Raw genomic sequence first — 72,089 nt, 5'->3', positions numbered from 1 at the left:
GCTTTCTGCGATCAGTTTAAGAATGACCACTACCATTTATTGTTTTATCTGTTTGACACCACTACCTTTATATTTTTGTCACTTGGAACTCATTTCTAATTTTGTTTATTACATTTTTCTCCCTCATTTATTCTTCAGCTGATGTTGTCGTCATGCACAATGTATTTGAGTTCTTCGCTCCATCAGAGACACAGATAAGGTGAGGATATCATAACAGTAACTACTGACCCCCCCCCTATTTTATGAGAATTTGTCTGACATCACAAGACCGGAGACAGCCATCTTAAGGTGAGGGCTACACTTAACTGATTTGGGCTGTCGACCCAAATCAACTGTCACCAGGGACACGATGCCACCTACTCCTGTGGCTGACACAGGGTTACCCTTATTCACAATCCGTATGGAGGTACAATAGGCATGGGTATCATCCACTAGGAGCCTGGCTGGTAGAACAGAATGCACTACCTCCCCTAATTTGTGTACGCAGCATTTGCTCAAAGGGCTAGTGTCATGACTAGGATTCAAACCAACACTCTGCTGCTGATTACAACAGAGCTTGGGTCAAATGACCTAGACTGCTCATCAACGACACGTTACTGTCTGCCCGGGGTCTGCCATTCTGCACTAAAGATATGGTCTGCGTCCTAGTAGCTCGCCTAAATCGAAAAGAGTGGATTAAAGCATGGGACTTTTTTTTGGGGGGGGGGGGGGACAGTCCGTGCCACATGTTAGGTATTGTAATAAATGTATACAGTTTCACTGTTTGTTACCTCGAGTAGAGAAGTAACATCCCCCAGCCCTAAAATCCACTTAAGAGTTCTTAAGATTCCCAGACCACAATAAGTACTTAATAGGAAGGGTGGGGGTTCCCCCCGTCACACCCTGCCACATATCCATTGCAAATGTAAAACTGACCCCCACAAATGGTACAACCAAGATTTGTTTTGTAATGACGTCAGGTGGATTATGTCCATAAGTTTTTGTCTTTCCTTCATGTAGACACTGCATAAAAGATAGTCCAATCTGTTTTCATGTGTTTTTATTTGAAATATACATAGCTGTTTGTGGTGATTTTGCAGACGAAAGTCATAACGAATAGGATATTCTGAGTATTCACATCAGGTTTGCATCTGATGTTTCAACCATAAGTAGGTTGGAACAGATTCCTGTGATTTTGAACATCCTATCTTGGAAAGTTTGGCATTTTACCAGACATCAGTTTCTCTCATTCTGGCAAGTGTGAATAAACAACATCCCGCCTTAATACCCGTTGGGGGCATGAACTGAAGGTTACATGCTCCAGCTCGTGCCACCCCCACCCCCTTAAAACAAATCTCAAATTACCAGGCTGTACCATTCACTGTAAGTCTTCTCACAAAATGTCACCCTCATGTTAAAGTTACTTTTGTTTTAACAATGTCATTTAATCCATCATAATACATCCATCATAATACATACATCAATTTCATAAAGCCTGTAAGCAAAATAACTTTATAAGCTAAGTACACAAGCAGGAACTGGTTACCAGCCAAATTCCATGAAGTTATACTGCTGGTACTGGTTCCCCAGGATAACATGAACAGCAGTCGGGCAATATTCTTAAACATTACTAAGCGGAGAAGGAGGTCAAAGTCTTATTCTCGGGTCTCGTTTGTTGATTTAGTGTATTATTTACTCTCGTATCATTCATGGCTGAATTTTAGTTTCCCGACAATATGATGTATAGCTGAAACTCGTTTTAAAACTAATGTATTTTAAAAAACACTATCGCAGAGTTTGAATGTGCACAAATCGTGCAGAGTCTGTACTCGGTGCTTTCTGAGTCCTACAGAAAAAACACACACTGGCTACTTGAGTGTGAATTGAACCCATGACCCCTGCATTTTGTAAGAGATGTCTAGACCACATGAGGCAAGTTTGAATCCTCTAAATGTACATGTAAAGTGTCGTGGCCGAGCAGTAAGAGCACCGAATTCAAACTCTGGTGTTTCTGATTAACTGAGTGTGGGTTCGAATCCCCAGCAGTGACACTTGTGTCCTTAAGCAAGACACTTAACCATTGCTTGGTCCTTTGGATGGGACGTAAAGCCGTTGATCCCATGTGTTGTGTAACGCATGTAAAAGAACCCAGTGCACTTATCAGAAAAGAGAAGGGGTTTGCCTCGGTGTTCCTGGCTGTGGCTGCTGTATGCGCCGTAGCACCTTGTAAACCCTTATAAGGTGCTACATAATTGGGTCTCAGAGTTCATCTTTGCAATAACCTATCTTTCTGAAATTTTGTAAACACTCAGTACCTTGAGTACCTTGTTTGGTAGCTACGTGTCTATTATGTAAGACTTCAATATTATTATTATCATATTGTAGCAGTGTGTACAGTAAACAATCTGTGAAAGTGACAAGTGTTTTATATACGATCATAGTAGTCTCATGGTATGATGAAACGGTCTTTGAATATGAAGACACTGGTTTAGTGACAATCGGATGTGACATGTTACCATCACATATTCAGCTACTGCTTCATTACAAATGATTCATCATCGAAACTGTCTTAAATCACTAGCCGAAACGTCCCTCCCCCTCGCCTCCATCCCCTCAATGCGCGTTAAAGGGAAAGTATACGTTAGTTGAGAATCATCTCACTTCGAAGAAATGTGGCTAAGGAAAAATATATCAAACATTTGAATCTGAGAACGTTCTTAGATTGTGTATTCCAATGACTGATTATTCTTCTTGAGAGGACAAATTAATCTCTGGGCTTTGCAAGACTCAAAATTGCTAACACGTTTTGAAATGAAATTATATCTGCTTATCTTCCCCAAGAGGAAAATGGGTACCTGTGAAGGCAGAGATGGTTCTTGTGATTGATTTGTAGCTTGGTGTTACGCTACATATTTGGCAGCACAGGCTGTATACTCTTAATTTTTTATTTATTTAAATAAACAAGTGAACCAGTGATAATCAAATTGGACCGCCATGAGCGTCAATGAGTGACAAATTTGAGCGTTAAATAAGTAGTCGCTGTTCAATATGAACGCATAGTCTTTCTCAAGTGCTAAGTGACCTTTTGGCCTTTGAGCATTACTGCCATTTTTCGGTCTTTCATTATTTTATTTGATATCCAATAATCCATCAATCGTCAACCAGAACTTTGCAATTTCGTTCTCAGCCACTTGACTCTTTGAATGTCATTGAAGTTCAGGAGTGATCCTGAGAAATCAACTGAACTCAAAATGACCCGCATTTCTGCTGTGAGCCAAAGTGTGACGACTAAACCAGAAGAGTTCTAGAAACAGCACATACATGTACTTTACACAAATTAACCATTTCCCTTGTTTTCCTCCAACATTTCTAGACTATTTCCTGCAATTTAGGAGGGTTTTTTTTTTGTTGCTTTGAAATGACATATACATCTGACGCTTAAGGTATTCCAGAGAGTTGAGCTGTCAGTTTAGATATAATTGAATTAACAAATTTCACATTTTGAGTGAAAAATTATACAAGGTAGTATGAGAGATGAGAGACCTTTATTTTGGGGGGATTTAACCCTACACTGTATGGTATAAGAGCTGTATCCTGAAACCTATTATAGAAAGACAAATCAACAGGCATTCTTCTCTCGGTACATGTATTCAAATCCTCGACCCCCGCCATTCTAGAATTGAAGACCTGGGCCCAATTGCATAGAGCTTCTTAAGCGGGAAAATAATAGCTTAAACAATTTTTGCATTCAAAATGTGGCAATTCCAATCAACATGTCAATATTGGAAATACAATTCATTTCACATCAATTTTTTATTTTTTTTATTTTTATATATATATATATATATTTTTTGTTTACTTGTTGAAATGTAATAAGTCACTTTTATTAGTGAACTTTTGTTTACAAATTTCAAGGCATTTTATAAAATGGTTTCCTGAAGTAAAAAAGACGGGTGTGACATGCTGACCTTGTACAAAGATATGAACAAGTAAGCTCCAGTCGACAAGTGCTTCAGGGTTTTTCATGTAAATTTGTCGAAAGGAAGTTTTTAACTTGAGTAGGCTTAATTGAACCCTTCCCAGTGAGGAGAGCCCTGGGGATGATCTGCCCCACGGAGTGAATTACCGCCAATTCAACCTAGCCACATGATCATGTAATCACCTGGATTGTCTCTAAAATAGATGGATACCATGTATTAAAGGCAGTGGACACTATTGGTAATTACTCAAAATAATTATTAACATAAAACCGTACTTGGTACGAGTAATGGGGAGCTGTTGATAGTATAAAACATTGTGAGAAACGGCTCCCTCTGAAATGACATAGTTTTTCGAGAAAGAAGTAACTTTCCACACATTTGATTTGGAGAACTCAGATTTAGAATTTGAGGTCTCGAAATCACGCATCTGAAAGCACACAACTTCATGTGACAAGGATGGTTTTTTTCTTTCATTATTTTCTCGCAACTTCAATGGCCAATTGAGCTCAAATTTTCACAGGTTTGTTATTTTATGCATATGTTGAGATACACCAAGTGAGAAGACTGGTATTTGACAATTACCAACAGTGTCCAGTGTCTTTAACAGTATTGCAGAGTGAAATGTACACTCTAGGGGTTAGGTGTAGTGTGATGAGCAGGATTTGAAACTTCATGTGACAAGGATGGTTTTTTTCTTTCATTATTTTCTCGCAACTTCAATGGCCAATTGAGCTCAAATTTTCACAGGTTTGTTATTTTATGCATATGTTGAGATACACCAAGTGAGAAGACTGGTATTTGACAATTACCAACAGTGTCCAGTGTCTTTAACAGTATTGCAGAGTGAAATGTACACTCTAGGGGTTAGGTGTAGTGTGATGAGCAGGATTTGAAACTTAGTGGGAGTATCATCTGAAGTGCATTTCGGCGGTTGTAACCATGCAATAACTGTTTCAGTTGAATTGACTAGTCGTTAATCACTAGCAAATGACCGCTGAAACAGTTATTGGTTATAAATGCCATAACGCACCCCAGGTGATGTTCGGTAGCACCCTGGGTAAATCTCTTTTGAGTAGTGTTGGTTCTGAAAAGAACTGGTGGTTGACAACTCAACGTGATCATCTTCAGGAGGATGCTGAACTATGTTGCTGGATGCTGAGATTTACACTTGTTGCTATGCAAAACTCACCTGATTGAAGTGAGATTGCATATTTTTCTTGGAATTAGTTGTTAATTACTGGTTTTGAAAAAAGAACGTTGGTATCTGTTCATTCATGGAAACTAACAGTCTTTGCATTGCAACCAATGTTGTATAATCTACCAGGAAGTTTAAGACAGACCCACGACTGAGGCTCTGAAATCCTAGACAGAAATAAGTAAGACTGAGACACGGAAGTCTGAGACATTGATCAGACCAGTACATGTAGATTTAAGACAGACACCAGACTAATACATGGAAGTCAGAGACAGAGCTTTAATGGCCTCATCAACAAATGGAAGTCGGAGACAAAGATCAAACCAGTCCAACGAGATTCATTACAGACACAAGACTACCCATCACACATAGACGCGGCTTCTCCTACGATGGAAAAGTGGCCGAAAATGTGGCCAATGGCGGACCAATCGTGGGCCAAATGTGGGAGGATGTCTATGGGCATGGTTTGGTCGGGGTGGGATCTCCTAGGTCGGGAAGCTGCATTCTCTTCCGATGCTTATCAAAATAAGCGAAGCCTTGTCGTAGCCGGAAATGAGCGGGGAAAAGTCGTAGTGGGAACGCCATTATCGCACAAGCAGATGGTAGCATAGTGGTGAGATTGCAACACCGTCGCCAACCATTTCAAAGTAGAAAACTCTGAGGTCGACATTGGTCTAGGTGTAATCGTAGTGACAGCAAGTCAGCAACAGTTTTGACGTAGAACCAGTACAGTTGTACAAAATAAATGTATTGAAATGAAAATGTTGTGTGCAGTCTTTAATTTGGGTGCTTGCTTGATTTTGACGGCGATTGTGTCTCGACTTGATACATTTTTTAGATTGCGGTGATTGGCATGGTCTCCGTAAGCTCGTAGAGCTGTGTGATTGGGGTATTAGACATGGATGTTCAAGACCGTGATCTAATGGTCAAACCAAGACATGAAGTCGGAGACAAAGATTAAGCAAATACATAAAGGTCCAGACTAAGACATAAGTCGAATGCAAAGATCAGACAAGAACATTGATGTCCCTGATTGAGACAGATTTAGATACGAAAGTCTGAGACAAAGATCTGACAGGAATGCCCGAGACAGAGGGAGGTCTTAAACAAAGACCACAACAAAACATGGATGTCCAAGACAAAGAACTTACCAAGATATACAAGCCCAAGACAAAGATCTGACCAAAACATGGAAGTCTGAGACAAAGATCTGACAAGAATGTCTGAAACAGAGACCACACCAATACATGAAGGTCCAACAACTAACACAAGGAAGTTCAAGACAAAGATCTGATAAGTGCATGGATGTCCCATGCTGAGAAAGACTACATGACAAACATCGTATAAAGACATATACACAAATACATGAATCTAACCAAAACATGAAAGCCCAAGGAAAATATGTTAGTTAAAGTTGATCTCATATCAGGCATGGGCATTTGGTGCTACATATAGCTTTGAAGGAAATTGCATTTATTTTTTTGGTGTAGACTAGAAAAATAAAGTTGTTGACTTTCAGCCCACTTATAGCATTTGCAGCCCTAATGATGTTAACAATCTATCCAAGTACTAAGCTTAAGTGAGAAAAATTATCTTATTTATTTTTTACTGAATGCTCATTTTCAACTCAAAAAGTAAACATTGTTTTGTTTTTTTTCGGTTTTGAGTCATTGAAAATGTATCAACAAATAAGTTTTATGATGTATTTGTTTAAACAACAGAAGAGAGAAATTGTTGTAGTGACCCCCGAACCACTTTTATCATTGGTTTTAGTGTAGAGAGATTCGTGATCTTAGTAATTTAACAAAGTTTTATCAAAACAGCATAGTTACCCAGTGCGTTACCCCTGTGGTTCATGATATAAAAAAGCATACTATGTAATCAGTATCTGATAAATTACTCTTAAGTTGTTAAAAAATATTTTGTAATCCAACCGAATTTCGCAGAACTGTTACATTGAATTCTGATTGATATCCATTTACAGTATATGGAAGTTCCTGAGGGAAACACTGAAGAAGAAAGGCTGTCATCTGATCACGCTACCTTCACTGGCAAAATCTATGGAAACCCTCAAGGTAATAGTAACATGCTTTAAAGGCAGTGGACACTATTGGTAATTACGCAAATTAATTATCAGCATAAAACCTTACTTGGTAACGAGTTATGGGGAGAGGTTGAACACAAAACATTGTGAGAAACGGCTCCCTCTGAAGTGACGTAGTGTTCGAGAAAGAAGTAATTTTCCATGAATTTGATTTCAAGACCTCATATTTAGAATTTGAGATCTCGAAATCAAGCATCTGAAAGCACACAACTTCGTGTGACAAGGGTGTTTTTTCTTTCATAGTTATCTTGCAACTCCGATGACCAATCGAGCTCAAATTTTCACAGGTTTGTTATTTTATGCATATGTTGAGATACACCAAGTGAGAAGACTGGCCTTTGACAATTACCAATAGTGTCCAGTGTCTTTAAAATTATGGGTGGGAGTATTACAAGAGAATGAATATGGTGTGATATGTCTGATGGAAGTCACAGTGTCCTTTTCTAAAAATTCCTCTGCGGGTACTACTAGAACAAAGAAAACGAATAGGTAGCATTGTTTTTAAAGGTCTTGTAAGTAGGCATGTGTAACCCATGTTTGTCCACCCCATGAATCGAGGACTTCTCTTTGTTTTCCCATTGTTTGGACTTCTCTTTGCCAACACAATTGCCCTGACCAGGACTCGAACCCACACTCTGCTGATTAGAAACACCAGAGCTTGAGACAGGGGCTCTTATTAAACGCTCAGCCACGACATGTCGCATTGGTATGAACACAAATTGTGGGTTTGTGGTTAGCAAAGTCAACATCGTAGTTTCACAGGATGGTAAATCCCTTTAATAAATAATTTCATGAAACTGTTGTAACTTGTTAAGTTCCATTGGGTTTTCTGCGTAGTCCTGTCCAACGGAATGATATGCTGTATGTATATGAACCTCTTGCAACCAGCCCACACACTGCCTGCCTCGTCTGAGGTCATATTACACAAAGTGGTCATCTTCCTACTGACAGTAACACAGCATTCCTGACTCCAAATTGACACAGCTGTAGATGATGACTTCATTTGTGTGTCTTAACTGCACGTTTCTTAACGAAACGGCCAAGTTTTGTTCAAACTCTTCTACTGGCCCAGGGGTTGATTTCACAAAGATTTATAAGACTAGTCTTCTTGAGTAAGGACGAGTTACTCATCCTAACTTAGGACTAGCCTTAAGTTTTTAATATCTCCTAGGACTAGTCTTAACTTGGGACTAGTTCCAACTCTTTGTGAAATCGACCTTAAGTCCTCAGTGTGGGCCTTCCCCATTGGTTTTCTATGGTTCATTTTTAACAATCTGCCTTGGTTAACCCCACAATGTAAAAAGGAAAAGAAAACCAATAGCATAGTGTGTACATAACAATAGACCCTACAAGGTAGCTCTCAGAAGTCAACACAAACCTGCTGTAAAATAGACAAATCTTACATTTTTTCTGTCTTGTTTCCTGGTAAAATTGTCTACTAACAAATAAATATTTTAAACAATATTTATTTTATCAGACTGTGTCATGAATTTTGGCTTTGAGCTGATTATTTGAACACTGTAAAGGTTCAGGCAGAAGACCTTTGTCATGGTGCGGTTATCTTGATTATCTCCTATTCAAATCGATGTAATCAAAGCAAGGCACATAGGAGAAAAAGTGTGGTTCCTTTTTGTAGAATCAATATAATAACATACAATACTGTATCCGATAAAGGAACATGACCAAGATAGTGGCAGCATGATATGTCTGAAGGGGATTTTGAGACGTGACTTGGCAGCACACACAAACCACTGAGTAATTTTGCATTGTTTATGTCACTCATGGCAGCAGATGCACTTTTACCAAGAACAATGGATAAAGTTTACTGATGCCATGCTTCTCTGAAAGTCTCCCCATTGTTTATCTGAAACCAAGTCAGTGTTTCAGCCGGTGCCCAGGCTCCCAGAGGAAATGGTGTACAAATTTGGCAGAGGACCAACATCCCGAGGATGTTATCAAAAAGTACCCTGCACAAATACACAATCTTGACATCCGCATTATAAAAGAGTCTTATCATATCATATACATTGTAGTAAATCTTGCCGGGATATGAAGTCATTTCTATTTGTGTAACCTCAATATCTAATCAGCTTTTATAATGGGAATCCTTCATTTGCATCCTTTAAAATACATGCAAATCCCAGAAACCCATCTTGGAGAAGGTCCTTGCAGTGAAGCTGACAGGCCTGTAATGCTTTGTTTTTGAAAGGGCAAGGGAACCAAGGAATCTTCTCCTTGGTAAAGGGCACCCTAATATGAGGAAATTGTGAATTTCTATTGAAGCATTTCAAGGGCACCTAGGCGATGATCAGGGCCCAGGTCAAAATTCCAGTTGAACCTAGTTAAACTGGGTTTGACTGGAACTAGTAGAAACCCAGTTGATAAACTAGTTAAACACAGTTAAAACCAGTTGGTTTAATATGGAAAATGGACAGAAACCAACTGGTTTATAATTTCAACCTAGTTGAACACAGGTAAACCTAGTCCAAACCAGTTGGTTAATATGGAAAATGGACGAGTTTGGTCACTAACCAGTTGAACCAGTTGACCCCAGTTAACTAGGTTCAACTGGAATTTTGACCTGGGGGGGCATGGAGGCAATCACCTTGGTTGTCTTGATCCGTGAAGTATCAGGCTTAGCAAACTGAGAGCCAGATTTGCCCATATTCTTCTTCTTCTTCTTCCTTTTTAGTGCAGCCTTCATGATTGAAGATAAACGCACTGCCAGACACACATTGAGGCAAACCCCCTCTCCTTGCGATAAGTTTGTACTGGGTTCTTTTGCGTGCGTCGATACTTTTGAGCAGCACACTGGACCTACAGCTTTATGTCCCATCTGGAAGGACAAAGCAAAAGTGTCTTTCTTAAGGACAGTACAGTGTCACTACCGGGACTCGAACCACATTCTGCTGATCAGATACAATGGAGCTTGTGTTCAGTGTTCTTAACTGCTCGGCCACTTCGACTGTTTTAAAAGTAGAACTTAATGATGAGTCACACAATGAATATGCCTCGGAATTGTAAGGTTTTTGCCTTTTACAATGTACTTGGTGAACTATGGTACGCTATTTTGTAGGATCAAATTTTGGACTCTCACAAAATGGCAGAATGTGTTAGTCCACAAAGTAAAACGAAAACCACACAATTTTAAGGCATATGTGTATGAATAAATATGTTCCACTTTTAAAACATCTTTCTAACCAAATTGATTTCATAACAAATTCTTTCAAACGCTTTACAGCCCAAAGCGCCCAATCCAAGGCACCGTGTCCCTTTAAGTGGAGAGTTGTTCAGTGATTGAAATTGCATGGGACGCTAAGCTCTTACTATTAGGAATACTTACAGACAATAGTTCCAGTGACCCCATGGCTCACTCAGTTGAATATTAATGCACCCAGAAATCTTAAGAAAAGTCCTTGTACTTTCCCAGGTAGAATGAAGATGCGTCACAAATTGTGGCTTACCACGAAACGCTTCGCATATGTCATGCTCCCCCCAACGTCAGATTTACTGATTATAACATGTGAGTTTCATGTGTTAAAGGAACATTACAGATTTGGTAAGAAAAAAACTTGTCTATTAAGATCACAGATTTACAGAAAAACTTACATGGTCTAATGATGATGATAGTAGAAAACATCTAACTAATTTCCCGTTTGGAGTTTATCGCTCAGTGAGCAATTTATTCATCTTTTTTTTATTATCGATGCCATGCAAAATATGTAATCGGTTTTTCACTATTTTCTTGTGACCCAGATGGCCGATCGATCTCAAACTGCTACAGGTTTTTAAGTTTATGTATATGGTGGATAACATGAAGTGCTTACACTGCCAGCAGCTGTTCTGTGGGCAAAAACCAATTCTGTAGTGTCCCTTTAAGTGCCATGAAAGGTGCCTTGGTTTTTCGGTTATTTTGTTTTGGCTGATATCGTCTGTCCTCCCGAGGTGACCTTTTGCGGCTGACCCATCGTATCCTGAGAGAGGATGTACATCCAGATGGCTAAACTTCCCTCCTACTTCCCAACGATATCCTCCAGATTGTCTATCAATCCTTTCTTTTCTTTGATATAAATCCTTCTGGGCCAACCAACAATCGGATGCAACCCTCCAGCTTAAGAAGTTTCTCTGCTCGAACTAAAGTCTGTTTTTTTGATCAAATCATTCCGCTTTTTCACGGGTGGCCGTGGGTTTGTTGTTATTTTGGTTTTGGTTGTAATTTGGTTTGTTTTTTATTTTATTCTGAATCAGTAAAGCTGTCTGTAAATTTGTAGGGTGAAGCTGAGCAGTGCATTCGTGTGATTTTGCTGATGTAGCCTGTAGGGGAATCCCCCCCCCCTCTCTGCACATACCATACACTTTTGTTTAGAGTATAGGAAAAAACATGCTGCATATAGAAATGGAAAACATGCTGCATGTACAAACGAATGTATCCCCCAATCACATTGGAAACGTGAATGCTGTCATGTCTGTCATGCTTAGTCATGTCAATTACCGTATCTGATTCCTTGAGTTTTAACAAACCCCTTGTGTTTACCTCCCTCTGCCTAAATGATGACCACCAGACCTAAGTCAGTAGTGGCTGTTTTTACCTCATAAGACTATCAATCTTTTTCTCTACAGATTTGGCAAAAAAAACATGCTAGAAGAGTTCAGTGTGTATTTTGTGAGATTGTGAGAATTTGGGATGCCAAATTTCAATGTAGCAAGATTACTTATTGAAGGGGGGGGGGCCATACTTTAGTAATGACCCTGGAAATAATTGAGGTATTTCTATTATCTAAAAGCTTACTTGTTATATAGATGGTAAGCCTCCTGCAAAGTTATTTCGTCTGAAATTTAGAAATCATTTGTTGAAAATATCAAATTTCTGAGGTGAGTTTTGGAGTACAAATGTCTGTGGTGTCCATTTGTGAATGCTGCAGTCGGAGATGCAGTTGGTTCTCATGCCTCCTCGCTAAGCATGGATGGACTCGACGTTTGGATGAAAATACAGTGACAGTTTGTTTCTGTTTCTGATCAAGTAGACACTGTTTTTAACTGTCACTTTCACTCGTGGTGACTTTCATTGTACCTTTATTTACAATTTGGACTATAAATCAGCATAGTATGACAAACACCAATCTATGACCCTATCCATTAAAGTATTTTGCAACTCATTGAGAAACTTATTAGCAAACCGAATTATTTGCTGCTATAGATAATTGTGCATTCTGATAATGGTGCGCTGATCATTTGGTAAAGTGCGGCTTTAAATTCAGGCCTTGTGATAGTTCATCTCTTTGTCATATTGAGGTTTAAATAAAAGCAATGACCTTAGACAAAACGGTGTAGGCCGTTATCAAACAATAATGATGAACTTGACTGTTTATAACCTTCCACTGTAGCCATGAGTAATTAGTGGTTGAATTGTCCTGGCTATGAAAACACTACTATTTATTTGTCGGAAAGGAAGTGTGTGATGAGAGTCTAGTAGTCGTTCCAGGTCAAAATGATTCTTAGAAACACAATGGTTTTCCATTGTCTCAGCTGTATAGACTGATCTTGGCAAGGCGTCTTCCAATGAAATGTCAACATTACACATTGTTTTGTCTTAGTCAAAACTAGGTCAACGGTTCAACCCAGCAGGCATCACTCAGGAGATTGGCCAGTTTCCCAAATTTAGGATTTGTCATGTAGTGTGGATGAACATTTTCTGATAACACTTGGTGAACAGCGGCTAATTACCGAGATTATTGATTGCATGTCGTTATCAACAATCGTGTTGGGCAAACTTTTTATATACAGAAAGGACAAACTAATTATTTGATCTGATTGTTTCTATTACTTCCCGCCATTTACTATTACCTGTGGGCAAAGAAAACAAGTCCGTAGAGACAACAACACACTTGGGTACCGGGAAAACAGTTTAACTTCATCTAAATGTTCGATGAAGTGGTCTTCATTCAGCTATGTTTTCAAGCACCTGAGTCTGATAACACATAGAGAGTTAAAGCTGTGTAAAAAAGTCATTTTAAGTTAATCTTGATGTAAAGTTATGTCATTTTGAGTTAAAGGAACACGTTGCCTTGGATCGGTCGAGTTGGTCTTTGAAAAGCGTTTGTAACCATTTGTTATAAAATGCATATGGTTAAAAAGGTGGTATAAGAGTAGAATAGTATGATACACACACATTTGCCTCAAAATTGCGTGATTTTCCTTTTACTTTGCGAACTAACACGCTCTCGGCCATTTATGGGTGTAAAAAATGTAACTCCCATTAATGACCGACCGTGTTTGTAGTCGAGGTAAAAGGAAAAACCATGCAATTTCGAGTGATACTTGTGTGGATTATTATGTTATACTTTTAAAATATCTTTCTAATCATATGCATTTTATAACAAACGGTTACTAACACTTTTCATAGACCAACTCGACCGATCCAAGGCAACGTGTTCCTTTGCGCCTAATAATAATTTAGGTCATTTGGGGTTGACCCTCATGTTTATCAAGTTTGTTCTGACTGGATTTCGAAGGGCAAAAGTAGAAAACTGTTATTACAGGAACATCTCAGACACTATATTTAACCTGCCAATGTCAAAGCCACATGTTTGTTTACCCTGGCATCCTGGCGATAAGCATATCTAGTTTTATTGTTTCCTATTTTTTCTTCAGGGTTTTAATATGACATTCTCACCTTTCCCTGTTTGTGCATAAGCCATGACATTTTATATACTTGTAGTGTTGTTTCATATACATGTATGGTGATATGAGCATCGAGTGTATTCAAGGACCATGATGTTACAAACTGTAAAGTGGCGTATAACCAGATGGGGGCAGAAATCTGTCCATTAAGTGAAAAGTGAAAAAGTGAAATCATTTACAGAAATGGGTGTAGTTTAATATGCTATCCTTAAACATAAATCACCATTATTATTGAAAATTAAACTTGCATGTAGGATGAAAGCTAGTCTTCTTATTACAAAAACGTCAGTACATATCTGACATGCTACTTCCATATGTCCCATCGCGTTCCCTACGCTCTTCCTCAGAGAACCTCTTGGCCGAACATCGCACCGTCTCTAGAGCTGGTTCACATGCTAATTCTGCTGCTGCTCCTAATCTATGGAACTCAGTACCATCACATCTTCGCCATGCAATTTCACTTCCACAATTCAAGAAGATTACTTAAGACTGACTTATACAGAATTACTGGACTGTTTTATTACACTTTACATTGGACTCATCTTGAGTTTGGACTTATTTTTTGCATCTTGGTAGGCGTGCTTTGTAATCTTGGAGAAAAGGCGCCTCATACAAATGCTGATACATGTATGCATGTATGTACTGTATGTATGTGTGCCACTTAAAATTTACCTCAAAGCGTTCGTCCGCCCTGCAAAAAGGGACCTATACTAGTCTGAGCTATTTTAGTTAAATTATCAGCATTCCTTTTTAGACAGGGGTAAACAGGAAGTGAAACTATACAGCTCCCTGCTTCCTGCGTCCTCTTGTAGATTGATGCCATGTACAATTAACAATTACAGGGTGCAGGGGAGGGTTGAACATTGAAAACACATCTTATGATGCACATGATTCTCATTTGAAAAAGAAATGTCTTTACTTATCGCATTCCCTGACTTGGAATGTCATGGCCAAGCGTTTAAGAGCACCGAATTCAAACTCTGGTGTTTCTGATCAGCAGAACTTGTGGGTTTTAATCCCCAGCCGCGTCACTTGTGTCCTTAAGCAAGACACTTAACCATTGCTTTGTCCTTCGAATGGGCCATAAAGCCGTTGGTCCCAGGTGTTGTGTAAGGCATGTAAAAGAACCCAGTGCACTTATCGTAAAAGAGAAGGGGTTCGCCCCGGTGTTCCTGGCTGTGGCCGCTAAATGCGCCGTAGCAACACGATCAGTAAACCCTTATAAGGTGCTACATAATTGGGTCTCAGAATTCATACCTTTCCATAACTGTCAACCTGCTGTAACACATCTTCCGACACTGACTTCAATAACAAGAAAGTCTGTGTGTATGTTATATTGTTCTCAACATGTTGCTGTCTCAAAATTGAAGTAAAACTATTCATTTGATTTCCTACAACCAAATCATCACCAAGTCATCTGTGGTTGACCCCCTTGTCTAGGCATCCATACTGTAGTTACCTCTGCCTATGATAATATCATAGTAAAGAGATATTTTCTCTTTTCTTTACCTCAGTGAGGGCGCTGTTTAATTTTCTGATGTCAAACCTCAAACGGGTACAGAGATGGTTATAGTTTAATGAATGTCTAAGTGATATAACTGCCTGTATAGACAAATCTAAAAGGTCCGCACTGTGTATTAAAACATGTACATGTATTAGGGAGGGCGGACCTCTAGACGATAAAAAGAAGATTTGAAACACTTGAGATGGAGTGTTTTCACAAAGAAAAAACTTTGATTGGTTTGAATTAATCTACTGTCGAGGAGATCCTCATGTACTTCCACATGCGCCGATTCTTTGCTTACAGTAAGAAGAGCCATGAAATTGGGCTGTAGTATCTTGTCATACAGGAAGCATACATGCATAAGGATTCCTCAATGGATTAAGAGAGATTGATTAGGTCTGACTTAGTAGTGTTTCATGCTCATTGCCTTACAAGCCAGTGACCTATATTGGCCTTTTCAAATGTTGCCCCCCAGCCCCGAAGGTTTTCCCCCCCAGGCTCAGGGAAGGGCTGCTCCCATGGGGATGAAAAGGGCATCGGGGACTGGAGGTGTTAACTCCCATAAACAGCAAAACTTGGGCTGAGAAGAGGAGAAACAGCTGCTTGCTGTTGCCCTTAGACCAAGACGGATACCCAGGGGCGGCTACAGGAGGGAGGGAAATAAATTTATTAAGGGAGGAGAGGAGTGGTGATAGCGTGGGTATATGAAGACAAAATGGCTAGCCATAAGCAATCATCAGAATATAATGCATTCCCTATAAGACATCACCGATTCTACAAGTTTTGATCATCCATCAATATTATCAATGTCTATTTTTTCAGTAGGGCCTCAAAACTATTTGACCCTTCCCCTTCCCACCACCCCCCCCCCCCCCCTTCCTTCTGGAAGTTGGTTGACTGGTGAGCAGGCATGTAGCTGCAACACCGGATGTTATTCCCATGTTTTGGTTTTTGTTAACACAGGGCAGCTGGGTTGTTTACTAAAAAGCTTGTTGTCCACTTGCTACCCCCTCCCCTTTTTGTATATCAGGTGTTATCTCTGAAATCAGGTCGATCAAAATAATGTTTAAGCAGTTTGAATGTTTTGAGCATTGGAAGGGTGGTTGGACAAATTTTAAACTAAGAAACATTGAAATATTTCAGCAAAAACATTTATGAGGCCAGATGTACATATATCAGGCTGTTAGGTTTCCCTAGTTTTGTTAAACTCTTTCTTCTCCTTACCTCCCTCCTCCCCTCACAGCTGTCGATGGACTTAACGTCTTGGGTAAAGCAGTGTCCTCTAGAGCACATCACCAGGTGGATCCGAGAAGACGAGGCAAGGGAAGAGGTACAGCAGATTTGTCTTTATGAGATCCTGTGAAAGACTGAACTCAACTCTAAACCTGGGCAACTGGCGCGACTAGTGTCGTAGTTGCGACTATTGATTGCTCAGTCGAGTCGCGACTACTGTTTTTCAGCTACTCTGTTAATTGTGCCGCCTTGACTACTACAAAAATTGTCGCAACTACTACAAAAATAGTCACAACTTAAAAACCTGGTAAACAAATTGTGTTGCTCACAACTATTCACGACAACATAATTTACTTATGAAACACAATCAGACATCAGTGACACAATCCTACAATCCTTTCAGTGTGAATTTTACTGTATTCTGCCTGAGGCAAAAATTATGCCACAATGCATCTTGGGAATTAAAAATTAATCAAGTATTAGTCGTGGCTAGTGTTGTAGTCGCAACTTTTTGAGGTGTGACTAGTCGAGTAGTAAATTTCACTAGTCGCCCAGGCCTACTCAACTCCACCAGTTGCCATGTACAAGAAAAGTGATAGATTGCCTCGGAAATGAACAAATTAATCCTCTCCAGAAAGTCGTCCTAAAAGGCCTTGATGATAATTAACAGATGCAAACTTGCTCCGTGATGCTACTTTCAAGGTATCTTATTTTGCTGAACTAAATTTTAAGATGCAAAAAAAAAATTTACAAAAAAATAGTTTAAATACTTATTTTGAAGCATGATATTTTTTTCATAAAAACAAATGTACTTGAAAATTGGAAACATAAAATAAATTTGAGTATGACATAGATAGAGTATGAATCAAAGTGCAGTAATTTTATGACCAGCTCATGTTGAATTCTTCAGAGAATGAGGCCGTCACATCAGTTATTGTGAGTGCTATATAGGGTACACTTTGCTGCTGTTAAATTAAAACCCAGCTGACCAATCACAAGTGATGATTTTGTCACATTGGGGATGGGCAATAGAAATGTTGAAGAATTTGTTTATTGCACTAATTTGGGGACACAGTTGATGGTCTAGTTGGGTAGACCTCAAACGGACGCTTGCAGTACTATCTGCCCCCCCCCCCCCACCGCTAACTATTTGCAGCTAGTTAGTTTATTAAGATGCATTGTGGGAACAGCTCCCCCAACCCTTATAAAATTCCTTTATCCATCCATAAGTTGGATAATTAAAAGAGATATTTTAATTGTTACCTTAAGGCATGGGTTGTAGACTTGCACTGAAGCATAAAATATTGCATAACACTTCTTTGCTTAGCAGAAAAGAGCGGGATACCAGTCACAAGTTGTACATGTGACCTTGTATTCTTGTAAGCGTAATAATGTTGTGCTTAGATACTTGTTGTGGTTAAGCAGATCTATGAAATTGAGCCATGGTCTTACTATCGAATGTTGGTGTTGAATAGTGCAGCAACTCATTTATGAAAGGTCTTTAGAAAAAGTTGTTTATAACCTTCAAGTTTATCCTGTGAAATGCAAAACTATTTTAAATGAATAAAGTAAGATATTTTGCTGCTTCAATTTTGAGTAACTCGATTCATTACCTTGATGTGCTTAAAGTGAGCTGGTTTTTGTCTCGTCATGTAAACAGCTTTAAGGAGGTTAAAGGAACATTACAGAATTGGTCAGAAAAAAGGTCTCATATTTACATTAAACTTACATGGTATATTGATGATGATGATGATGATGATGATGATGATGATGATGATGATAGTAGAAAAAAATCCCTTGAAATATTTCTGTCTGAAATTTCATGTTTGATGAGAAATAAATAAAACTAATTTCCTGTAATCGCTCAGAGAGCATTTTATTATTCTTTTTTTTAATGGCTGTCATCGTGTTATCTGTTTCTCACTATTTTCTCGTGACCCAGAGGGCCGATCGATCTCAAACTTCCACAGGTTTGTCAGTTTATGTGTATGGCGGATTACATAGTGCTTACACCGCCAGCAAACTTGTTATTATTATTTTTTGCAAAAACCTATCTTGTAATGTTCCTTTAACGGAGCTTGCAATGTTTGTCTCTCTCTGGGAGAGAGACTGTTTCCCTTTGGGTCTTGACACATATCTTAAGAAACTAATTCTCTACATAACATAGGCTAAAACTTGCTCTATATGCATGAACCTTGCACGCATGTTTTCCCTCAAGCTTCGTCATAATGTCAGATCACACCACTGAGGGAATAGTTTGGTATTCGCTCTTGGGGCACAGGCAAGGACATGGATCGGAAGAAATGATCAAACATCCCCTTGTGGGATATCCAGCGTTAAAAAAAGCCATCCCTGGCAAAGATTGGAAGAAGATAAACATTTATCATCCGAGGCAAATGCCTTAATATTTAAGTAGAAAAACAAAGAAAAAAAGTATCCTGGATGGACATTCTCTTTCCTATAGTAAGAGGATAGTTTAACAATTAAACGAAAGTAACAACATAAAATTAAAGTTTAAAATAATACTGATTCTACCGAGTAAAAACCACTAGCACTAGCAGGTGCAATCTCCTAAATGAGGCCTACATGTACTATGTGTTACGAGGTAGAATTTTCTATTTACAACGATGGGGGATACCAAATGGAGGTCACCAAGTCACACATTTAGATGATGAAGTTTGCAAAAAGGAACCAAATTCATAAAGCATTTAAGCACAAAAAACTGCTAAGCTCATGAAAATCTTACTCTCGCAAAAACAGGTAAGTAAAATTCCGTAAAGTTTACGATTGTTGCGACTGGTTTTCGCTTAGCAATCGAAATTTATTCTGCAGTATCTTCTGCTTAACAGCTTTATGACACTTGGCCCTGGGGTCGGTTTCACAAAGAGTCTGGACTAGTCGTAGGATATATAAACAGTTTAAGGCTAGAGACAAGACTAGTCTTAACTCTTTGTGAAATCAGTCCCGAGTGGTATGTTGGTTTTTGAATGCCCTTTTATAGACGTTGATTCGGAAGGTTTTTTTTTCTTGTCTACTGGTACTGATTTTAGCTTTTAAATCAGTGCGACAGAAACTAAGAACTTGTTTTTCGAAGATAACCGAAGTTGTACTTTTGTCTAAAATCAGCATAGGCTTAAATGTAATGTAGACTGAAGTTGTTATAGCGTGCAGTTAGCTTCCTGGGGGAACACTGATGAGCTCATGTCTACCACAGTATCCTCAAAATACAACGGGTTTACACATGCGATATATGTGGCCGTCATCTCTTGACGCAAATCCTGTATAATCATAAAGCTATACACAATGAAAACAATGGAGTTTTGTTTCTGTTATTATATACCAAAGTACAGTCGACCTTTTGGCGAACCCTGTTCTATACATCAGTTCCCGGCCTTTGTCACCCGAGGTTTTTCCAAAATGTTTGGGACCAATGACAATAGTCACCTTCTAGACATGTCAAGTGTTTACCTCAGTGATAATTCTATCGGTAACTACAGTGTAATAAATTTGATCTTGGTGCTTAGGCCTAGCCTAAGCCTGTATACAACGTTAGGCCTATATCAAGAGTTAGTTTGACTAATGCAATCCTCATGATTGTGTATAGTATAGGTTGTAAATCAATGTGTTAACAAGCACGTACATCGTACCACCCGATAGGTGGATGGGTCTAGCCAATAATTTGTAGTAATGAGCAGCTGTACCCCCGGGATGCAAACTGCTCGTAGCATGGGGAACACAGGAAGACATGGAGACTTAAGACATTTGTTTTGGCTCTAGTTCAGAGTTTGTATACATGTGAACTTCTTACATATTATGTGAACTTCTTACAAACGACACCGTTACAATCAAGCAGATTGTGCCGTGTCACGGGCCGATTAGTCTAGTACACCGAAAGCTGTGGTTGTCAGAAGCATGTATGGCGTGTGGGTTCGAATCCCTGTCCTGACGCTTGACTATGATCGGGAGCCTCCTACTGTCCCACTTTTAACTTTCTTGCAACAGCTCCCATTGGCATTGGTTTTTTGTACAAACTTTCCAACTGGCGACCTTAAAGGAACACGTTGCCTTGGATCGGACGAGTTGGTCTATTAAAAGCGTTTGAAACCGTTTGTTATGAAATCCATATGGTTAGAAAGATGTTTTAAAAGTAGAATATAATGATCCACACAAGTATCACTCGAAATTGCACGGTTTTCCTTTTACGTCGCGAACTATCACGGTCGGCCATTTATGGGAGTCAACATTTTGACTCCCATAAATGGCCGACCGTGTTAGTCGACAGGGTAAAAAGAAAACCACGCAATTTCGAGGCATATATGTGTAGAGCATTGTATTCTACTTTAGCAATATCTTTCCAACCATGTACATTTTACAACAAACAGTTACAGAACGCTTTTCAAAGACCAACTCGACCGATCCAAGGCAACGTGTTCCTTTAACCAAACCGTGACCCTATTTTCCTCTTTTGTTGTACGGCCCCGAATCAATTTTTTGGGGGTCCTGCTATAGTTGTTCTGTTGTTCCATTTTCTTAAGAATTCCTCAGTTGAGTCCAAGTTGAACAAAGATCAATGTTCTGGGGTCCATTGTTACATTGAGTAAAGGACCCCACAAGGGCTAAGTAAGCACACGTGTAAACAAAAAAATACCCTCTAATGCTCTTGGTGTCCATCTTTTATTCGTATTTGTGTACGGGGCCAACTCCCTGGTTTGAATGAGTATTTGCCTACTCTCACCAACAACCATTTTATTTTAGTACATCCCGATGTTGAGACATTCTTGTTGTTCTTTTCTTTGTCCCTGTACATAACACCCCCCCCCCCCCACCCTCCACTATACAAAATTCCTTGTGGAGAAAACCAAATTTATTAGAATTCTCGTATACGGAGATCTTTTGCTAAACTTTTCGTTTTCAAAGCGTAGACTCCCCACACACAAACGCCCACCAGATCCGCTGTTTTAGGATACTATTTTGGTCTGTATAGCGCCAAAAATGAACATCTCTCCTGTAATGGTTGTTGGCATCCATAACACGCTAGCTCATGTTCCAACGCATTTCCCTGTGTGCCCTAATTAACCTGAAAACGCACATTGTTAATTACAGAATAAAGGCACTGGACACTATTGGTAATTACTCAAAATAATTGTTAGCATAACAACTTACTGAATGTAACGAGCAATGGAGAGCTGTTGGTAAGTATTGTGAGAAACGGCTCCCTCTGAAACGTAGCGTTTTAGAAAGAGGTAATATCTCACTCAAATAATAAAAGACATCAGCTGAAGCCTTTTATTAGGCCTAGGCCTATGTGCATCTGAAAGCACACAAAATATAATGCGACAGTGGTGATTTTTCTTTTATTGTTCTCTTAGAATCTCGATGACCAATGAGCCCAAATTTCCACAGGTTTGTTGTTTGATGCATAATGTTGGGATACACGAAGGGAGAATAATGGTAAATTACCAAACGTGTCCAGTGCCTTTAAGAAGTCGGACCCTAATTTGGTTTACCTTTTCTTGGCAAGGCAATGAAAAATACCCAAGCTTGATCTGTTTTTCTAGACCGATAAATTTACAGGGATATTTTAGTCCCACTCGGCTTCCTTGGCGTTTCCTGGTCGAGGAAAAGTTTAATTACTGTCCTCAATGTAACATGAAAACGAAACATGGATGAAGCCCAAATTGGATTCAACCGTCTGTCTGGAAATAGAATGTGACCGATTTAATAATGTAGTCTTCTAATTAACATGGCACTAGGCAAAACATAACGGCTAACAAAGAGCCATTTCAAGAGCTTTGATCCATAGCACCTCTACTGCACCTCTTTTGGTGCATGTTTCCCTCCATCCTACTATCTTTAAAGAGGAATATCATCGCCCTATTATATCTTCAGGGGGCCGATTTCACGAAACTTTACGCAACTGCGTAAGTCCACTTGCACAACGTTTATGGCGTAAGATCTCCTAAGGTTTTCTTCACCTTAAATATCCTTCTTGTATCTCCTGACCAGACTTGCATTACAATCGAAAACAAGAAATGTGTTCAAAAAGCTTGTTTTTACAATCTCATCAAAGCTCATTTATTGACTGGACTAATTCTTGTACTATTTCATTCCTATCATTTAGCAAACATGAAATCATTCCTTTTGTCACAAGGCTGGTTGGATACACCGGCTGATGTCAAGAAGTAGTTCACCTGGGCCCAATTTCATGGCGCTGCTTACCCCCGAATTCTGCGCTTACGGTCATGATTCCCCGCTCACGTGCAAGCGCCGAATTTCTGCGCTAGCCTTGTAAGCGTAGAATGCCTAGTATTTTAGTATTTAGTAACGTGGAGTACGCAAGCGCAGAAGCCCAAATTCGCCGCTAACCCGTGAAATACGCTTGCTGTAAGCACAGAATTCCCTGCTTCCGTAAGCGCCGATTCTGTGCTTACGGTAAGCAGAGCCATGAAATTGGGCCCTGGTTTAAGCTTCCATAGCCAATTGTATGCTATGGTTTACTTGTAATTACTGTCAGCATGTCAAACTTCACCGAATTCTATCCCAGTTTCCTGAATTTCAAAGTATAGTCCGGTTATAAATAGCACACTCCCCTACGAGCTGGGCCAAATTTCATTGCTCTGCTTACCGCCGCATTCTGCGCTTACGATCGCGATTCCCTGCTTACGTGCAAGCGCAGAATTTCTGCGCTAGCCTTGTAAGCGTAGAATGCCTAGTAACGCGGAGTACGCACGCGCAGAAGCCCAAATTCGCCGCTAACCCGTGAAAAACGCTTGCCGTAAGCACAGAATTTCCTGCTTCCGTAAGCGCCGATTCTGTGCTTGCGGTAAGCAGAGCCATGAAATTGGGCCCTGTTCAGTTTGTTTTTCGGAATAGCCGACACTTAATTAAGCCAATTATTATGCAAATGAGACAAGAGGACATTGAACGGTGTGACATCTCTAAATATTTGATGGTTATATTTTCTCTTCGTGTTGAGGGTTGAATGTACAGTGCGAAGTCATGCATTAAACTGTTTCAGAACAGTTCCTTAGAACGTGCCACTTCTATCGTACTATTTTATCAACGACATATCATTTTCTGTGAAATTGTAATTCTATTATAACTGCCATTAGATAGCCTGAAATTAAGTGTACGCCTGTGTCATCTTATACACGGATACATGGCCATAATGGGTAGCGTCAATCATGATGGAGTTTCAAAAAACTGGCGGGTGCAACTGGATTCATTCGTAAAACGACTCCAGTTTATCTCAGATTTACTTGATTACAATTTTACAGTCATTGCGGCACTGAATTTTTTATTCAAAAAGGGGTAGCACCAAGTCCTACGTCTAATTATTTCATGGCAACTTTATTTGTTTCACTTGAACAGGAACTACACAGTACTTTTAAGTTCTCTTTTTTTTTAATAGGACTATATGTGCGTTTAGCAAATAACTGGAATGTATATATGTGTAAGTTGTAAGCCTTGAAAAATTAGATGATTCGAAGAATATGGAACATGTCTTACACGAAGGATGTGTTGCTTTAAAATCCCGTTTCATTAGAAGTAGGCTTAGCAACTGAAATGATAATTTTAATTTGTAAAATTTGAAGAAATAGCAACAAATAACAAATTAATCTGTTTAATCTTCAACAAACTAATCTTCGTTTTACCTGTCATGAGGTATTGAAGCATAACGTGGCTTATTACTACAATGACTTATTGAACTCAAGGTTTTGTGCCTATCTGGAATCCTAGCGTTAAAAACTTACCCACAAAAAAAGCTGTCCCAATTATCCGGTGGCAGGATGTGTCATCATTCAATTACTCCTTGCCTTCAGAATGGCTTCCAGTGCGATAAATCGCCGGAACTTCGGGTTTGGAGCCATTGTTTTTATCTTTTCATAATGATAACAATTTATATCAAAGACGGATGTGAGTATAGCTCTTAACATTTTGGTGGAAATGTTGTTGTCATTGTTTCGGTTGATAACGCCATTGTGTCTTTAATTCTGGCGAGATCTCGTAGCGATGCTTTTTCACTAATCATGTATCGCTATATAAACACTAGGGCATACCGATTGGATTTCTCTATAAACGAGTATTTGCGTCTCAAAAAAAGACATGAAACCGTGTTAAAAGTTTTCGAAAATTATAGTTATTTTTTTATACAAATTAATGGTCCGTTTATTATTGTTGATAACTTGTAGCTTCTCTGTTGTAACCGATGTCGGGGAGGGACGTAATGGCGGAGAGGTATTGCCCTCCACAGAAGAGCCAAACGTCTTCAAAATAAAGCAGCATTCACATTAAAGGCAGTGGACACTATTGGTAACTACTCAAAATCATTATTAGCATAAAACCTTACTTGATAACGAGTAATGGGGACAGGTTGATGGTATAAAACATTGTGAGAAACGGCTCCCTCTGTAGTGACATTATAGTTTTCGAGAACGAAGTAATTTTCCACGAATTCGATTTCGAGACCTCAGGTTTAGAACTTGAGGTATCGAAATCAACCATCTAAACGCACACAACTGCGTGTGACAAGGGTGTTTTTTTTCTTTCATTATTATCTCGCAACTTCGACAACCAATTGAGCTCAAATTTTCAAATGTTCGTTATTTTATGCATATGTTGAGATACATTAAGTGAGAAGACCGGTCTTTGACACTTACCAATAGTGTCCTGATAGGAAGTTCGGGCTCAGGTTTTGATCTGGTGATATTATATACCCTGAAAACCAAGGCTCAATACTGAGCTAGTAATGCACTGAGATCGAGGTTGAACGCAAGGGGCTGAACGTGCAGTGTGACTTCCTTGCCTTGATATGAACGTAGTTAACCTTCCACCGTTGACCTTGGGGGAAGTAGCGGAACATAATGCAGTTGAACATTATCGTTGCAATTCCCCTGGTTGCGAATGGCTCAGGAAGCCTTGAGCGGATGGCCGTTTAGGAATGATAAGTTTTATATATAGCACAGCACCTGTGTTATTTTGTTAAATATAATTATGTGTATGGGTTTAGGAACTTACACAACACGACATTTCTTCCAAATCGAAGGAGAGGTGATGACAGGATACCACCCATCGCTGTCTGTGACCACGTGACTCTATTCACAACTGTTCACTAATTATACATACATCCACATAATGTTTACTGAGAGATTTCAATGTGTGTTCCTTCCACTTTAAAAGAGCCAGAATTTCCGATTTACTTATGGGCTTATCATTACCGTACCGGTATTTTGAGAGCGGTTAAGAGCACTGGACTTGAGCGTTGGTGTTTCTGATCAGCAGGAGTAGGTTCGAGTCCAGCTTTGGCACTTGTGTCCTTGAGGAAGATACTTTACCATACTTGCTTGTAATACAAGAAAGACAAACAAAGCTGTGCAGTCTAATTTCCTCTAATGGGTATAATAAAATTTAATTTATAGTTATATATAGGTTCCTTTTATCCTTCTCTAGATTACACAGGAAATAGTTTTGATTTTTTAGAAGCATTGGTAAAACAAAATAATTATTTCAGGAAATACATTTTTGAAAACTGTTCCTTTTGTTTTAAGTTTGTAAAAATATACGAGACCAATTAGTATGGTGCATGTTAATGAACTTGAAATAACAAAATGGAAAAGTTACGGCACATAATCGTACGTAATTTCTTTTTTAAAATAAAGTTTGGGTTGGAAAACAATATGTGTCGACCTAATGATCACTAAGAATTTAAACGTTCACTGTTTAACTTTGGTCTATTTAAGCTGAAAATATACAGACTAAATAATCGAGTAATGGGTTTATTTATCAAATATAATTGTCCATGTTGGCTTTAATAATCCCCTCACCTTATTATCTGACACTACAGTACACCTGAGATATACGCTAAGACCCCTAGACCATGAACCCGTGTCGAAAGTACGTAGAGGTGTCAATGCATACACTGGGATTATCGGCGCCCAACAGGCGCAAAGACACACGGGGTTCTGCGCGTCGATCCACCGTCGGGGTATCGTGGAGTTGCTGAACTCTTATCCACCTGATGTCCCCGTCAGTCTGTTTTTTGTCTTTTTTTTTTTTTTTTTCAAAGGGACCGATTACCTACTGCATATTTTATATGTTCGAACTTTGCTATAGATTGTTTTGCTTTAGAAAAATAAGACGATTCTGCTTTGCGTCAGAAGTGTAGGCCTATAGCTGTCTAGTTTTGAAATGTCAAGGCAATGGACACTGATGGTTGCTTTCAAATAATTGTTAGCATAAATACTTACTTGGTAACGAGCTATGGAGAGCTGTTGATTTTATAAAACCTTGTGATAAACGGGTCCTTCTGAAGTAACGTATAGTTTTTGAGAAAGAGGTAATTTCTCACTCAAATACCTCAATCTCATCTGATAAAAGACTTCAGGCATAAAGCCTTGTTTAGGCATCTGAAAGCTCACAAATTTGTGCAACAGTGGCGTTTTTCTTTCATTTGAAAAGCACTATGACAGTGGCAATTTTGATGTAGAGAAAACAAATTACAGCCCCCCCCCCCCCCCCCAGAGTCAGATTGGAAGATGACTGCAGTGTGCATCCTCGTGTCTGCTCTTCTACTCTCCCAGCATACAAAGTAATTCCACCTGACAGCACCGGCACCACGTCTGATTAATATGATTCGTGTAAATGAGATATTTCCAAAACGTATTATTCATAGTTGAATATACTTTCGAAAAACCCTCCCCCTTTTTGTAAAGTTATATGTCTCACTTCAAAGTTTTGATAAAGAGAAAATGTAGGCCCTAGCTTGCTAAATGTATCGTTTGGTGTTGAATGGTTGCCCTTTGACCTGTTTCTAAATTGCAGTTCCGGTTCCGGCTGTATAGGCTTATGGGCCACTTTAAGCTGTATGGTTTACGGCAGGATGGTTTAAAGTGGCTATCAGTATGTGCAACCAAAATGAAAGCCGGGAAGGGGGTTATCAAAACCAGACTATTGGTGAAAAAAAGACAAAATATAAAGCCTACTGTTGTTTTGAGTTGTGTTAGTGGAGTTGATAGCTGCTTAAGCAGTTCACACAATTTCCGGCGAAGAAAAACTAAGCAGGAAATCAGTCACAACTGGTAGGCCGGTAACCTTATTCTGCTGCTTAGCATAATTGCTGTGCTTTTAAAGGGAAGGTACACTATTGGTTGTCAAAGACCAGTGTTCTCACTTGGTGCATCTCAACATATTCATAAAATAACAACCCTGTTGAAAATTTGCGCTCAAGTGGTCATCGGAGTTGGGAGAAAATGATGAAAGAAAAAACACCCTTACTGGACGAATTTGTGTGCTTTTAGATAGGAATAAAAGACTTATAGCTATAGACGTTTTTATTATTTTAGCGAGAAATAACCTCTATTTCAAAATCTATGCTACTTCCGAGGAAGCCGTTTCTCACAATGTTTTATATTATCAACAGCTCTCCAATGCTCGTTACCAAGTCAGTTTTTAAGTTAATATTTGTTTTGAGTAATTACCAAACGTGTACCTTCCCGTTAAGCAGCTGTTTGAAATTTTGCCGTGTCCACTCCGAGCAGTGGCTTAGCGACAAGACTGGCCCTGGGAGGGGGGGGGGGGGCGGTAAGTCAGACCCTTCCCCTCTATTAGGCCAAGCCCTTTTTGAGTCGTAATTATTCTCTTCTTTGGGTTGGGTTGGAAGGGGAAGGATGCCTACGCCCTTATTTTCTCAACAAAGAAACTATTTTGAAATGGTGAACACTTGTGAAACATTTTATGAAAACGAAGTGCTGGAGGAGACCTGGAACATACATAATCAAATGTTATCATTATATTATAGGCCTTTGGTTATATCATAGAGCAAGCATGCATGAGAGCAAGGAACATATATTATTACATAATCTATATTTTTAGAAACGGAATATTAAACTTCCTGATAGGGGTTTTTGGCAGTTTCTAACTACCCAGTTGTAAACTTTTCCAATTCTTTTGACACTCAAAACAAAACTGCTGCAATAACTCACGTCTACGGTTTCTCTCTCTCTCTCTTCATGTTGAGGTCATAAAATGCAACTGATTCTGAGAAGGGCTTTTTATCGGTCAGACGCAAAAGTCTCTTTGGGAATTCCGTTAGGGAAAACGAATCTCTATGATTCTTCACTGTGAATGGGTACTATCTAGTTCAGCACGGTAACAGGTGGGTAACAAAGCACCTGCAAATCCACACTGCGTAGTTAAGCGGGTCGCGTGCCATCTCCACAGGGGGCATAATTGAGCACGTGCCGGTATAATAACCATCCAATTTCCACCAAGGCTTATAACTTCAACTTCACAGGGGTTTTACTTTTCAGACGTCTTGAGCTTTAAAGGGTGGTGGATAATTGCCTTTTAGAATGGTGAATTCTGGTTGGGTTTGTGGGATTGTTTATTGCATTTCACCTCGAGGGGAACCTGGTTCGAATTCCAGACGGGACTAATACTAGGTTTTAGTCGACTCGTATAGCAGCATAGCCAAAGAATATACGTGGGTCTAAAAAGGCATCGTGGAACTATTGGTAATTACTCAGAATAATTGTTAGCATAAAAACTTACTTGGTACCGAGCAATTGAGAGATGTTGATAGTATAAAACATTGTGAGAAACGGCTCCTTCTGAAGTAACGTAGTTTTTGAGAAAGATGTAATTTCTCACTGAAACATTTGAACTGAATTAGAGACCTCAGCTGGGGTAGAGACCTCAGCTGAGGTCTCAAATTAAAGCTTCTGAAATCACACAACTTGTGCGACAAGTGTGTTTTTCTTCCGTTGCTCTCTCGCAACTTCGACGACCAAGTGAGCTCAAATTTTCACAGGTTTGTTATTAGGTGAGAAGACTGGTCTTTGACAATTACCAAAGGTGTCCAGTGCCTTTAAAATAAAACATTCCATTTGCCATCTAAAAACTCCTGGTCACAAATGACACGGATTTAGGTCTCATGAGGCCTGACACATTGACGAGCCAAGCTGACCCGGAAACTGTTATATAAAAACGGGATTTATATAACTCGGATCCTGGGTCAACTAGACACCTTTCTGGGTCACTTGACTCAGATTCCGGGTCACATTGACCTATAAATGTGCCAGGCCCCACGGGACCGGGATCCGGACCAGTCCTGACTAGGGAGTTTTTAAGAGTGTATAAGGGGCCTACTATTACTCAAAAGCTTCTACCGTTGTATGTAGGCAGGCCTATAACACGTCTTGCATTTTCTTGACTATTCCGAATTACATGTAATTGCGCATTTTAAGCCGTAAAAAAAAAAGCAATCGAAACGGTGAAACAAAATGCAAGCTTTGCCTTATTTTATTCCAAATAAAATTACCTCACGCTGCTTTATTTCCCAATTAATGCTTAAGAGAAGACTCTGCCAAAGTCAAGCGTAAAGCTTTTAGGCATCCATTTTTTCCCACAAAAGATTTTGAGGTACTACCAGCCCTGCGGTCTTGACAGTGTTCCGTCCATTATTCGATCTTGCAACAAGTAACCAAACGTGAACTGCTTGTCTTTTTTGTATTTTTCTGTAGTCGTAGTTGAATTTTGTTCAACAAGTATTTTGTAAGCTGTTCCGGACGAACAATGGAGTGTTATCCGTCGACGAGGTCAAATCCTTAAAATGATACGAGATTGCATAATTCGCTCACTTCACTTCCCTCTTTCATTGATAAATTTGCATCTTCCTTCTTGTGGTAAAGGTGTACTTCCTTCGTTTTGTTGTCACCCTGGTTGCGCCCCTCCCCTTTTTGTAAACCAGTGTTGTGTCGTGGATGAGCTTTTAAAGACACTGGACACTATTGGTAATTGTCATAGACCAGTCTTGCTCACTTGGTGTATCTCAAAATGGATAAAATAACAAACCTGTGAAAATGTCAACTCAATTGGTCGTCGAAGTTGCGAGATAATAAATGAAGAATGAAAAACATTGTCACACGAAGTTGTGTGCTTTCAGATGCTTGAATTCGAGACCTTACAAATAAAATTCTGAGGTCTTGAAATCAAATTTAACTTTTTTAGTGAGAGGTAACTTCTTGCCCGAAAATGACGTTACGTCAGAGGGAGCCGTTTCTCACAATGTTTTATACTATCAACATCTCTCCGTTAACCGCACAAGTAAACTCGAGTTCTGGTTGCTGGATCATAAGGGTGTGGGTTCGAATCCTGGTCTTGACATTTGTGTCCTTGAGTAGGGCACTTAACAACTGTTTCACATCTTCGCATCACGCAAACTGAGTAACTGTGAGGACAGATGTGTTTCTGTTGATCGATTTAGGCTGTATGGTGCTCATCTGGAAGCTTAATATAATATTCTGGTTTATTTATTCACAGCACTGACGGCCAAGCAGGCCGAAAAGTACATTTTACGAGTACAGATATTAATATATGTAATAAAAATACATAAGGTGACATGGGGTAACAATGTTTGTTCTTTAAATTACACTATATCAGATTCTATTCAATAAATATAACTATGAGAACTTCCTATCGTTCTATTTCTGTTCTTGGAATTTCGATTAGGAATCAAAACGAACTGGTCAAATTAAAATCATGTTTAAATTTAGAGAAACAAATGTTTGAGTCTGTTTCAGTGAGTAGGTAAATAGAGAAACCCAGACACTGAACAACCCAACCCCATGCCTCGCCCTCAAGTCAAATTGTAGTCCAACGTTCACTTTCAAAAAATGTCTTTGTGATTACTTTTGATAATAAAAGCTTCATTGAAATACATTCCTAAGCCGAATGCCTTGCAAACCAACTGCCACCAGAAAAGAATTCCTACCACTCTTAAGAAAAAAAAACGTGTAAGATTTTCCCCAGATTCCAGTCCCGTATGCCTGATCCATTTCTGGATCAGTTTGACCAGGAATCGTTATCACAATAACCCATGAAATAAGTCAAGCTGACGCAGAATCAGCGTTATAATTCTTTGTTCTAAAAACAGTTTCCGGGTACTACGTCTCACCCATTGGTGCCCGCTCCGGAATCCGGGTCCATTCTGATCTATGGGTTTTCTTGAGTGATAGTAAAGCCTCCGGATGTTCCAGACTGAACCGATGAGGACGCGCAAACTCATAACAATAAATTATAGTCCACGTATAACTGAGACTGTTTCGTTGTTTATAACAGGAAACATTCCCAGTGTTTTTCCCATAGTCACTGTCTGCCTGTAATAATAATAGTACAAGTTCAGGCAAATCGCAAACAATACTGATAAAACCCATTTAGTAAAGTACATTAAAGGAACACGTTGCCTTGGATCGGACGAGTTGGTCAAAACAAAAGCGTTTGTAACCGTTTTTTATAAAATGCATATGGTTGGAAAGATGTTTTAAAAGTAGAATACAATGATCCACACAAGTTTGCCTCGAAATTGCGTGGTTTTCCTTCTACTGTGCGAACTAACATGGTCGGCCATTTATGGGAGTCAAAATTTTGACCCCCATAAATGGCCGACGTGTTAGTCGACAAGGTAAAAGGAAAACCACGCAATTTCGAGGCATGTTTGTGTGGATCATTGTATTCTATTTTTACAACATCTTTCTACCCATATGCATTTTATAAAAAACGGTTACAAACGCTTTTCAAAGACCAACTCGACCGATCCAAGGCAACGTGTTCCTTTAAGTATGAAAAATGTATTTAGGGATATGAAGAGGAAAAAAACTAACCAAGGAGCAAAACAAACAATTAAAAGAAAAAAAGGAATACATAGGTGAAAACAAAGTGAAATACAGCATCACCACAGGGTTGCATTCCAAACAGTTCATATAGTTTTTACATATAGGACCACTTTAATGTCACTGCAAACCGGGACCGTCAAATCACATGGTTGCGGGTTCGAATCCTACCAAGCTAACTGCTGATTTCACATTTACTTGAATAGGCAGTGTCGTTCAGTTACTGATTCATAGTTTCTTGATTCCTATTCATAATCATAGACGTTAAACCAATATGGGGATCATCTAAACAAACAAAAAAACAAGTTCTTATGTCTGAATATTGTAGTAATGTCACGATACCCATTATGAAGTTGATTTGGATATGGATGGCAAATCTACAATTTCAAAATCTACTCACTCAAAGGCTTAATAAGGGTTGTCTACGGGTGAAACTCGTTTATAAACCACTGTGATATAAAAATTTGAAAAAATTAAAAACACGTTTTTATAAATACTAACGTTGAACGTTATACGGAACATATTTCGAGCAGGATTGTTCGAAGTCATCAGCAACACCCCCCCCCCCCCCACCCCATGCCCTCACCCCGGATTGGGGGTGATGTATTTGTTTGTATAAAGGTCATTTCCTTTTCCGTCTTAATAGCCAACCATACAGCGTTAACTGTGCACAGTATCCAGAGCCCATCCATTGTAATAAATAAAATTTAAAAATTTTTAGTTAATATCATTTGGAGTCATCCAGGAAATAAAAGGCTTGTATATCCATTTGGAAGTAGTATTCATTGAAACTAGTCGTTGTTTTAGTTTCCAAGAAACATAACCATAAACCTGCATTATCAATGAATCAAAAATAGAAAATGTGCATGTTATACCACTTCTATCTCCATGATTAAACAAAAGGCCAACTTACTATAAGCAAAACAAACGGTGGCTCAAGGTTAATTATTGTGCACTTTTGGTTCAACGTACCGGCCTAACAAAAGAATAATCACACCAAAAAACGAATAATGCGCGCCTAAAAAATATTTATTCATTAGTTGAAGTCAAATTAATTGACGAGCAATTTAACTCCCAAACCTTTTATTTGTTGATTTCCTTTTGTCATTTCATACCAATTGTTGCCATATTATGCATCCCCTAATTACTGTCATTTGTTTGGCTTAAAAGAAGAAGGTCACGTGTACACCATTTATTATTAAGTTGAGTTTACTCGAAACTATGGCAACCATGGTTGACTTGATACGTAGTGACGTTGTGTCAGATGCTCTTTTGGCAAACAGGAATTTCGAAAACGGTTTCGGCAAACGAAAAAAGTATTGTGTGTGTGGTATTTATTGATCTTTTTATTTAATTTATTTAATTGGGGTGTTAAAGGCAGTGGACAGTATTGGTAATTACCAAAGACTAGCCTTCACAGTTTGTGTATCTCAACACATGCATAAAATAACAAACCTGTGAAAATTTGAGCTCAATCGGTCATCAAAGTTGCGAGATAATAATGAAAGAAAAAAACACCCTTGTGACACGAAGTTGTGTGCCTTTAGATGGTTGATTTCGAGACCTCAAGTTCTAAACTTGAGGTCTCGAAATCAGACTCGTGGAAAATTACTTCTTTCTCTTAAACTATGGCACTTCAGAGGGAGCTGTTTCTCACAATGTTTTATACCACCAACCTCTCCCCATTACTTGTCACCAGGAAAGGTTTTATGCTAATAATTATTTGAGTAATTACCAATAGTGTCCACTGCCTTTAAGTTGATTCTCTTGGTATTAATGTGACAACACCGACACTGTGTTAATTTCACCAACGATATTGTAATGGGGATACATAACACCATGTTGGTGTTGTCACGAATAGATACCAGGACGAATCAATCTAACACCCCAGTTTTGCAGAGTACAACTGTTGGTAAAACAATGCTATAAGTGGAAATCTTCATATTAGAACTGCAGTGAATAATAAGTATCGTTTTTGCACTACTGAGAACGGAAAGAAACACAAATGTCCACTTATGTTTATAATACATACGCACTACACACTATTCTTAGAATGTATATCATATGATACATGTTAGCTTACTAGCCAAACCTAATATACTTATTTTAAGGTTAACAAAAATATTAAAAAAATCAAAGTGTTTGGTTGGTATAGGCTGGATTTGTTGATCGATTGTTTCGAACGGAGTCATTTAGACTTGCATGTAATGTTTCATTTCCAAAAACATACTCCTCATAATTTGATATGATTGTCAAATTAATATTTGTCAATAATTATTTGACAATAAACCACGACTAAAACCAAATAAACCACTGTCCTGGATGCCACATGATGCATCGATAGTCCCCATACAATACAATAGTAAGGCATGGGTACCCCGGGATCGGATGTTTCCTAAAACACACATTAGACCCTGGATACATGTCGCACATGTTATACCCAATCGAGACAATAGTTTTCAGCAATCAAACAAGTATATTCTTCTATAATAATGCCTGTTTAAAACACATGCCACATAAACACACTGTTTGAGAAGGAAACTGGCTAACAACGTTCCAGAATCTATTCTACATCACGTGGGTTAGCTTCCGCTAGTTGTATTCATATGAACCGTTGGTACATCCATGCTAAAGGCAGCTTCACGTATTCTGCCCGTGGTGTAGGTCGAGGGTTGGTAGATGTACATGTACACTCAAGCTAACTACAGTGTGTGGTGAAAGCTAGCAGCGGACAGTTTGGGTGCCTTTTTGGCCGGTCCGTGCGCTACACTTCGCCCCCACTGCCTACCCGAAACAAATACCGGGATTAGACCCATCCGGGTCAGTGGTACACACCCTTGAAGAAGTACAACTACCGGCAAGTTTTTTGGATTATTTTGAGAAGCCTGAAAGTTTAGCATCATGTCTCGACGTGCCTTTTTGTTTTTATGGATTGTTCTTGGAGCGAATACTGTGCGGGTTCATAGCGTTCAGAATGGTGAGTGTCTTATCCTTGAGTTTTTAGTCATAACTTTTTTAGCTTAAAGGAACGTTGTAAACAATTGTGAAGATCACAGATTTACATAAAACTTACATGGTCTAATAAGATTTATAGTAGAAAACATGCCTTGAAATATTTCTGTCTGAAATGTCATATTTTATGAGAAACAAATAAACTAATTTCACGTTTTGGAGTTTATCGCTCTTTGGGTGTTGTATTCATGTTTTATTTTGCATAATTGTCATGCAGAATGTGTAATCGTTTTTTATTTATTTTTTCTCGTGACGAAGATAGCCGATCCATCTCAAACTTCTACAGGTTTGTCAGTTTATGTATAGTATGGTGAATTACATAAAGTGCTTACACTGCCAGTAACTGTTTTGTTAGTAAGTTCTGTAATGTTCCTTAATGTTTTGTAAACATTAACAGCGTAAATTGAGCTAGATTTTAGGGTTATGTCCAAAATGTTAACTCTGGAAGTTTTAGAATCGTTGTTAAGCCTTAACATGTTAACGAATATAATTGCCTACACTCTTGATATCCTGACGAAAATCAGCAGAAGCCAAAATCACTCTAAAAACCTATTCCCGCTGAATTTCAAATGTGAAAACAAAGTAAACATGCATGTTTACATCCCGATAATTTTGCCTATGAATCTTAAAGGCACTGGACACCAATGGAAGTTGTCAAAGACAGTATTCTCACTTGGTGTATCCCAACATGCATGAAACAACAAATCTGTGAAAATAATTGGCTCAATTGGTCATCGAAGTTGCAAGAGTACAACAGCGTACGTTAATTCAGAGGGAACCGTTTCTCGCAATGTTTTATACTATAATCAGCTTTCACTTGCTCGTTAATACCAAGCTTAGTTTTTATGCTAGGAATTATTTTGAGTTTGTGTCTATGGCTTTAACTGGACACGTCCTAACTGTTTGAGTGACATATTGACAAGACGAATTGTTCAGTTAGTAAAACATGCAAATTATTTGATATCAACCAATAGCAGTTGCTTTTATACAAGCAAACTCATTCGGCATGAATTGAGACATGGTTTCTAGTTCCATAGTTTGTTTCTGGCATAATTATATTGATTCTTCGGAATAACCCAGATGTTTACAGAGTTAATTTGAAGTGTCCGTAAACAAAAGGTTGAAAGTGCTTAATAACAGGAAGGAATACATTTAGTTATCACTCTTAAAATGAATGGCAAAAACAACCTTGTGAAACACTTCACTTCGAACTAAAGTGGTTATGTAAAAAGATATTGAATCTAAGAAGCGCTACTGTCAATCTGATAAGCATATCAGATTGTTTATTCTATAAGGATTAATTTTCCAGCGTGGACATATTTATTATATAGGCCTATCTACATTTACATAGGATTTTAAAAAAATCGAAAGATTAAACAAAAAAAAGGTAAATTTGCCTTAAATTTGCCCGTTGTATACCTATGTTTTCCTTATTCATTAAAGGCAGTGGACACTATTGGTAATTACTCAAAATAATTATTGGCATAAAACCTTTCTTGGTGACGAGTAATGGGGAGAGGTTGATGGTATAAAACATTGTGAGAAACGGCTCCCTCTGAAGTGCCATAGTTTTCGAGAAAGAAGTAATTTTCCACGAATTTGATTTCGAGACCTCAAGTTTAGAACTTGAGGTCTCGAAATCAACCATCTAAACGCACACAACTTCGTGTTGCAAGGGTTATTTTTCTTTCATTATTATCTCGCAACTTCGATGGCCGATTGAGCTCAAATTTTCACAGGTTTGTTATTTAATGCATATGTTGAGATACACCAACTGTGAAGGCTAGTCTTTGACAATTACCAGTAGTGTACACTGCCTTTAAGTATAATATAAATTATATCCCTTTTCTTTTTGTGTGAAAACAAGTAAAAGAAATGATTGAATGAATGTTTGATCACAATGTTGTTTTTATCACGAGAATGTTTACCTGCAAAATATTATAATAAGTGCATTCTCATTTCGCGGGTTTTCTGTAATCTTACGGAGGCCGTTGTGCTCAACTAGAAACATGCCCAGCCTCCAGTGGAATACAACTTTATCATTTGCTTTATAAATCACTTAGGGGCATATCAAGTACCATACATGGAACCAAAAGAAATGACTCGGAGAAATTACCAGAATTTATTGACGTATATTTATAACTTCCTTAAACAATCTTGATATCATGTTATGGAAAAGGACCTGTCGTTGAAAATATATTCAAAATGTGTAAGTTTCACGGTGGTTTAAAGTAGTGGCTTTTGATAAAAGAAGTCGTCATCGTTCTCGAAAATTACAAGAAAGATGCCCAGGTTGCTTCACTCGATGTTTTGAAAACGTGCTAGAGGAAGCAACGTCTTTCTTTACCTTTGAGTCATGTTTGGTTTATTCGGTGGTCATTGCCTGATGTAACTCCAAACACAGGAAAGTATAGAGAATGGGCAGTGTGGTTCGTCTACGAAATATTATTGAGGTGTTAATTACAAAACGATGACATAGAAACACACGAAAACAGCAATGAGGAATCACCATGGGGATCGGATTGCGTTATGGGCCCCGAGTGCATAATGCGTAGGCCTAATGGCACAATTGTAATGTTAAACACAAGGCCGCCGGTAAATTTCATATTCATCTGTTTTATTTATTATTCATGGCTTTATAAGTGACATCCCCCCGTAATTATGACACGATGAATAGAGGATGTGGAAAATATCCAAGTCAGGCTTAGAACCAGGATGGGTACTTACAACAATATACAGATATTACTCGCGTCTATGTTTATCATCAAACGGGGTTGGTTTTATTTGGCATTTACACTTCATCGATTAGGTTTGTCGGAAAAGAAAGGAGACTATAATATACAGTCTTAAGAGGATTTATTTTCAAAAACTAAAATTGTTCAAGAAGCTTGAGAGAATTTGTAATTATGTAATAACTTTTAACGGAACGGTCTCCATGTTGAATCGGTACTCAGATAATAATTTTGCTGCTTTCTCTAATCAAGTGCCATTACAATAAATCAACCTAATTATAAAATTACGAACATGATCCTGATGATATTGGGTCAACGTAAGGGCCATGAATAATTACTGGAATTAGATTCGAGCGAAAGAGGAAATTGGAGTAAAAGAGCACATAAGTGGCAGTGGACACTATTGGTAATTACTCAAAATAACAATTAGCATAAAACCTTACTCGGTAACGAGTAATGGGGGGCTGTTTATAGTATACAACATTATGAGAAACTGCTCCCTCTGAAGTAATGTACTTTTCGAGGAAGAAGTAATTTTCCATGAATTTGATTTCGAGACCTCTGAATTAGATTTTGAGGTCTCGAAATAAAGCATCTGAAAGCACACAACTTCGTGTGACAAGGGGTTTTTCCCTATTATTATCTCGCTAATACGACGACCAATTGAGCTCAAATTTTCACAGGTTTGTTGTTTCATGCATATATGTTGAGAAACACCAGGTGGGGAGACGGAGTTAGAAACATTTTGTAAACATCAATTTATGCTTTGATGTTTCGTTAATCTTTTTAAAAGAAAATTCGAGTTGGGTTTGTAAAACAAAAAGGGAAAGGCAATCCTTTCAAATTGAAAGATCAGCAGAGATGTTTTCCGGATTTGACGAAAACTCGCAAAATTAAAAACTACGAGCAAAATATAGCCTTAATAATTTTCTTTTTAAAAGAGGGATCTCGAATGAAGTTGGTGGTGAAGTTACATAGATATATCCTATCAAATGTACGCTAAACCTTAACGTGTATGCCTACTGGTAAAATGGCGCAAACATATAGTTTGTTGATAAATATTGTCTGCCGGTTATGATTCCATAGTCCCCGACCTACATACACAAAATGGCTGCGAAAATAAACCGTGCCCAGTCTGAATCCACAAGTGGATTTCAAGGAAACTAGCAATTTAGTTCCAGGGAAACTTCATATTTTCACGTCAGGGTTTCATCAACTTCAAGTTTATTCAACACGTGTATTTCAAAAAATTACTATCACACTGTTGGACGTTTTCAGAGACATATCATCATCGTGTGTGGTTAATTTCAAGTTTAGAAGAGGAAATAAAATAGGGCCAGGAACTGTAGCGCGGTGCGGATTTCCCACTGTTTAACTAAATAGTATGGAGGACCAAAAGTGGACAACGCAATTTTCCATTTTTTTGATAGTGGAAAATGAGAATTTACTTTCAAGTAAAACCATTTGTTCAAAATCTTAATTTTCTGCTAGCAGAAATTTGGAATTTACTTTTTGCCAGTGACTGGCGGTCGAAAAGTAGACAACCCAATTTTCAAAATTTGTACCATAGCAGAAATTTGGATTTTACCTTTTGGACTAAACCAAATTTCCAAATTTGTCAGAGACATCTGCGTATAAGACACGTCAATGCGTAGGCCCATTAGAACAAGATACTGCAGTCAGTACACACCCACTAATGGGGTTAACCTCTATTAATAGGCAGCGTTTTGAAATTCAAGAGCATGTATTACGTCGCTGTAAATGTTCACAAACTTCTCCTGATGAAATGACTGAAATGGCGGTGTGTTATTGGCTAGACAACGAGTAACAGTACACGGGGATCAGAATAACCCTGTGTGCTGTGTGAAGGTTTAGAATTTGGATTTTAAGGCGTGGGAACGTAATGGGGGCAGTGGTGGCACTACTATGGAGTTTTGCTCCCCTTTTCCCCCTAAAAATGTGATTCTGATACAACAGCTGGGGAGAGCACAAAGAGTAGTTAAATTCATGATTTGCGTGTATTTGCTGTCAATGTAGACGGTCCTTCTGATAGTAAGGGATCTGCACTGGCAATGCTCCTATTTGGAATCTTAGATACAAATGTCTCTACATTGTTTTTCATTGTTAAAGAAACCCTTGTCAAACCGAACATGGCTAGTTTGATCGTAATATAGACAAAAATAGCCTTAAACAAATGTGTCCAGCAGAAACGGAAACCGGGGGTTACAACCCGTGATTTATAGGGCGCCCTCGTGAGCTTTCTGCACGGTTGTCGTTCGGGGTGGTTTCTAGTGGTGTCTTCTTGTGTCACGTCACTTGGTGACACAGAAAGTGATGTTTGTTTGCTGTGCTACATGTTGGTCACTGCGTCACACGTAGGCGCAATTTACTGCCCAAGGACCCATAGCAGGATACCTGTGGGTGTAATTTTACCCCATAAGACAAATTGTGATGTTCAAAAGCATTTCTTGTGCTGGAAACTTATATTTCTGAGGAGACGTAGGGTCATTGAAGAATCGAACCAAGTTCAGTTATTTCACTTTTCTCAGATAAATCTTCATTCACTATTACTGTAAGTCAATGCAGCTCGTAATGGTTTCTGGTAATCGGTGGATCCAGTCTGTGTGTAGTGGGCGTGGCTTACAGTGGAATTACGTCATCGCTTACGCACATGATAGCAAAATGTCAAAACAAAAAATTCATTTCAAAACATACATGGTGCTTGTTTACTGAGTTGTTCTGTTTTCATCATCTTGTTCATTTCCAGAACCGAATGAGTCTGTTTACAAAATCTGTAGGCTAATTCATCACATCATCCACCGTCAAAAAAAAAAAAAAAAAGAATTTGCAGTCTTCACGCTGTACCGTTTGGCTTGATGTATCATTTTCAGCGTCGCCGGAACGCAGACTTTGTTCTGTGCATCAACATTGCCACTGTCGTAGTGTTTTACAATAAGGAGTTTTCTTTTTTTCTAAATCGATTGAAAAAAAGGAATCCTTAAAACAAAAATGTGGATGCCAATTCTATACAACAGGAAAAAAACTGCCGCTTGGCCACTTTTTGGGCGTAGCCTTCATCTCAAGCTGGCCGATAATTCATATAGCCAGCTCGGGAGGACGCCTCTCCCCCGTTCATGCCACACCCAGCTCCAAAAAGCTCCAATAACAAAATCAACCGGAACCACTCTGAAAGCACAATCTCATCTCGGGGATTAAGAACACTGTTTGTGGTTTTTTTTTCCTACATTGATGTGTGTAAAACACTGTATACTCAGGGTCCGTTCCCGAGTCTTGTTGAGAGAAAACAAAAAGTCCACGGGCATATAAATTGCTCGGATGGGGTTATGGTGGTATAGATTAACTTCAAAATGATGGTTTTTGTCAGCATGCTATATAGATTACTAAAAGGTCCATGATATAGCGTAAGAGAAATCTATGTATAGCCTAATGCACAACACATACGCCCATATACTTGGTTAGAGCAACGGCTTAGAAGTATATTCTAATTACGTTGATTGTAGATAGGTTTAAATGTTGTTGACATATAGCCAAAGAGGTTGTTGGTCTGGAACAAAATCGGAGAAAGAATAACAGTTTTTATCTCCCAAATTTGAATTAATGGGAAACTTTCTGTCAGAAACGTTTCTCTGACTGTGTATTCCAATAATGATTTATTCTTTATGTAAGGACATAACCGCTCCGGCGACATCTCGAAAAGGCTACCTCCTAGTTGAAATTATGTTCACAAGTTGGTTTTATTGTGTGTTTTACATTTTATATGGGATTAAAAGTATTGTGAAGCGTCACGGCCGAGTGGTTATATAATAGCACCGAATTCAAACTTTGGTGTTTCTGATCAGCAGAGTGTTGGTTCGAATCCCCAGCCGTGACACTTTTGTCCTTAAGCAAGACACTTAACCATTGATTCGTCCTTCGGATGGGACGTAAAGCCGTTGATTCCATGTGTTGTGTAGCCTAATGCGTGTAAAAGAACCCAGTGCACTTATCGAAAAGAGAAAGGGGTTCTCCCCAGTGTTCCTTGCTGCGGCTGCGGTATGCACATTGTAAATCATTATACAATGAGTATATACAAACTTTCTGAGTATATTCAAACTTTCTGAGTATGTACAAACCTTCTGAAAGTTTGTATATTATACTCAGCGCCTTGAGTACCTAATTTGGTAGATACATGCGCTTTATAAGACTTCGATATTATTAAAACAATCGAACGGTTCCAAAAACCAAAGGTACGCGCTCCCTTTAAGCATCAAACATGTTTTGTGTAATGTGTATTGTCTACTCATGCTGGGACAAACAGGGCCCTGGTTTGCGGTGTCAAACCAAGGGCCTACCGCCATGGAAACAGTATCAGCTTTGACGTTTGACTGCACGACTCAGAGCTATTTTGAATCGATCATTTTGATCTCTTCTTGAGAAAAATCGTCTGTCAACAGGTCTGGCTCGTTTTCTATCAGTTTCATCAAATTCAAATTCAATTCAGACGAACATTGTTCATATTTGAAACCTTTGCGGAGACTTAAAGTTAAATAATCACCAAAAAAAATTGTGTATGGATGATGAGGCATGCCATGCCAGGCATTTTGTATGTAGAGCTGACTACAGTCTGCAAACTTTACTTGCGATGTGAGTTTGTGAGACTTGTATTAAAGCACACGCCTCAATTTAATGCATCTGAGTACACCGATTCTTTATGTGGTAATTTTGACCCATACCGTATTGACAGTATAGGTCTTCATTCTATATTACACAACCTTTGCTATCACCAGAGGGTGCAGGCGCGTTTGAATTAGTTGCCATGGTGCTTGGTAATAAGCCATGTCTCCTAACCAATCCCATGACGCCGGCTATGTGACGTCATCGATCAATCGTCCATTCAAAAGGGATGTGTTCAATTGAGAGACTAGGGGCGAGTCAGAAGTACTATAAAAACAACACTACACGAACATGGTTCTTTCACGGCACCATCCAGAAACCACGTCAAAAGTCAGTTCTACATTGATTTCTGATAATAATGTGCATTGGAAATTCACCACACTCTTCAAGCCGAATATGGTATCTTTATTGGATATATAAATAGCACGGTGGCTTGTATAAATAGAACTAGCTGATGACTCGTCAAGAAAATGCGGGTTCTTCTAAACCCCGACAAGTTTAAATTGCTCATGTCCAGAACATGAAGAGATCTGACGCACCGTCTTCTTGATGTTTCGAGCTTTTTTGTGTATCTACCTATCTTACCCAATGGGGTCACAATGGTCCAATGGTTGAACTGCAGGACATGTAGTCACAAGCTTGTGTGTTCGAATCCTACCAAGCTCATTTTACAATAAGTAGAATAAGTGTTGTCGTCTAGTATAGTTACAATTTCTTGGTTTGTGCAATCAAAGACGTTAAACCAATATTAGTATGGGCATGGAGGTCTACCTCCATGGTATGGGAGAGATTCGCTGTTGCCAACTTGTTGTGTATGTTTGCCGAGTTCCCTTGACAGGAAGATCATCTGGAAAAAAAGAGGACAAAACAATGACATCGTTCACTCGAATTTGAAAGGATGTCACACATTGAAAGTCGATTACCAAAGTTGCAATTCAGTGGACTAGTTTGTGTTGTTTCATCCATTTTCAAAATATCAGTGACATTTTAGAGGGAAAAGCAAATATTCCAAATCTGATTTTATTTGAGAGTGTTAATATTCCCAGGTACCTGTCTGACCCTGACAATGATCTCTATTGTCTTTTGAATTGTAATCTTTATTCGGGACCATTGTCTTGTAGGCATCCGCTTGGCCTATAGTGTATGTGATCCGTCATTCGAACAGGATGGTGGAAACCTTTTGTTTGTTTATAGGCATTCGGTGAAAAGTTCAAACGGTCAATGTTATTGTGCCTTCGTTTCTTCCATTCCCCAGGACAGACAGACGCATACAGAAACACTTCCGGATTGACCAGGCATGCATCATTGTACGCTGCCAATACTTTTAGGTCTTACTTATTAAGATAGCCTGTCCTACGGCACTACTGGGAGGGGAAGGGTCCTACCTGAGCTTAAATTTGATACATTTCGGGCTTTGTTTATTAGTCGCGGATTGCGTTATATCTAACCTGAAAATGAGCCCGATTGCGGCAAGGTTTCGTGTGGGGGGAATCCCCAATTTCATGGTCACATTCATACGCCAAATGTCGAAGGTTCTATAACGCGTTTCGGTATAAATCGTTGATTAAAATTTTGTCCACTATGAGAATATTATTCACAAAATAATGACAGTGATTTTCTTTTTTTTTGCGCACACAGGAAACAAGCCGTGTCCAGATAGAGACAGCAAGGGTACGGAGTTCGTTGTGGGCTTCATGGAGACCATGTCTCCATCAGTCAACCCTCGACTCTACATCGTCGGTGCGTCAACCCGCTCCACACGAGTCACCATTCGCTCCCAGGCCCTGGGTGAAATCACCAGGATGATCTCCCACGAGTCAAGGGTCAAGGTGATTGATGGATCCACAACATCGGCTTTACTCGTCACTGCCGATCATGAGATAACCGTCTACGGTGTGGAGGAAGGCAACTCGATGGATTCCTTCTTGGCGCTGCCGACCGACGCCCTGGGAACGGAATATTACGTTGTGTCGTACAGTATATCACCACGCTTGGAAAGGTCGCAGAGGAAATCTCAGTTTATGATCTTGGGAGTTTTGAATAACACCGTGGTGGATATCTCGTTATCGGGGTCGGTGGAGCACGAGGGGCGAAGGTACTGGAGAGGAGACCACATTAGACTGACTCTGCACCGACTGCAGTCTGTGCATTTTGCCAGTGAAGACGACGATCTCACAGGAACTCGTATAGTCGCTAGCAAGAAAATCGGAGTTCTGTCCGGCAGCAAATGTGCCGATGTGCCGGTCGGGATGCGGTACTGTGATCACCTGGTAGAGATGCTTATCCCTGTCAACAGTTGGGGGATGAACTTCATCACTTCGCCTCTGTACGGTAGAACGAGTGGAGACGCATTCCGCGTGATGGCCGCCCGGGATGGGACGATAGTCACGGCGTCGATGTACGGCAGTGCTACGCTCGATGCCGGCCAGTACCTCGAGATGGAAATCATGTCCAACTCGAGTAGAACCATCACAGCAGATAAAGCGATCATCGTGGTGCAGTACAGCCTTGGAGGAGACGCAGACCAGACCAAAGGTGATCCCTTCATGATGATCGTGCCTGCCATTGAGCACTACTCCAACAATGCCGTGTTCTATACCATTGAGTCATCGTACTCTCAGCAGATGCTGACTAACTTTGCTAATGTGATATTGGAATGTCACCAGGCCAGAGGTCTGGAACACAACCTATTTGAAGTTCCAAACTCTTCCTTCAGCAGGCTTGATCGATTGCGGCACACGATGAATGGCCGCGAGTACTGCACTGCCCAGATGAACCTGGCCAACGGTGTACACTTTCTACGGGGTGCTTCTCCTGATGAGAACTTCTCGCTGACGCTATACGGTATGGGTATCACCGAGGGCTCCATAGCTTACGGTATGCCTGCTGGACTAAGATTGCCGGATAACGAATGCAAAGCTGGCCTACCAAACATCCCAGTAACATCCCCACTGCTGGTTACTGACAAAGCCAACCCCACGGTAAAAGCTCCAACAATCTTTATCAACAAGGACGAGGTACTCGTGATTCCAGCCTCGTCTGGTCCGTCTGTGAACGAGATACCCTCTCATCAACCTTCCTCGGGAAAGTACCTCACCCTTGCCGTGTTTGTCGCTCTCTTCTCACTGATAACCATATTCATTCTAGTGGTGTACATAGTCATTCTAAGGAGACGTATTCGCAAGCTTGAAGCAGAGCGCAAAGTGTACAGCCGCATGCAGCTTAGCCCTGTGATGGTAGGTGCCGATGGCTACATTGGCTTAGATGGTAGTCAGCATCCCGAGAGAGACTACATGCCACTTAATAATCCACAGGGTGTTTGGCGTCTAGGTAGGATGCGACGTACAGCCAGGTCAGCTACGGGTGTCCCATATGTGGCCAACACGGCCATAAACACCAACTCCAACGGTATATCGCATATATCTGAACCCACATTGGTACCTAACAATAGGAACAGCTTACAAGGGGTAGGTGCTCGGAGGAAGACCAGTGCACCTGATACTTACTCCCGTACAATAAGTGTTGACAGTACCCATGCACTACGCTTCAACCGTCGTCACAGTCAGGACACGGCGAGCATTGTTAGTAGTCGGCCCAGTAGCTCAGGTAGCTCACCACCTGTACCTAGTCGCCAAGGCAGCATTACCGAGAGGCAGAACGGTGCATTACCGGCCACACCTGAGAGCAGTGGCACCCAGGTGACTCGGAAGCAGAGCTTCCAAGAGCTCCACGACATCGCTGAATGCCCTGACAAGGAACCACCGCCTAGGACCAGTCACTTGGTACGGAGCGCCAGCCAACCTTCCTACCAATCCTCTTTTGCCAAAGCAAATGGTCCTAAAGTCTACTACTCCGTGCCCAAGAACAACAGACCAGCAGTCAATCTGTACGAACGGCCGAGAAAACGTTCCAGCAGTGTCGAGGAGCCGTCGCCGTTGATATTTTCAATGAAGGAGTCGCTGTTAAAACACGACGACGGTTACATGAGCATGAGGGACCATAGAACTTCAGTCTCGAGCCAGGGCAGCTCCAATCTGTCCCTTAGCTCCAGCCCAGTTGCGGTATCACCACCCGATAAACCGTATCCGTTTAATCCTGAGGAAGTTTCGAATACTGGAATCGATACTGCCGAAACAGACTCAACCGACTATACAGAACTGTTTTGAAAGAATACTAAACGGCGTTTTTTATATTGTGAATTGTTGTATCCGTGACCAATTGCCAAGGTGCCTTAAATTTCTTCGGAATTACACGTGTATGCAAATCTTATTAGATGTTGAATGTTGGAACTACTTCACGTTGGTGGCTTGGGCAATAATTATTTCTTGTTTAGTTCCCCACTAAATATTAAATTGTAAATTCGAATTTAATAGACATTTTGTCTGCTGCAACCATCAATATATACACTTCAAAACAATAGTTTTTCAATATAAAAATTGACTTTCATAAACAAAATTAAAACTGTAACAAAAAAAAACAAAAAAACAAACAAAAGGGGACAATCGGACTTCACTTTTTTGAGAACTCCTATTAGACAAACATTTTCACCTAAAGGGACAACAAGTACGTCAAAATGTGAACAATTGCAATTTTGGAAAAGAAAAAAAGGCCTGTAAAAATACTTTAACTTATGAAAGACATTCCCAATTGAGTCTATCGAAACTGTTTAAGTTGAAATTGAAAGCTGTGAGGATTTATTACTGGAGTTTGTCTCAAACAGTGTATCGTTCGAAAATTGAAACAGCTTTTTGTTTCACAGGAAGTGCCACGACATTCCTCACCAAATGCAACTATTATATTGGCTGATATTCTCAGAATTAGTATATATTTTGTTCAGTTCATTTCTGCTCTTAAAGGAACAGTTGCCTTGGATCGGACGAGTTTGTGAATAAAAAGCGTTTGAAACTGTTATGAAATGCATTGGTTAGAAAGATGTTTTAAAAGTAGAATATAATTATCCACACACGTATCACTCAAAATTGCACGGTTTTCCTTTTACGTCGCGAACTAACACGGGCTGCCATTTATGGGAGTCAAAGATTTGACTCACATAAATGGCCGACCGCGTTAGTCGACGAGGTAAAAAGAAAACCACGCAATTTCGAGGCATATTATTTGTGTATATCATTGTATTCTACTTTAACAACATCTTTCTACCTACTATGCATTTTATAACAAACGGTTACATACCACTTTTAAAAGACCAACTCGACCGATCCAAGGCAACGTGTTCCTTTAAATTGACTGGTTAAAAGTGACAGGAAGCGGAGGTTATCCTTTGCGTTTTGAGGAGTACGTTGATTCCATACATTCGTTAGTCAATGGCAGGCCACTCTTGGCAATCTTGGCTACGGCTAATGGCTGATTCAAACCAAAGCCAAAGCCGAACCAAAAAATCCAGACACGGCCATAAACACCATTCGACCAACCAACGGAAACTGATCGTGTGCCCGGAAGCAGGGCGTGAGGCTCTACGCCCTTCTTCCATAGGCACACAAAGACCTTAGACCGACCCGGTAACAGAAGGTCGCATGCGATAAAATGGCTCCTGACACAACAAAAACATGGCATTACATGTAAATGTTGGATGCTAGAATCAAACTTAAGACATGTTTTCCCATTCCCGTGTATAAGTTTAGCCTGCATATACAATGACTCATAAATGACAGAATTCCATCAAAGTTTGCCCTGTTTTCCTGAAACACAAACATTTTGCATAATGCTTACGTTCTTTCCTAACTCTACGTTCATCTTCTAGGCATAATAGATAGCTTTCATGTTTTTGACAGAGCAATGACGATGTTAATGATTTTTCTCCACCGTGATTTGTTCATTTCTTATAACCCACCTCATGATACCGACCGTATACAATTTGTTTAATGCCTGGTCATGTTTTTGAGGGGGTGGCAAATTTAAATGGTTTGTGGCCCTTTTTCAGGGATATTGCGTGTCTCAAAAGTTTTCCTCACATTATTTCGTGAAAATTGTTCACTTGACCTCTTCTATAAGACAACATTTGGTGCTTGCTATGTAGCATTGCGTATAGGCACTCCCTCTAGTGTCTCCATTGTGTTCCAGCGATCTCGGCAATCCTTCAGAGGGTTCTAGGAGGTTTATTTTGTATAAGGTAGGAAAAGAGTGTGTGTTTAAAGGCACTGGACACATTTTGTGATGACTCAACATTAGCATACAAAACTTACTTGGTAACGACCGCAACGGAGAGCTGTTGTTATAGTTAAAAAAAAACATTGTGAGAAACGGCTCCCTCTAAAAGTTTATGATGCAACAAGTGTGTTTTTCTTTCATTATTTTTTTGCAACCTCGATGACCAATTGAGCCCAAATTTTCACAGTTATGAATTTTCACATAAGTTGGGATACACCAAGTGAGAATACCGGTATTCAGCAGTTACCCCGTGCCCGATGCCTTTAAGTGTAACGTGAACATTTGATGGGCACCCTCTGCCACATATTGGGCATAGTATACATGGCAATGATGGTTGTTTCCTATAATACCCTACACTAAGTGCCAATTCTCAACCTCGTCAGCTGTTCCGATGACTCAACACATTGCTATAGGAAGAGAGTTGTTAACGCAAAACCAATACATAGAGACAAAGGTCCCAGTTAAACACACGCTGACAAAGTCATCCTCCTTAAGTCAATTTAATCTGGTCAATCATTTGTATTGTTCGAAGCTAAATAATGTAATTACAGGACAAGGGAACCGTTTATTGTGGCGTTCCTTTTGTATACTTTGTCCCCGTACTTATTACCCAAGCATTTGAAAAGTTGGCCCCTAACCATAAATATATATAGGGGTGTTTTTGCTGCTATCTTACGCGAATTGTGTTATTTTCTGAAGTCACTCATAACAAAGAAATACAGATTCATGGCTGATTGAAAAACATACTAAACATGGGGGATTTTTGACAACATTGAAGTCGGGCCTACTAATAGTAACATTGATGACGTTTAAGGTTTTCGTTTCTCTGTATAATCTGAAGTTTTATCAGTTTTTGGTAGCATTGTTTAATAATTTAGACCATATTTTTTTTTATTCTTTAGGGTGCATCATAAGTGCTGTCAAAATCTTAGGAATTGTTCACACAAAATTGTGTCATGTACAATCAAAGTATAGAAGGATATGGAAGCTGAAAACGGTCCATCAGCCAATGACAGCTGTAATTTAAAAATGCGTTATTGTGGGTTTTTCTGCAAAAACTTTTATAATTTCTGCTTACTTTTTTATAAAATAATTTAAAACAATTTCCTGCTTTCAAATAGAAGACATCAACATGTAAAACATGTGTCACGTGGTCTCGAAGCTTCAATTTACGAATTTCACCAAAAGGACTCAATAAGCTGTTTATTTATTGAGAATTTATTTGTGACAAATGAAGATAATGATGGGTCTTACAATGCTATACAAAGTATTGTGTTTGGCGGGGTAGCTGTTGCTACAGTACAACATGTTTTATTGTACATATTTATATTTTTCTTATTGTGAAATCTTATTTAAAGTACTCCGTATTGCAACTGCACTATGCAATGAAATTTATATGTAAACAGTACATTGTGTAGAGATTATTATGATGTCGTATAGGTCTAATGTCTATTATCGCTGTTAAGGAACGGCCTGCAATAATTGGGGTTTCGGTGAATACAGACCATGAAACCTTTGTTTCCAAAAAAAAAGTGACCACGTACATTCCAGTGCCTTTCTGTCAGGCAATCCACTGCACATGTCATATGGGAAAGTATACATTTTGTTTTGTATTGGCCACATATAATTTTTTAGATGAACCCATGCACTTTCTATATCAAAAGTTGACAAAAAACAGACAGTGCAATCTCTTTAAGAAATGAATTGAATTGAATGGTTTATTCGTCAAGTATATAAAAATACATGAAATAGATAAATCATGTAAGATTTTATGTTTCTTTCTTCTTGAGCTGTGTACAAAAAATTGTGCCTGCAGGAAGTCCAGGCTATTGCCCTTTTCTAAACAAGTGATGTCCCAGGTTACATGGTCAATACAACAAAATTGATGAGTTGAATTCATGCAGGACATGATTAAGGTGCAGGAATAAAGAGTAGGGAACATGTCAGTGATCCAAATTCTATAATAATGCCAACTTTCACAGAGATGTTCAATAGTGGGATAACATTCTTCGCTAGGTGGCAGCAGACTTGCCATGTAAATCAATTTGTTTGGTTATGTGCGCATGCTCAGAACTACGTAAAAAAAATGAAAATTTACCTGGTTAGTCTGCTGCCACCTAGCGTTACAAAGTCTCCCGCTATTGGTACGGTGATATTTCCAGTAAATAGAAACGTCTAAAGTGCTTTGCTGTTGTTGTTTTTGTGTTGACTAGTGGGGATGCAATTTTGTTACTCATTACTTATTCTAATCTAATCATGGTAATTAATGCATTATGTATCAGCCCATAGTCTTCACAAACTCAGCATTTTATAGTTTTACGCCCTGTGCCTGGTCATAATGCCTATTGGCAGACCATTGCATCAATATACCAAGGGCTCAACATTCCTTCTGAAATTTGACTCGCATTCCGGATCAACAAGAAACAGAATCTTTGTAGTAAACCGGATTCAGGCTCTAGCCGCCCTTGGACCTTGTCAATGACTGGAGAAATTTACAAAGAGTTAGACTGAATGTCACTCGTCGGAACATTAAGTCCCCTGTCGTGTAACTTAATTCAATTCTAATATTTCTGTTTTATTTATTCATTTTGAAGGAATTTTTGTACATACAAAACATTGCCTTTGTATTTTTATATTTTGGCGAAGATTATTAAAATTATACTAACAGTTATAATATAAACAATGAAGAAAATGTTTCCATTCATGGTTATTGAATTTTTATTATTTGTTTCAAAGATTGAACGTATAAGGGTGTTTATGACGACAATGGCATGCCTACATTGCAGGCACAGGTGGCATGAAATACCAAATAACAACGTGTGGTTTTTTTTCTTCGTTCCAGGCAAACTGTAATTCAGAGAAATAACACTAAAAATAAAGACTACGCAGAGAACAAACCTGCGGATAACCAAAAAGCGAAAATAATCACTGATCTAAACCGATCCAGACGTACTATAATACTGCGGTTTCCAAGAATAGACCGTTTTCGAAACCACTGCTTTGGCTTGAGCTTTAAGGCACCGTCGGCTATTTAGAAAACGCGCACGACTTCAAAATAATGGGCAGAAGGAGCCCAAGCCCAAACCGTAGTTTCGAAAGGGTCATAGACCTTATTGCAAATCGGCACGCGCGCGTTAGGCGTGGAGTGATGTGCATGCTGGTCTAGCTAGTAATCTGGTTTGGTTGCTAGCTAGACCAGCATGCACCTCATTCAACAGTTAACGCTTGCGCAATTTTCGAAAAGGTTCTTGCAGTCTTCATCCCGCCCCCGCAATACCCCCCTCTCCCGCCCACAATGAAGCGCTTAGACGATTTTCCAGCCAGAGGATGCTTTCATTATACGGCCTGTAACAGACAGCTGGCACAGCGGTGAACATCCATTGATTCGAGTCTCGGGATATAGGGGGAAACATTAGGGAACACACCCATTCACGGTTGTCGCTTGTCGAGGAGTGATTATAAGGCGATTATATTTTCGTAGTTTTCTTAGCCTTACAGGATGCATTAAGAATTTTCAACATGATGGGAGATAATCTTGTGTGGTCTGCTGAAAATAGCAATGGGTTCCTGATGTACTTATTTACTTATTTAAGCTAATCCGTTTGGAAGTTGCCATAGTTTTTTTCCTTAAAGGCAGTGGACACTATTGGTAATTACTCAAAATAACTATAGCATGAAACCTTACTTGGTAACGAGTAATGGGAGAGGTTGACAGTATAAAACAGTGTGAGAAACGGCTCCTTCTGAAGTAATGTAGTTTTAGAGAAAGAAGTAATTTTCCACGAATTTGATTTCGAGACCTCAGATTTAGAATAAGGTCTCGAAATCAAGCATCTGAAAGCACGCAACTTCGTGTGACAAGGGTGTTTTTTCTTTCATTATTATCTCGCAACTTCGACGACCGATTGAGCTCAAATTTTCACAGGCTTGTTATTTTATGCATATGTTGAGATACACCAAGTGAGAAGACTGGTCGTTGACAATTACCAATAGTGTCCAGTGTCTTTAACTCTGTGCCAGCTTAATATTGGGCTGAGTTCATAACGTAGATGCAAAATAAAATGACAGAACGTTGAAATCCTGGGGAAAATTGGTTACAACAAATTAATTATAAGCATAGAATGCCCGAGAAATGTGTTGGTTTTAAATTAAGTCATTAGTCGCAGTTGGTGTTGTTTATCAAAACTATATATTGAGTGGGGAAATCAAATTATTTACATTTCAAATGTTTTCCTCATGGGCCTTTACTGTGTGCGACTTAGATTAATGTCAAAAACCACCCATACATTTGTCAATGAACCCCCCCCCCCCACCTCTCCTCAGACACCTTGACTCCCATCTTTGTGTGAAGTATCAAGCAACAATAGTTGGATCATGAACTTTGAATTTCAACTGCCGCGGCAAGTTTGAAGCATGAGGTATGGTGTTCACTATAAGAGTTTGGTCTGGGTATATTATAGGCCTACATACAAATTTTACCCAAGTCAAATAATGTTATAGTAAATGTGTCCACCATATCTCAACTTAATAAACATAGCCGACGAGTATGACATGACCCGAAGAGACACCACTTAACTTGAAATTTGGATCGTGAACTTTGAATTTCACCTGCCGGTGTCGCATGCAATTATGTCCTCTATGCAATACTATCCGGAGAACAATTATTGCATGTCCGCCGGAAGGTTAATTTTGCATATGCAATCGTGTCCGCCCGGACGCTGCTGTATAATGCAACTGTGTCCGCCCGGACATTTGCATATGCAGTTGTGTCCGCCCCCATGCAACCGTCCTTTCAGTAAATTAAACGCCCTTACTCGACGGAACACGTTCGCCATTTTTTTGTACAAGCTAAGTGCATGTCAAGAATGACATGGAAAATGCATTCATAAACTACGTGAATATTGATGCAACATAATCATAGGTTCAGTGCATGCACGCTCGCTTACGCGCGCAATACATGTACAGTCATGTATGTCCACCGGACGGTTTTTGCATAGCCCCGGACACGATTGCATAATATGCAAAAGTGTCTGGAGCGGACAGTATTGCATGGCGGACACACTTGCATCTGACACCGGCCGCAAGTTGGAGGCATGTATGCTTTCACGTCATTAGCCTTTTCGAGGTGAATGGTGGCCGCTTTGAGTTCACTGTTTGGTCTTAGTGTATGATATGAGACAAATTAACCCAAGTCAAATGGTGATATAGCAATGTGTCCACCATATCTCAAAATGGCTTAATTAACATTGCCGACGAGTATAGCCCGAAGAGACACTATTAAATTAAAATGTTGACCTCCATATTCATAAAAAGTGCTATCCATGAAAAAAAAGAGCAAATTCCCCAAGATCGTAACGTTTGATTTTATCTTCTCCCAATAAGTGTTTGTCTTCAAGCTGCGTGTCCAGTGCAGGAGGTCGCACAATGAGGTCCACGTATGTTAAGGTGTCGAGGTCAATCAGGTCCACGTATGTTAAGGTGTCGAGGTCAATGAGGACCAAGTCGTATGCTCATTAAATTTTACATCAAATTTCACAACATGGGGAAAGTGAGAAAACCTCGCAAAAAATGTCCTTAAATGATGACGTGATGAGCCAGGGAAGTTGATTTATGTTTTGTCACGACTACATGCATAGGATTCTGATTAAAATAACAGCATGTATTCGTTTCCTATTATCACATTGTTGAGCGGTCGGATTTGCGTTTGCGGTATCTTTCCTTGCCTCCCATCTCTATAGGAGCCCGGTTCAAATCCCGACGGGGCTAAATGCGGATTGGATTTTTAGTCCCTATGGTGGCGTGGGTTTTCCTCCCACATCTAAAGTGACTACCTTTTCGTGTCTTCTCTTTGTGAAGTGGTTCTTGTGGCTTTGTGTAGCAATTACCATCGGTATAGCGTTGCTCTTATAATTATGGTTGAACGCAAATCCATTTAAGTGGGTGATGGTTGGTTTTGTGGAAATCTTGGACCCCAAAATATATATAATATACAGGCATTTGATACCACACTTAAACAACATTATAAGTGACTCACGTTTTCTGCATATGGTTTTATTTATTACGAGGGAAATAATTAATAAAGTCCGAAAACTGTCTGCCCCTCGAACCACTCTCTGCCGCGCTAGCCGTAAGGTGCGTCGTGTTTCCCCCATGCCGTCTGACTGCGATGTGTGCCTCAAACGACAGTGTGACGACAGAGGTATGGGCCCCAGCTCGGAAATTTCATTTGCGGCCGAACAAACTCAATCCAAATTCACGTGGTCTATACCTTAACATTGACTGGCAAAACCCGCTAAATGCGATTAGTTTTGAAATCAAAACAATAGAACTGCATCTGGGGAGTAAATGCCATAATTTCATTTCTTCAGAAACCACTGCTTCTTTGGTCAGACTTTGTCTTTGTTTTGACACAAATTCACCAGTCCCTGGATGGCCCGTCAATATGATATACGGTTTAGGTTTAAGCCAGGCCAATGCAGGCAGACAACGTATCCGCTGCTCCACTTGAAGATTACAAGAAGGGGGAATTCAGGTCAATGCTAATTAAAATATCACTTTATTTTCTACATAATGACGCGACATCCCCCTTCTACTTCAACCTGCGTCAATGAACTTTGCCGCCGGAAGGTGGTGTGAATTAAGCAGATGACGTCATGGGGGTCTAGCTTGAGCAAGAAAACAAAAAGAAAATGTCTGAAGTTTGAGCTTCCACATTATACAATCCAGACACCCTTGGGCCAGCAGTGAGTTCGGAGAATGAATCTGCAGAAAATAAAGCACCAAGAAACTTTATATGAGGCAACCACACGGATACCGCGCCAAAATACTGATTTCCATTCCTTGCTCTAATGCCAAGCCTGGATGATCTTCCCTCCCCCTGTTGGACTATTGTGTCTGACATCGGAGGTCTACTTGTACCTCCATGGTTTGACTGTCGTCTCAAATTTTAGCCAATTCCAGTGATGTATCGTATTGCCCATAAAACAAACTGACCCAAGGTTGGGAGTTAAACAACAAAAGTTTCTTCTTGCTGTGAACTTCTTCATGTACTGGGGCCCAATTTTATAGAGCTAACTGCTTTTCAGCACACACACAAATGCTAAGCACAACAAAATTATGCTTACCAGGAGTGCCACCTATGATAGACATGGCGCATTATAAGTTTCCTATATTATTATTATCAAAATTACCATGTGACATGTACCATTATACAATTGTTGCACGCTGTGACGGGTTCCATGGCGTTTTGTACACTCGAGGGGGGGGGGGGGGGAATGGCACCCGAGGCGAGGGTGCCATTTTCCCCCTCGAGTGTACAAAACGCCATGGAACCCGTCACAGCGTGCAACAACTGTATACTGGTATCCTGCTTATTTCTGCTATAATATTAAGCAGAGCATTGTTCAACAATTTATTTATGTTTGTTTTGAGCTTAAGCAGCTTTCTGAAATTTTGCCCGTGTGCCTTCAGTACATCGGTTGGCCGTGGCTCTCCACAGATGTCCGTCAGCAACTCTTGCTTCTTTACGTGGAATATACATCATTAATTTCTGGTACCCTGGCACCCTGTTCAATCATTACTGAACCTGAAACCAGACTGAGCTTTGAACGGGTGAGACGGAGTGTATTGATGGAGCTGCTCTGTGGTTTATCAACGTTCGAAACCTGGAACATTATCTGCATACGCCTTGATTAAGAAGATTATAATGATTCAATAAGAGTGGATGAACTCTGGGTGTGGCATCGCAGTGGATGGCCGTCAATCAACAGCTACGGTCGAAGTCTCAACATTTGGACGTCACACTTCGAGGCTCGTGAATTACGCCAGAGATCTGCCGGGAGCCCACGGCACGTACCATAATCACCTTTGACCTCGCATCATTTCACATGACCTTCATGGTTCCGAAGATTTGCCGTTAAAACCGACATAAAAAGGAAGAAATAGGAAGTTGTGATTCTTAAGAGAAATACTTGGCATAGGCCAAGTTGTGACGATAAATATATATCCAGCTAAGGTTGATGAGCCGCCTTAATACAAAACTTGAATGGCGACAACCTTAACATAACAATGACTGCAAAATGTCCTCATTTCGGGAAATTTAACGAGTGGGGAAGATACAGGGCCACTATGGCTGCTGTCAATTTCTTTCTGTTTTAACATTCGATATCTTTTTCCCTGGGTTTTACTGTAGAGAGGAAGTGCCTACGTGTCAGTACAGGCGCCCGCCCTCAGGTGATATCACCACATCCTCTCCGTACAAACCATTGGCTTCACGGAGCACTAATGCGGAGATTACCATTCCTCCCGCGATGTCGGAATCGCCACACCTTCGTATAAATACTATGCTTTTAGAATAAATGGCCTGGTCAGGTTGGATTCCCAAAATCCGTCGTCCTGCCCTAGCCGGTGTGGCAGGAGATGTTGTCCGATGAGGACACACTGTACTGATATGCGGCTTGTTTGATAGTTGGCTTATGCTTGAGAACGGGACTTGAATCAAGTCTAAAGTTCCCAGGGACGGACGCGACGGATGCTGAAACTCAAGCGACTTGTGCGAGTTTATGATAATAAATACCGGTAGAAGATGGCAGCGCCCTGTGTGCTACTTGGATGTCATTGATTGCATCATATATTTATAAAGTAAGTGAACACTGAAAGATTTCTCTATTTAAGTGGGTTTTTGTTATAGCTGAAGAGTTTGTGTCGAAACGCATTGGGACTTCGGAGGACATCAAGCGGCTAAAAAGGTAAAGTAAAACTCATTTTCAGACCTAACTAAATTACTAGCTATTAATTATTACTAGCTACTCTGTGTATTTAATTTAGGTTGGACGTCCGCGGAATTTTCCACGCCCGCCGACCACCGGCAATACATACCTCATCACGCGTCCGTTGGTTAGATATTATCTTAGTTTTCTCAGGGTATTTAATCATAAACATAGTCATTCTGCTTCATCATACGGATGTCAAGACATGTCAACGGTTGACTCTGACTTGAGTCTGTGGCTGATTTTGGCTGCTTTTAACAGAAAAGCATGTCAACGGTTGACATTGACTCTGACTTGAGTCTGTGGCTGATTTTGGCTGCTTTTAACAGAAAAACATGTCAACGGTTGACATTGACTCTGACTTGAGTCTGTGGCTGATTTTGGCTGCTTTTTTAGCAGAAAAACAGAACAGGATCTGTTAGCTACAGTACTACAGTATAGTAGTACAGTGTATGGTGTAGTTGCGATGTAGACCCACCCAGTATCTCACTAAACTGTGAGTGTGACTGTAGCTGTCACTGTCTTACGTACTACACTAGTAGTAGTAGTAGGGCCTACTACTACTCCTTTTTTCGAAATTTGTCATTATCAGTCATACTCGTAGGCCCTATGATGAGACGACCGTTAAAGGAACACGTTGCCTTGGATCGGACGAGTTGGTCTATAAAAAGCGTTTTAAACTGTTTGTTATGAAATGTATATGGTTAGAAAGATGTTTTAAAAGTAGAATATAATGATCCACACAAGTATCTCTCAAAATTGCACGGTTTTCTTTTTACGTCGCGAACTATCACGGTCGGCCATTTATGGGGGTCAAAATTTTGACTCCCATAAATGGCCGACCGTGTTTTTGGACGAGGTAAAAAGAAAACCATGCAATTTCGAGGCATATTTGTGTAGATCATTGTATTCTACTTTTACATCATCTTTCTAACCATATGCATTTTTAATAAACGGTCAAAAAACGCTTTTCAAAGACCAACTCGACCGATCCAAGGCAACGTGTTCCTTTAATAAAAGATTTCGAAAAAAAGAAGTACAGCGCCACAGTTACTGGTTCTAGAACAGTATACAAATATTGACTTGAACTGAGCTTCGAGTGCTACTGCTAGTCAAGCAACTAAGCAGCCTATTTTACTCCTCCATTCCACCTGGCCATTGCCTTGGTCAAGTTGGTGCCCTAGAAATGCTCTAGGGAACATAAATGCTCCATGGTGCCCTTTACTAAACCAAAGAGAAATAGCCTTGTTGTTGCCCTTGCCCTTTCTTCAAACACAAAGCATACAACAGGCCTGGTCAGGGCACATGGCGTTGGCCGTGTTGCGTCTAGTACTTATCGAGCGAAGTGCAATAATATCTGGAAGCAATAAATACCCTGGCCTTCCATCATTCTTGGTTATTGTGCATGCTGGGTGTACTTGGGATCAGCTCATACACATTTTGACTGAAAGCTATATAGACCCCTTGCATGTGACGTCACATATACTCAAAAAGGGCCCTCACTGGGGTCAAAGGAGGCAATCATAGGACGATAGCTGTTCTTTGCGCGCAAAAACATGCGCGTGACCTCAGTGTCCCTGTAGCATTTCGCGTTGCAAGGGGTCTTTTGAACATGCTAGATATGGTCACAAAGCCTTATTTATTCACTTGATTCTTTGCACTTACAGTGATCACCAGTTTGAGATGATGAATACATAGTACATGAATGTTCTGCCTTACAACACTAGCTACCTGGTCGAGTCGCAGTAGAGCTGGCTGCATCAGTCTGCCCAAGCTGTTGATGAAATCATCCAAGATGCAGGGATTTAACCAAAGCCAGTCGGCAATGGTCTTTCAAAATCTCCATGAACCTCAGGGAAGCTCCTCAAGGAATCAGTCTTCGCAGCCAGGCATCAATCCTCCAGGCGTCTTTGGACGAGGTGTGACAAGTCGGGAGAACATTAATACAAACACCATGAAAGACGCAAGACCATGTTCATATCAGCAGTCAAAGTGGCCACCCAGCTACTTTCCTCATCCCCCAGCTACCTCGTTTCATTCTAGAAGCCACCGTCCAAGGTCTCCTTATGAGCAGCCGCAGTCCAGGCAGAGCTTGCATAGCAGCTCAACAGACCGGAGGAAGCAGATAGACACAGGAATATCTGCATCAACCTCAAGCTCTAACCGAGCATCATCATCCCACAGTGATCAAAGAGGTGTTGAGGGTGGAAGTAGTGCGTCGGATAACCAAGGAGAAGAAGACCATTCAGGTATAAGATATCCAATCAATCCCTGTGACTTGTCTTAGTTAAAGGGAGCTTATAATTATTGTTGTTGGAACCAAAATTGTTTTGTTAAAACTATACAATAAAAATTACCTGTGAACATTTCATTTCAAAAGATGGTGATTTTTTTGACTTATATATCGCTGAAAATCCAGAGTGGTTTTGTCCGCGTAGAAAGAGTAATCTGTAATTTGAACACACAATCTAAGAAACATTTCTGACAAAAATCTCTCTCAGATTCAAGTTTTGGGGGATAAAAATCGATACTGTTTTCCATAACCACATTTAGGCCTATTCTAAGTGAAATTATTCTCAAAATACCTGATTGTGTCTGTAGATATCTTCTAACCAAACAAGTTTTTATTGCAAATTATTTTAAGAGTGATTACCAAATGTATACCTTCCCTTTAACGAAGACCTTAGAATTTTTCGTCTTGGCATATTGAAGATTGCTTTTAAAAATGTAGAGCGCTATGTTGAAGTAGTGTGATGTTCAGCAAAAAATTGTGCAATTATAAGCCTTGAATCACAGTTTCAAAAGCATACTTTAACATAAAAATGAGACAGTCATTAACAGTAATCGTAAGCTCCAATTTGTTTTGATTTCCACCATCTCACCCATACTTCCTCAACCTAACTGCAGAAAAAGCTCCAAGGCCTGATTTGTCAAAATTTTGTCGGAAATGGACGACCACATCCTTTGGTCGTCAACGGAGAGAGCGTGGGGAGACAACGGACTTTGAGGTGACCATTCTCAGCTACAACGTGCTAGCCCAGTGCCTCATTGAGAGCAACATGTCACTCTACCAGCATTGCCATAGTGACTTTCTCCGCTGGAGATTTCGGAAGAAAAACCTATTAAGAGAAATCAAAGAAGCTGATGCTGATGTAAATTTTAATTTTGTGCAAGCTGATTTTTCTTGAAGTTTTTACTTGCATGTTATTAGTTGGTAAACACTTGTCGACAGGGTGGGCTCTATTTTATTGAGGTGCTTTAAAGCAGAAAATATTGCTTTACAAATTCACTGCAAAGCAGTGCTAAGCAAAATATTTGTTTTGGTATAGGAGAGAAACATGCGATTAGCAAAAAGTGTGTTTCTTTACTGATGTAGAACATTTAAAAGCATGTTTGCACAATTACATTGGATTCACATTGTTGTGACACTCATCTGCGTAGTATGTATACTAGAAACCGCTGACAAGCAAGACGGGCCTTCTTTGCTTACAATTAGCAGGATTTATGACAAATAAATTCTGCTATTAATTGCCGCTCCGTAGGCAGACAACATCTCCTTTATGAAATTGTGCCCTGTGCTGTCATTGAATCTCACATCAGATCTGTTCAATGTTTCATAGCCAACACTAAAGAGATCTACACATGGTTGTACCCACATGTTTTCTATTTTTTTATAGTTTGTTCCTATTTATCCACACCATGCAAAACTTCAAACAATACTTATTTGTTTCTTTTGTTCTTGTAGATACTTTGCCTCCAGGAGATCCAGGCCTGCCATTTATATGATTTCTTCGTACCTCAGTTGGAGAAATTAGGTAAGCAATAGACCGTATTGAATATGACGTCATCGTATCTGCACTACAACATGGCGTCTGAGTGCGTGTGTGTGTGCGTGCATGTGCCGTAAAAATTTAACCGGGAATGCTGCGTGCTTCATTGATGTACTCGTTTGGAAGCGCAAACGGTTTGCCCCACAAGATGGCGACTTTCATAGCAACAAAGAGGTTAGGCAATACGGTCTATTCCTATGATCAATACAGCAGTACAGTTTGGCATCTTCCAGTCAGAGGTCATTCAATATTCATTAGGTCGCAAAGATCATTCAATTTCACAAAAGCCAACAACAAAAGGATGGTCAACTATTCAGTTTCATCAATTGTAAAATAGGTAGAAATTCAATTGAAGAATGGTCAAAGTGTATTCTTAAATGCCTGTACAAATGAAAACGAATGACTGAAACGAACCCAAATAAAAACAACGAAATCATGTGTGCACATAAAATGGAGTGGAATAGTACAAAGCTAACAAAAAATCTCTATGTTTGAATAATTTAGGGAAGAATGCTTTATTTGAATTTGTGTTAAGGAAGCGGAAATAAGGAAAGTAGTGTGCAAAATGTGCAAAATTAGTAACAGCGCCCTCTTGTGGTTTTTTGGGAGCATGACGTTCACTATTAATCTATTTGCATTGTGACTTACTTGACTATGTAGAGTGTCTTTAAACTGATTGTTATTTACTTGACAGCATAGCATATTAGATCATCCACGTTCAAGTTGCCACCAGAAAGTGAGAATGAGCCTCATTTTCTAGACAGGATAGAATTTCTGGCCCACAATCTAATAGACCATCTTTCCAAACTTTCTCATCTTCCAGAGGAGCAAACAATCTCAAGCCGCTTACCGTATATTAGCCCTAAGGGTTAAAATCCAACATAATACCGTCTCAGCCCTCGCCGGTTCCCATTTATAACGCATGGTTGAAGAGAAGCAATTTATGGTTTTAAGTGCCTTGCTCAAGAACATTTTTCATGTGAGGGAATTGATCCTACGCTTGGATGATTCAGTCGGATGCTCTAGACCGCTCGGCCACAACATGACACAAAATTATTTAACATGTTATCTTGAGCTGTCACCAAGTTCTTCTTTTTTAAATCAGCACGTTAGTTGTCTGTAAAAATTGCCATGTGTGCACACAATGTTGTCTACAAATAGTACACATTCAAGCAAGAGTAGTAGTTGAAGGTTGGGTCTAGACTGGTTTGTGTCATGGTAATGCTTATTTATAGGCAGAAATCAAGTAAGATGCAATCAAAGTCACATTTGAAAGTTTCAGCTGACAGTTTCTACTTTCTGAGAAAACAGCAACAAAACTGTCATGGTATTTTCAAAATAACATGGAATCCATCCACATACTCTAGCAAGGTGACAGAGGGGACCAACCGCATCTCTGGCCTCGCAAATCATGGACGGAAATTCATCACATTACTCTAAAGATAGTGAGTGCAATATGTTGATGATAAGGCATGCATGATATAGGCCTTAGTCTCTAGAACTCAGTTAGAAAAATGGCGTACAACTGCAGCACTGGAACATGGTTTGCATATATTAAAGAAGAGTGGTGGTAACACTTGCAGACTGACTAATGACCGCTCGAACCGACTCATTTTTTCATTTACCCTCCCATCAATTTGCAGATTGTGGGACACTTTTCCACCCTTATGACGTTTCTCTGCCTTATTAAGGATTATTGCTTAAATCACACAGTGTATTAGATGTTTAATTTGGTTGCTTGCTGGTCGTGAACGAATGTTTGTTTGGTTTCCTTTTCCTATATTGCTGTTTCTAACTTCATTGAGCTTTTTAGTCAGGTTGGGGCAGAGCATGCTTCTGAGTAACAGTAATTCAGTTTACTTTTGTTACCCCTGACCCGCGTGATTTGTCCTGGTTTTTATCCCTTCTTGTTGTTCCCCTCCTGCTCTGTCCTCCTGCATGCCCAGTCGCCGCCCTCAGTCATTTTTTTTTTTTTTTTTTTTTTCTAACTGTTATTTGTTCTTTCTTGTGCTATTGTAACATTGCTTTGTTTTGTTCTGGTCGAATAAATAATAATAATAATAATTCCATGCATTAAATGAAGTAGTTGCTACGAAAAATATTATGTTTTTCATGTAATTAGTAAGGCTTTTCTTTGTTTTATTTGTCTAACAGACTAACACCGCTATTTATATTTTTGTCTACATTGCATTATACACAAATCTTGATTCAGAAGGCTTATTTGTAGTTCTTGTTTAGCATTAAGTCGTTTCTTCTTTTTTTTTCTTTTCTTTTATTTACGTTGATTTTGTTTTTTGTCTTTGTTTAGTTGTCACTGGCTAATACAGATTTAATTGTTCTGTATTTTATTCCAGTATGTTTACTGTTAAAATTGTTATTTTGTTATTCATGTCCTTGACCTAAAGTGGTTGTTTGATAAATGTGCTGTTTTCAGTTAAATCCATTTTACTTATTTGTAGAATTAGGCCAATTTGTACAGTTTGTAAAACTAAACATCAGTTTGTAAACATTTAGTGTTTACTGTGAATTTCATATGTCCAATTCTTTTTGAAGGGTACTTTAGTATATTATTTTGAACATTTCAAATTGAAATCGTGCTACTCATGTTTTGTTTGCCTGTTTTTCCAGGCTATACGGGTATTTATCAGAAGCGCACAGGAGACAAGAAGGACGGGTGTGCCATCTTCTACAAAGTAGACAAGCTGGTCCAGGACAGAACGAGAAGGGTAAGCTTCTACATGCCAAACATTCAGTTGATGGATCGGGACAATGTTGCACTCATAGCACTGCTCCGCCCAAAGGCGTGGCCAGAGGATGGACCCAAGCTCTGTGTGGCCACAACCCACCTTCTATACAACCCTAGACGCGGTGACATCAAGTTGGCTCAGCTGGGTATGCTGCTAGCCGAGATTGACAGTATGGCCGCAATCACCTCCCCACCGCCGACCCACCATCAGAAACCGTCCTACTACCCGGTCATACTCTGTGGTGACTTCAACAGCACTCCACATTATCCACTCTTTAACTTCATCAAGTACAGAGAGCTGAATTATGTAGGTCTGCCACGGACCAAGGTTTCAGGTCAAGAAACAGGTCGAAGGATAGGGGACTCACTATACTGGCCTCTATGGCCCTATGAAGTTGGAGTGACAGATACTTGCCAGTTCAGAAGTGTCATCAGAGAACGTCTTAGACATGATCAACGTAAAAAAATGAAGTATGGTAAAAAGTCAGGTGAGTGTACTTTATTTTTAACTGTTTTAAAACTTTCTGAGTTGAAATTGTTCAAATTTATGTGTAGGAAATGAAATTAAGTCTTTATAAATCATGCAATATTATAATATTTACATCTTAAAAAATATTGTTACCAATAATTACAATAGTGTGAGTATTTATGTAGAAACTCTAAACATATTTGCTGAAATCACAAGGAGGTGATCCAAGTAAAATAATTCCTCTCACTTTCATAGAGAGGAGTTGGGACCCCCTCCCCCTTCCAATCCCTGAATGTTCCTTGCTATAACAATGATTTGTAATGCTTGAAAAACAAGCAAAACATAGGAATGAAGTGATAGATTTGTCTCTTGATAATAATACCGTGCCGTGTACACTTCATTTCTTATGGCTCTGTAATATAGCTGATTGATAAACTTTCTTTGCTGTAAAAGTGTGTAAGGAAAATTACATATAGTCGCGTCGGAGCAAAAAAGTTGTATCAAGCTTTTGCAGGAATGTCTTAAGCCACATAAAAATGCTCTGTGCAAAAATTTGGTGTTTCATACTTGTTTTGTGTGTACATCCAGACAAATTTTTATGATACTTTGACAATTTCAAACTCTCAACTAATGTAAGTGCTACTTTAAAGGCAGTGGACATTGTAATTGTCAAAGACTAGCCTTCACAGTTGGTGTATCTCAACATATGCGTAAAATAACAAACCTGTGAAAATTTGAGCTCAATCGGTCATCAAAGTTGCGAGATAATAATGAAAGAAGAAAACACCCTTGTCACACGAAGTTGTGTGCGTTTAGATGGTTGATTTCGAGACCTCAAGTTACTTGAGGTCTCGAAATCAAATTCGTGGAAAACTACTTCTTTCTCCAAAACTATGGCACTTCAGAGGGAACTGTTTCTCACAATGTTTTATACCACCAACCTCTCCCCATTACTTGTCACCAAGAAAGGTTTTATGCTAATAATTATTTTGAGTAATTACCAATAGTGTCCATCGCCTTTAAGAGAAGCAACGTTTTTGCATTTACACGGTGATACAAAGCTTTGCTAAGTGCGACAACATTTTCAAAATAATCCTTCTATTATTCCACTGAGGTCTATGCCACTGATTAAAATTGTTGTCAATGCTTTTTAAAATAACATGAGCACCTATTTGTAATTCAGGTTCAGGAGACACACCAGTGTTATCGGAGAACTGGGAGAATGAATTTGCAGAGAGTATACGTCACTCCTTTCCGTTAGAATCCGTTCACTCCCACAAGGAGGGCTTTCTGGAGGTTACCACCAACCATTCCAGCACCAACTGTGCCGTGGACTACATCTTCTACTCTAAGTCTGGAAATGATGACGAGGCGACATCTTCAAGACGTCGTCCGTCGAACAGGCTTGGGGGGCTGAAGCTCCTTGGCTACAGGTCTCTGCTGACTGACGAGGAGGCAAATGAGATGGGAGGACTGCCCAACCATGTGTGGTCCTCGGATCATTTCATGTTGCTGGCTAAATTCTTGCTTACTTCTGGGAAGTAAGAGGAACACAACTCATCTGGGCCCAATTTCATAAAGCTGACAAATTTCTTTGCTAAGCAATTATTGAGTGGGGCACCAGTCAGAACAATGTAAACTTAATTTTATTTTGGCTGGTAACCTGTTTCTATTAGGCAATACTTTTCTTTGCTTAGCAAGATTTTGTGCATACAGGCTTTATGAAATTGGTAGATTGGTAGGCACATAACAGGTGGTTTGTTTGCCTAAGCAGATTCATTAGCTGGATTTTGAAGGATTTTGGTGGTTGTAAATAGGTTAAATGTTTATTTGAAGAACTGGTTTAAGTAAAAGTTCACGTGTATTATAGATTTATGAAAACTCCGGAGTCAAATCCCCCCCGAGGAATTTGCCTGTAGATTTTTTTTGTCACAGAAATCAGGAAAGTACCGACTATACAGGAAACATCATTTTTAGGGTAAAAAACAAATTATAAAAGTACTTGCAAGGCTCCGGTTTGAGGCAAGAAATGAACCAGGGTTTACTGGAAGAAGGCAGGGAACAACCCAATATGCCAATCTGGATGCCCAAAATATATAAAACTGCCAGAAAATTTACACAATACCTCTCTTTTTATTCAGAAAGATTTGCTGAAGGTTATTTACTTCTACTTTCATCTTCAAGTTGTTCTTCGTAAGCTCTAGTTCTTTGTTGACACTCTTGAGTCTTTTTTTGTGAATCTTTTATCTCGAAAAGCTTCATCAGATTTGGCTCAAAGTTGGTCTCACGTTTTGTTATAATTGAAAGTTGAGGGGAAAAAAAGAAACAAATGTCACCCCGATAATTAAAGGTATTAAATAGGATTGATAAGAATTTTAAAAAATCATTGTTTCATTTTAGTCTGAAAGCTCACTGATGATGAAGCTCATACTAGGAAACAATTTTCTGTATAATGTTTCCCTCTAAAATTAAGTCCTGTAAAACAACAAATCTTGAAAGCTATTAAATGTTACAGTTGATTTTCGATAGTTGCAACCAAAATCAAGGACATTTTGTTTACATGCTGATTGTGCAATGCATGGTTTTTCAATAGTTTTTCCTGACTTACACGGCGGATTAAGCCCCAATTTTCACAGGTTGTTACTTCATGTGGTTGATTACACAAAACATGAAGCCTATCCGATCTGCAACTAGTTTGTCAGCTCGGTCAGCTCGACCAGTTCGGTGTAATAACTTTCAAGCGTGTGAGTAACATTTGGTAATTGTCAAAGGCCAGTATTCGCACTTGATGTGAACCAACATGCTAATGAAATAAGCATGTTACAGATTAAGATGAATATTTTATCAGAGTCACATGGGGGAAACTTGAATGACTTCACGAGAGTAAGACTGCAAAGTTTCAGAAACTACCATAGTTTTTTAATGCACAAATTTACAAAACAATGAAACAAAAATGGCGTTCACCTGTTTTGTGAGACTCTTAGAAACTATTGTTAAACAACAAAATAACTTATTTAGTATTGGAGAAATGACTAGGCCTACCTCTTATTTGTATGACACTTTTCAATTATTTATTAAACGGTTACTGGTTTTTAAGAACAATGTTTACCTGTTTTTTTATATTTCCTTAAAACGAACAAAGAAATTTAGACGTGTTGAAAATTTACTTTAGAAGGTTAATTTGTTACGTGTTCAATGTTTCTGATGTTCAAGATGAATTTTATTTGTATTGTTGGCGCTTCCTTTTTATGAAGCACCGTGACCAAATGGTATTATAAACATGATCACTGAAAATTAGTCTTGTTTAGCGACGCTGCTTTTTGTATAAGTCACCGATGGAGGGCGCAACATCGACTGGCTCGGAGGGACTATACAAGTCTACGAATCTGAGCCAGATGTTTTTTTCTGCCCTTTTCGAAACCGCGGATTCGAATTCAGGCTCCGTCCTCTCGTCATGCAATCATTTTCCCAGTAGGTAGAGACTTTATGAAACTGGGAGCAATGATACAAGTCTCTAACTTCACTTTAAAATTGTGTAAAATACCACTGTTTTTGATTACCCTCCCAAAGCGATATTTGTCAACATCCACTGACGTCACGATTCGATACGGTCTGTACACTGTACAGGAAATGTTGACATGTATTTTGTTCCTGAATTGTTGTGATGTTCAATCAAAATGGCACTGGATTTGACCTTTCGACTGACGCTCTTTGGTGTAAACATATGTGTTGTAGATATTTCAAATAAAATTATATGAATTTACATAATTTTATTGCGGGTTTAAAGATGTGTGACTTTCCTTAGAGCCCATGTTGGGAGTTGAGTACATTTGTCTGACCGTTGAGCCTCTCTTGGGTAAGTTGGAGATCATTGTTTGATAGTGTACATTTTCCAACAGAAATATTAATTAGACCAAGACCAGTTGATAACTGTGTTCCTTGTCCCAGTTCTAGTTCAAATCTATCGTACGAAATGCCATAGCAGCTGACAGCAGTTAATGATCTACTTCACCCTGTAAATAACTGCCCGGGGGCAATGCGTAGTCAAAACATTAACATTGTAAACAAGTCTGAACATGACCTCATCCCTCATCCAGAAAACATGAAAACACCACAAAAATGTAAACGTCGCTACTGTATGTTTAGTGGAATATTAAGTGTTTGATTTCGATGGTAACGATTTTATCATAATTGACTTGGCTTTTTTTCTCCGCAATGTGCGTCAAAGAAGAATGAAATTATTAGGAAAGATAGTCTAAAATAAATAATCATCAACCTATACCAGAGTTTGTTCTTGTTCCAAGTTTCATAGAAGGCAGTACTTAAAACACATTGTTAACATTATACTGCCAAAGACACTATACATGACATTACTTGTGATAGGTTTAAAGACCAGCTTAAAGGCAGTGGGCACTATTGGTAATTACTCAAAATAACTATTAGATTCAAAACTGTCTTGGTGACGAGTAATGGGGAAAGGTTGATGGCATTAAACATTGTGAAAGACGGCTCCCTCTAAAGTGCCGAGAAATAAGCGTTTTCGAGAAATAATAAGCAATTTTCCACGAATTTGATTTCGAGACCCCAGATTTAGAACTTGAGGTCTCGAAATCAACCATCCAACCGCACACAACTTTGTGTGACAAGGGTGTTTTTTCTTTCATTATAATCTCGCAAGTTCGATGACCGATTGAGCTCAAATTTTCACAGGTTTGTTATTTTATGCATATGTTGAGATACACCAACTGTGAAGGCTAGTCTTTGACAATTACCAATAGTGTCCACTGTCTTTAAATGTTTTTGATTGGTATGGAAATTTAGTTCACATGAGACTATAAATAGATTTGACCTGTAAACAAAAACAATCATCCACCATTACGTCAAAGTATTTTTAATTTTACGCACGCCGTCAACGGCAGAAGTGTAGATAGTCTTGAGTAGAAACCTTGAGGTCGAGTCTAATTTTATTATCGATGATACAAACAAATTTAGACATGTTAAGTTATCAAAATAAATAAATAAACACTTTATAAACAAGTTAAAATAACATTCCCGTTAAAATGTTTTGCTCAAGTAGCTGTTTCAGCCTTCAAATATCGGAGTTTTTTTATTTATTTAAACCAACTCAGTGATATCGTACACTCTAAAAACTAAAGAGTTGAATCCAACACTTGCATGAGTTCGGTGAGTGACTACACTTTGAAAGTGTTGAATCCAGCATTTTATATGTTAAATCCAGCATTTTAAAGTATTCAGTCAACAATTTAAGTGCCAGTTGAACGTTTAAAAAGCTGATCCAACTATTCCAAAGAATATTTTTGAGAAATGTTGAAATAACACTTATATTGTTGAATTAACCCTTCTTGAGTTGGATCAAAAATTTAAAATGCTAGATTTAACAAACAAAATGCTGGATCCAACATTGTCCGAGTGTAGTCACTCACCGAACACATGCAAGTGTTGGATTCAACTCGTCAGTTTTTAGAGTGTATACTGGAGTTCTCTGGGGGTAATGCTCGTCTCCTACAAAACAGTATTTCCTTTTAAAAAATGATCACCGCCGAATTTAATGTCATTTCCAATGCTTGGTAACATGTTATGTTTTTAAAATCTAGAGAATCTAATTGACTTTTCCCCCTTTAACACAGTGTCGTACTTTCCCTTTAAGTCCCGATCTGTGAACCATAACAAAGATTTATACTGCCCCATCGTCGGCCTCCTCTGTCCAGATATTCTGCTTAAACACACCGTAAGCACGGCAATTATCACCTAATGAAATAAAGTCTCACATCGCTGGCTGTGTGTTAGTTACTCCGAACCGTTTACCCTCAGGCTGTGTGACTGACGATACACAACATGGCCCCCTCGACAGAGAATTTAGGAGCATCAGAAAACACTGATGTAAGATTTTTAAAGTCATCTGTGACTAAAGAACAGACGGTAATTTGCCGCGAATCTAAATGGAATTATACATAGTTGGCCATGACTCAAGTTATGATGAATTTGTATACTCTGGAACAAGACATTAACTGATTGTCATTATATTATTAGCATTTAATACATCACAGTGCGTCATACGAAGTGTTTTTATATGATAGTGGCCTGTCATTGATGGTTAACTTTCAGGATAATATCATAATTGTAAAATCACAATGACTACTGACTATAGGAACCTTTTTGATAATTTGGGTTTAAACGAAGAAATCTGAACTTGATCGGGATTTGAACCAGCGAACTCCGGTTTGAACGTGCCGGCACTTTGCAAGCGGAGCTATTTATTATTTATTCATATGTTGACAATCTCTCTATTTGTTGGAATATTAATAGTTACAAATTAGCTATATAGTTGAGTCCCACAAGCAGTCCCTAATTCAACATATCGGTTGTCTGTAATCATCAAAAGGAAACATTTAGATTTCCCGTCCGAAACAAAGGAAAGTCGTTTGCAGACTACGGGTCTTCTCGAATACGATCTATTCCAACTTTGTATCACTGAGTTTCTTGCATAACATGTTTCTTCAGTGCATGCTGTGCGTAATATAAATCAGCTAAATACTCATGGACCCCTCAGGTCGTGCAATAGTTGTTCGAGCAAGTTGAGTGCAATCTTATCATCGCCACTTTTGTTTTGGTTTCAGAGAAACAATGTCAGAAACAAGGGAGCCGTTGATCTCTTAACGTCATTATGAAGGTACTCACACGGGTACGCCCAAACGCCGTGGGTACGGTATCCTTTCCACGGACGGGGAGGGGGTCCCGACGGGGGAAGTCAGTTGCTCTTCGTATATTGTTTTTATTCAATGATGGTGCCATTAAAACACCAAGCAAGTTGTACTATTTTACCGACCCACTGACGTCAATGGTCATTGAACTAGAAGGCTATGGTATTTCCATTTTTCTCCCATAACATAATTAATTTAGAAAAAGGGGCTAAAGCTTGTGATTATACAAACTTACATTTTTCTTGACGATTTCCAACCTTCTTTTTGACAATTTTATTTCTTACACATGTGTTACATAAATGTATGTCCTGAAAGTTTATTGCAAAGGATATACTGTTTAACATTATAGCGACCAAAACAGTGCCAGACCTTATTTGGGCATACATTTTGACTACACATTCTGACGTCACAGGCCAAATCTCAAGACAGTTTAGGTCAAGCTACGCGTTACCATGTGCCTGTTATTGCAATTCAAATCATTATCACCGAATCAGGCGGGCACGATACTCTCTTCAACTTTCCCTATACAAGGGCGTTCAGTTGTAAATTTATGCGAAAGTGGCGTGCGAGGCAATTGGTATTACCGCCGTAATTGTCGTATGCACAATTCGATAAAGCAGGGATAAT

The 72,089-nt window shown here is 39.3% G+C and overlaps 3 protein-coding genes across 6 annotated transcripts in view; all 3 read left to right on the top strand.

Annotated features, from left to right (window-relative positions):
- The window catches only part of LOC139940280 (uncharacterized), a 29,412-nt gene extending 11,146 nt beyond the window's left edge, over positions 1–18,266 (top strand). The window contains exons 7-9 of the mRNA XM_071936477.1: positions 139–199; positions 7,139–7,229; positions 16,687–18,266. Of these exons, the coding sequence (XP_071792578.1) occupies positions 139–199; positions 7,139–7,229; positions 16,687–16,806 (272 nt within the window). The 3' untranslated portion in view covers positions 16,807–18,266. The remainder of the gene's footprint in view (positions 1–138; positions 200–7,138; positions 7,230–16,686) is intronic.
- A 16,728-nt stretch (positions 18,267–34,994) lies between these two features.
- Positions 34,995–51,610, top strand: LOC139954310 (uncharacterized). 2 transcript variants are annotated; one of them, XM_071954065.1, is made up of 2 exons: positions 34,995–35,321; positions 44,401–51,610. In XM_071954065.1, exons 1-2 carry the CDS (start codon positions 35,246–35,248, stop codon positions 46,926–46,928), a joined length of 2,604 nt encoding a protein of 867 aa, XP_071810166.1. In that variant the 5' UTR covers positions 34,995–35,245; the 3' UTR covers positions 46,929–51,610. The 2 variants fall into 2 exon arrangements, with proteins under 2 accessions (XP_071810166.1, XP_071810173.1); XM_071954072.1 differs by lacking the exon at positions 34,995–35,321 and adding an exon at positions 43,045–43,161.
- Positions 51,611–57,504: 5,894 nt separating this feature from the next.
- LOC139954297 (protein angel homolog 2-like) lies at positions 57,505–69,657 on the top strand. 3 transcript variants are annotated; one of them, XM_071954042.1, is made up of 6 exons: positions 57,505–57,567; positions 59,363–59,944; positions 60,603–60,847; positions 61,441–61,510; positions 64,154–64,759; positions 65,924–69,657. In XM_071954042.1, exons 2-6 carry the CDS (start codon positions 59,401–59,403, stop codon positions 66,283–66,285), a joined length of 1,827 nt encoding a protein of 608 aa, XP_071810143.1. In that variant the 5' UTR covers positions 57,505–57,567; positions 59,363–59,400; the 3' UTR covers positions 66,286–69,657. The 3 variants fall into 3 exon arrangements, with proteins under 3 accessions (XP_071810143.1, XP_071810152.1, XP_071810136.1); XM_071954051.1 differs by having other exon boundaries at positions 57,508–57,674; positions 60,609–60,847; XM_071954035.1 differs by having other exon boundaries at positions 57,508–57,674; positions 65,924–69,656.
- The last annotated feature ends 2,432 nt before the right edge of the window (positions 69,658–72,089 follow it).

The sequence above is a fragment of the Asterias amurensis genome, chromosome 1 (assembly GCF_032118995.1).
Source record: "Asterias amurensis chromosome 1, ASM3211899v1".
In the NCBI taxonomy this organism is placed as follows: Eukaryota; Metazoa; Echinodermata; class Asteroidea; order Forcipulatida; family Asteriidae; genus Asterias; species Asterias amurensis.
This window is presented reverse-complemented; position numbering and strand designations above follow the sequence as displayed.

Excerpts from the sequence above, each read along its gene's own strand:
- LOC139954310 (XM_071954065.1), top strand. The coding sequence starts at position 35,246 with ATGTCTCGACGTGCCTTTTTGTTTTTATGGATTGTTCTTGGAGCGAAT. Across the intron at positions 35,322-44,400 it reads GGTTCATAGCGTTCAGAATG|GAAACAAGCCGTGTCCAGAT; the intron begins GTGAGTGTCTTA and ends TTGCGCACACAG.
- LOC139954297 (XM_071954042.1), top strand. The coding sequence starts at position 59,401 with ATGTTCTGCCTTACAACACTAGCTACCTGGTCGAGTCGCAGTAGAGCT. Across the intron at positions 60,848-61,440 it reads TCAAAGAAGCTGATGCTGAT|ATACTTTGCCTCCAGGAGAT; the intron begins GTAAATTTTAAT and ends TTGTTCTTGTAG. Across the intron at positions 64,760-65,923 it reads GAAGTATGGTAAAAAGTCAG|GTTCAGGAGACACACCAGTG; the intron begins GTGAGTGTACTT and ends TTTGTAATTCAG.